We start from the raw sequence: 70,881 nt of genomic DNA, 5'->3' as shown, positions 1-70,881 counted from the left end.
TGGGCACACACAGGTATTCTCTGTGGCGGATTTTGTACCCACTGCCCTCATGCCTTGGGCCCACCTCTTACCTTGTTGATGAAGGATGCAAAGCGGTTATTGAGGCACTTGATCTGCTCCTTCTCATCCCTTTTCACCCTCTGTACTGTTGGGTCAATCTCCAGTGCCAGTGGGACCAGAAGACTCTCATTAATGGTAACAGGAGTGATGCAAGTAGAAGGTCCACAGGTGACCCCTGCTCGGTACCCAAAGCCAGGCAGGCCACACCTGGAAGCCACTCGAGGCCTCCGGCAGCTCACATTGCACAGGCTCCGGGAACCAAGGCAGCCCAGGACTCGGAGACCCCCGCCACTGCTAGGCCGGCATGGCCCCTTGCTCACTTCGTAGTGGGTGACCATCCGGGGCATGACAGCAGAGCATGAGCTGAAACTTCGACTGCCACACCTGGAGCCCATTTGGAAAGAGTGGAACGACATGATAGGACTGAGAGCCAGAGAGATGGAGCCCTGCAGGGGAGAACAGGGGACAGGAGTGACCAAATCATGGCCCAGCTTCTCCTCTTTTATATAGCAGGGGACTGGAGGGCTAGGCTGGATCAAACCCCAGATCACCATTAAATCAGGTTTATGAGCTTGGTATATTAGCAGCTGCTAAGTAGCAGGGTGGATAATTAGGGTAGCAAAGAGCAAAGAGAAGGAGCCAATGGTCAGTGCTGGTGGTCCTATAAAATTTCTATTTGTCCTCTTTCCTTGTTTACAAGGGCAAGGAGAGGAGCCAACCAGAATGCTATGTTTTGACCTGTCCAGTGGCTCAGCCTTGAGGAAAGGGAGAATAGGACTTTTTCGCTCAATTGGAGGGAAGGGGCCTGAATTATATACCCTAAATTCCCTGGGATTAGAGAGCAGAGTACACATGCTGAGGATGCTCTATTTGTTCAAGCCTATCTCTGTGTCTTCCTCCAGGTCCTCCAGACTCAAGTGCCCCTGTGACCTCCTCAGCGGGCCCAGAAGCTCTCAGGGAGAAAAGCTTTTAGGGTGGGAGAAGCCTCTATTCTACAGACTGGACCTTTTCCCTTTTCAGGATTGGGGGCTCCAGATCTGGTACAACAGCCCCTGCCTGGGATTCTGTGTTGCTACCTGGAGTCTCTCTGAGTAGATGGAGCCAGTACTGGCCTGCTGACATCTCTGTGAACAATTGCTCACAGGAATGCTTTAGAAGGATGTGGGATTCTGGCTTTCTTCCTAGCACCAGGTCATAGACAGATCTTTGCAGATACCTGAAACCCCCCTCCTTCCTATTTTTTCTTCTTTCTGTGCCTCCCAGCAGTAACCTCTGCTGGGCTTACTGGCCTTGTCCTCGTAATCTTTGTTTCCAGGTCAAAATCAAGCCAGTGATAATAGTAACACTGATTGGGGATTTACTATGTGTCAGGACCACCCTGGGTGCATCTATTATCTCATATAATTCTTAGGAAAACTCCATGATGTAGTTACTGTTGTACAGATAAGGAAAGTGAGGAGTGGAGTGGTAAATAGCTGTGTCCTCAAGTTGCCTAGTTTGTCGATGTTAAGCTGGGATTGAACTCTGTACTTCTGACCTCGCCATGCTCCACTGATCTAGAGAACAGAAGCCTGAGGTAGGATTGGTGAATCTGCTTTCCACATGCTTTATGCTCCTCCCCTTTCCCACCTGTAGATTAGACTGGAACTCAGATGGTTTTGTGCCTTGGAAATTCTCAATCTAATTATGCCATTTCACACTGTTCCCCTTTATCACAGTTCTGGTTTGGGTCCTGGAGCAAGGATTGTAATGAGAGACCTGGGAGATAGTGGGAGGCAGAGGGAGGGGACTGGGATGCTGTCTTAGTCATCTTTCCCACTACTGGGACAAAATATCTAACATCTACAACATGAAGGAGGAGACGTTTATTTGGCTCACGGTCTCAGAGGGTTCAGCCCATGGTCAGCCGACTCCCAGGCAGAAACATCATAGTGGAATGGTGTGGCAGAGAAAAACTGCTCAACTTATGACACCCAGGACCCAGAGAGGAGGAGAAGAATGAAGAGGAAGGGGTCAGGGACCAGATTTTGTTCTCCAAAGACACAGCCCCATTCCCCACTTCCTCAGACTAGGCCCTAACTTCCTCCAGCTATTAATTCCCCCACAGATTAACCCATCAATAAGGTTAGTGCCCTCACAACCCCATCATCTCTCCAGGGACCTCTTAATCCAGCCAAGTTGAAAATTAAGATCAACCATCACAGATGTGATTGCCCAGTGTCAGAGAAGGAGCTGGTGTGAGTGGTGATGCAATGTGAGAAGCCTGACCAGAGAACAATTCCCACTTGAGGGGAAAAGTGAAGTAGCTGGCAGGGTCATCAGGACAGGGTTCAATGGAGCAATCCAAACACAGCAGAGCTCCTCCACCTTAACCAGGCGATAGCCTCAGTAACTGGGTTGGGAGGCTGGAAGCCCAGGACCAGAGCTCAGAAACAGAAGATAGGATGCTTCATCAGGTTCATAGTGGGCAAAAAGCAACTGCCCTCACAGCCCACCAGTTCTGAAGCTGCTCCTGGCTATGTTAGAGAATGCTGACTCAGTCAAGACCTAGAGTGCTCAGCAACATTTTATCGAAGCTACTTCAGGAAATAGGCAAGCATAAGTGAGCAAATACTTTGAAAGGTTTGATTTATCTTTGAGAATTGAGTCTTCATGTTGGCTATGTGGCAGATGACCTCTTTGCCTCTGGGGTCTTGAAGTTATGGTGGGTAAGTTCTTTTGGTCTTGAAGTTATCGCAGGTGTTTGAGGGTTGCAACTCTTTAAACTAAATGGAATCTAACCATGAAGGCCAGCTTCACAAAGACCTCCACGTGGCCACCTCCTTATTCCCCTGAACTTTCCCTCTGTTGCTTTGGAGGGGCTGAGCATCATGCCTCTCACAGGGAGGGACACGCCAAAGCCAGGTCTGCCTCACTCCTCTGAGCTCGCCAACTCTTGGCCCTTCCTCCTGGACTTAGGCAGCTTTGTTCCAGGGTGGGGGACAGGAAAATCCATGCAGCACAGAGAAACTATAGAGGCTGGGAGGTAGAAAAGAAAGGTGGGAGACGGAAGAGCAGGAAACATGGTACCAAAGAGAGAAATAAAGGAGAGGAGAGGAAAGGTAGGTACTGAGAGAGAGGATGCATGGGATGGTGGAGGATGGCAGAGAATGAAGAGAAGGTGAAGAGGGAGGTGGAAAGGGCAAGTGTACAGGAAAAAAGAAAAGGCCTGGGCCAGGAGCTTTATTTGGTAGGAGCACTCTTATAGGGCAATTCTTCGTACAGGCCAATTGGAGTCTCCTTTTTCTGATATATTTTCTGCAGGCATTTTGGGCTGAAATGCTTTCCCCTCCATCTCTATGAATCTGCCTCCTACCCACTCATCACCAGAGCATTTATGCTTAGGGGAAACAATTCTAATACTGGCTTGAATGAGGCAGATTTGGAAGGAATTTGGCTCTGAACTATCATTTAATGCAGCTGCAAGTCAAGGAGTACTTTTGGGTTCTTGATAAAATTAAACCATGGTAGTATGAATAATCCAGAGTTGGTAGTATTTTAAAGGATGTTAATTTCTCATTCAAATATTCTGCTAGTTGGCCCGGGGATTTAGCTCAGTGGTTCTGCTGCCTGCCTCGCAAGTGCGAGGTCCCGAGTTTGATCTCCAGTACCAAAAAAAAAAGAAAGCAGGTGACATCGTAGACTTGCCCGTGGATTAACAAATATTCTGCTAGTGAGGGGTCAGGGGAATTGGCTGGGGGCCTCGGCAGGGACAAAAAAGAAGGGAGGGAAGATAGGCAGTGTGTATGGCAGGGTTTGCAGGAAGTGTCCTGCTTGTGGAAAGAAACAACACATAGATACTACGGTCTAGGCTGCACTTGACATCTTTGGGCCACTGGGGTGAATTCTAAGGTCTCTGAGAAGGACTGAGCAAGAGGAATTGTCTTGTAGTTGCAGTGGGTCTGGGTCAGACAGGAGGAGGAAGACTTCAGTGCATCACCTACTACCTAATTTCAAAGTGCTAATCCAGGTCTTTACCTAGAGAACTTGAGTCAGTGTGGGCAAGAATAGGCCCTGGAGGGTCTGACATCAGGAATGGGTAGGCTTTCTCTGTGGGGATCTCTCTGGAAGTAGAGGGATGGACAAGGAGACCTAAACACTTCCTGGCCACTTGCTGCTCCTGTGCCTCCTGCTATAGATTCTGTGCATGGAGTGTGAGCAAAGCATCGGGTCTTAGGGCTGGAAAGCTGAAGGCCTGGTGTGGCAGAGGATGTAGGCAGCACTTTAGCTCCTGCAGCTCTTCTTGGTGGACGATGTCTTGGAGATGATGTGCATGCTGGAGCTGGTGCTGCTGAGGCTGTGGCCACTGGTAGAACTGAAGCTGCTGTCCCCAGTGGCGCTGTAGCAGAGGCCACCACTGTAGCCACCCCCACCCACACAGAAGCCGCTGCCTCCACTGTAGCCTGTGCCACCAGAGGAAGAAACCACAGCTGTGAAGAGAAGACAAGGGCATGTTGGCATGTTCTGAGTTTTTTCACAATGCCCTCCGGTCTTCAAGGTCACACTTGCCAGAAACTAAGGCTTTAGGCTCCTGGGCTATGTTTGTTCCTCCTGTCTACTAGGAGGCTCTCATGTTGGATAGACTATGAGGCCTCAGATTCAAGGACAGCACCATAGACTTCCATGTTGGAAGAGGCCCATAGGCCATGTATTGGAATACCCCCCAGTATTGGAATCCATTCAACTATGTGACCAGAGGCAATCCATTAAGATCTCCCCCAGTGTTTTCAGTGACTGGGAGCTCACCCCCTGAGAAGGCGGGGCCCTGCTCTGTGAAACATGCTGCCATTGCTCTGCCTTCTGCTCCAAGTCTGCTCTTCCCTGGGAAGTGCTCCTGCTCTTTGTGTCAAGTGGTCGCAGGCTCCCCAAGCCCCGCTCTTGTGGCCTCACCCACTTGGGGCTTTTGCAGCCATGACCAGGACTCAATGCTCCTACCTAGGATGCTGAGTTTTTCAATACCCGCTTTGCCCTGGGTGGGAAAGTCAGTCCTAAGATTATCCCTCCTGGTCTCCTGGGAGTCCAGGCCAAGCCCGGCCAGTCACTGTTTTACTTGCTCAATTAATTTGCTTAAACTCTAAATACAGATCTTTACTTTTCACCTGCTTCCAGGCCCCTTGTTGTGTTAAAGTTTCTGAAGAACAGCTGAGAATTCAACCATTCAGCAACCTAGGGGCCATTACTGATTGAGCAGTTCCATCCCATTATAGGATTCTCTGGGGTCAGGCTGGAGTCCATGTGACCACACTGTGACCACCCCAAGGGGTGAGGAGTCACTGCAGAGAAACTCCCCCAAAATTTTGTCTCAGAATGATGAGAAAGTCATGGAGCTCTGCTGTAATTTACTCCTTAGGGACATGGACTGTCTCTACTCTGAGTTCTCTCGACACCACGAGAGGAAGGGCCAAAGAGCAGGGGGGTCCCCACAGAGCCCTTAAGAAGGTCTTGATGACATCCATGCCCCAGTGTGTCATTTTCTAGCCACTGAATCCTAATTAGTGCTGCCATTAGCTCCTGTTTCGCTACTCACTCTTCTATCATCCCAATATATTTACTCACAGATGTTAACTGATCCAACGCCTTCACCAGTGTGAGCACACTGTAAGCACCAGTGAGTCTGTGGCAGGTGGAAAGAGAAAGAGACACATCATTTGCCGAGAAGTTAGAGGCCCTGGGCTCTTTGTATTTAAAGTTATTAGCATTCAGTGTGTCCTACGTGCCAAGCACTGTGCTTAAGATTTCCATTCAACTCTGTAGCATTAGGGAGGTCCAAATATATGAGGGAAAATCGAGAGAGATCAAGTTAAAATACATAGAGAAGTAGGGGGAGGGACTTGTGCTGATGAGGTGGAGTGAGATCGATTGTAGGGCATCTCTGGAGAAACTTGGAAGTCCTGAGGCTGGTCCCAAATGTGGCCATGTTCATTTTAGGGCCTGGGTAGAAATGGCCCTGCTTGGAGCCTTTCAAGTGGCCCTGACCACCTCTTCCTGACACCTTGACCCTGACCCCTGTTTTGGTCCAGGAGGAGTTACAGGAAGAGCTGTGATTACAGAGAGCCTCTAGAAGAATAGTTGGATTTTCACCCTGTTTCTGGCCCTGCACTTGCTATCTGGGGGCCTGATATTGTGGGACCCACGTGGTCTCTGTGGCACTACTATCATGCTCTAGTGGCATCTGTTTGGGCCATGGTGGGACAGAAATGGCTCACCTGTGCTCCTCACCCTCCAGCAGCTTGCAGTAGGTGGCGATCTTGATGTCCAGGGCCAGCTTGACGTTCATGAGCTCCTGGTACTCACGCAGCAGCCTGGCCATGTCCTGCTTGGCCTTCTGCAGGGCATCCTCCAGCCCTGCCAGTTTGTTCCTGGCATCCTTGAGGGCCAGCTCCCCGTGCTCCTCAGCATCAGCGATGGTGGCCTGGAGTGTGGTGCACTGCAAGCAGGAGACAGACACTATGACACTGTTCACAGGGCGTGCAGTAAGATGTGGGCTCTGGTTTAAAAATAGGGAAGGGTTCCTTACAATTGACTTAATGTGCAGGTTCAGGGCATCATGTTTAAAAAGAAGCCTGTTCTCTATCCCCTTTAATATTTTAGACTGCTGGGATGAGAAAAACAGCTTTCTGAGGTCCTTCAGTACTGCCTTTCCCTGGATATTGGGTGCTTCAAGCAAGGTGAGCTTGACTATCTGTGGCTCCAGAGGTGAAGGGGCCTGATAATGTGAATGGCACTAGGTGAGTGCCATTTGCATTTTGGAGGCCACTCGTATGTGAGGCTTCTTTCTACATGGGCTGAGTTAGACCCAGGCCCAGGTCTGGCCCCTGGAGCTCAGCCCTACTTGCTTCTTCAGGTTGTCAATCTCCGAGCTCAGCCTCTGCATGGCGCGGTTCAGCTCAGAGATCTCCATCCTGGTGGTGCGGAGGTCATCCCCGTGCTGGCCAGCGGACCACTGCAACTCCTCATACTGGGAGGAAGAACAAGCAAACCTCAGTGAGGGCAAGGGATGCTTGCAGCAGGCAGGGGCAGGCAGGCCACAGGACAGAAGGCTGCAGTTTCTGGGCTGGGCAGACTTTCAGTGCTTGGAGACTCCTGGCTTTGTCTCCACCGTACTCTAATCTATTTGCCTTGTCTCTTGCGCTGTCTCTCATTCTACATCTCCACAGCCTTCACCCCAGGGTTGGACAGCTGTGCTGTGTTCTATTCCTTCTTCCCATACACAGCCTCTCTTCCCTCTCACTCTACTCGATGCATCTCACTCTTTCAGACTCGTCATCATGCAGGGTGCCCATCCCTTTGTGATTTTAAAGTTCCTTCATAGTTGTTTGTTTTGATACCACATCTCATCATTCCCAAAGACTCCCTGGCTCAGAGTGTCTGTTCCAACCTGGGCAATCTCACTCTGACCCACATCTAAACTTTGCCTCCCAGTGCCCTGGCCCCAGGCAGCTCTACCTCCCTTCTCCATCCCTCCAGCCTTTCCCAGGAAGTGCCAGATCTTCCTCTTCTCTCCACCTTCTCTCTCTCTTTCTCCTGTCAGCCCCAAGGGCTAGAACTGTCCAATTGTGCCTGTCTTTCTGATACAGAGGATTGAAGGTGTGTGTCCATCTGTCCTGGCAGAGGGACCTGCCACCTTCTGCCTGAATCTGGCAATTTCCCTAGCTCTTGATGATGCTGCCCCAAGGCAGGGCTCAGAACAGAGTGAGCCTCAAACTTAACTCAGATCCCTGGAGCCCACCAGACTGGGTCGTTTGAGAGGACCTTAGCTAATTTGTCTTTGAAACCTCTGGTCTCTGTGCTTTTTTTTTTGTATATCCTTTTATTGGTACATTTTAGGTGTACAATATAATGACATTCATCATTGGAGATATGCACCTTTACATACTCTCTTGGTTCTTATTTTTTCCCCTTCCCCTGCCCTCCCTTCAACCCCTCCATCCCTCCCTATTTACAAAGACTTTGTTTCTACTTTTTCATTTTTTCATATTAATTCCATTCCCTTCTTTCCTTTCCCCTACCTGTGCTTGTTTAATTAACTTGACCCTGATGTCTCACCTTGGTCTGGTACCAGGATTCAGCCTCAGCCCAGCTGCCGTTGGCGATCTCCTCATACTGGGCTTTGACCTCAGCGATGACGCTGTCCAGGTCCAGTCTGTGGTTGTTGTCCATGGACAGCACCACAGAGGTCTTGGAGATCTGAGCCTGAAGCTGAGCCAGCTCCTGTGATTGGGCTGAATGGAGAACTGAGGCAAGACACTAATGTGAGTGTGCTTGAGCATGTGTGTGTGTTTGTGTGTGTGCACATGTGTGTTGGAAGACTGTGGCCCATCCCAGGACAGACCCTAGCATGGAGAGTCTTATACTGTTGGGGCAGAGCTCCATGCTTAGGTATGAAAGGGTGGGGTGGGGACATTATGGATGCCACTGAGTTTATAGCTGCTCTTTATCATCAGCTCATCTGCACAGGGAGCAGCACTGGTAACTCCAGCTGGAATTCTCCAGAAGCCACTCCCATTGTCAAGGGAGCACACCCTACTATAAGTGTCAGTGCTGCAATGTCTCATGCTCTGAAAAAGCACTGCCCTTCAGAGCACCTAAACACATCATCTTGGGAAAGAAAGGTAAGTCGGAAGGGGCCAAACAACTTTGCAGCATCTCTTTCCTGTTTCCCAACTTTGCTGCTCTCTGTTTCTCTGGAACAGAAAATGGAAATTAACTTGAAACAGAAAGGACATCAGACTGAGAAACCCACAAATCAGTTCTGCGGAGCAAGTTTAGAGCAAGCCCTGGGGCTCAGAGATGCTAATCACAATACAGGCCTTGCACAGGTTCTGTGAGGATTAAACAATGTCTATATTGTTGGGCTCTGAACAGTAAAATCATGATTAATTTCCTACTGATCTCTTTTCAGCATGACCCAAAGCCTCGATTCTCTAAATGTGACCTCAGACTGGCAGCATCAGCCTTACCCACCTGGGAGCATGGTGGCAATGGACATCCCAGCCCCAGACTTCCTGAGCCCCAGATAGTATTCTAACAAGACCACCAGGAGGGTCATGTGCTTTGGAGTCTGAGAGTTGCTAGTCTGAAATCTAAGCAAAAGTACACCTTTGCCTTCTGAGTTCCCAATTGGTCCATACATTTACTGTTTTAGCAAAGTACTATTTTATAGTTCTTGTGCTATAGTTTATGTTTCCTAAATAATTTCTCTCACTGACTTCTCTGGGGTGTCTCAGTTCCATGGGCTTGCTGGGCAATGGGCCAGGTCAGAATTAGGAGCCAATGCCACCCTAGTTTCGATAGTGAAGGGACTAGGCAGAGCAAACAAAGCCTTGTGGTCCTATATGAGCTCTGAGATGATCACTGAAGCCACTCAAAGACCAGGAGGTGATGCTCCTGGTTCTGGGACAACATGGCAGGCTTGTGTTGGGCACCAAATGTAGGTAACCCTATGGGAAAACTGTCTGGCCTGGAGGTACACATCCCACCCTGTACCCCCACCTTGGCACTGCTGTCCTATCTCCTCAGCCAATCTAGACCTTGCCTGCGGGCACTTGTATCCTTGTTCCCCATGGCTTGGACTCTCCTTTCTTGCCAATATGGTCTACTGTCATTTTCATGCCTGAAATGGTACAGTTATTTGGTTATTTCTTCACTGCCTGTCTCCTCTACTATAAGATAAGACCTAAGAACTTAGGGGCTTCACTGTGTTTGTCCAGTGCCATCCCTGAAGCCTGGAGAACAGTGGTCTGGTGTACAGAGGCGCTCAACAAAAATGTGTCTTCTGGAGGAACACAGAGTTGTGTTTCTAGAAACAGCCGGAAGCGTTCTAATTGCCACTTGATTTGCATAATCTCATCATTTTGCAGTCTGTCTAGGAAGCAGCAGGTTGGGCAGGGCTGGGCTGGGCAAGCCCAGCTGTTCACAGTGATGCAAAAAGTATGCGCATTGTAATGCCTGGCAGCCTGTACTTTTGTTGGCCCAAATGGGTCCAAATTGCTGAGGATGAGCTTTTCAGCTCTCCTGCCCTGCCAGTGGCCCCAGGAAACCTCATTTTCTCCTTTGTAGGGAAAGCAGCATCTGCCCTCATGAATTATAATCCATAGATGGGGTGAGGAGCTGGGGGAAGGGCAGGGAAGGAGCCAGCAGCCTCTGTGTTCAGCTGAGGTCTACAGCCCTCCCAAGGGGGAAGAGCAGGCCCTCTTACCGCCTTGTAGAAAGCTCTCAGGAAGTTGATCTCATCCATCAGGGCGTCTACCTTGGCCTCCAGCTCCACCTTGTTCATGTAGCCGGCATCCATGTCCTGGGCACAGAACATGCTATCACCCTGGGGATCACCCTTCCTGAGTTAGCCAGCTGCCTCTGTGTTTTAGAGGGACAGCTTCAGCTCCTAGGGGAGGACCTGGTTGTTGCTCCTCCTCCCCACTTCTAAGGGTGCTCTGTTTTTCATCCAGCTGAGCCCCTGATTAGGGTCCTCCCTCCCTCAATGGTCCTGCCAGGGAGGAAGGCCTGAATTTCTGTGGTCTGATCTACACACCAGCCCTGTCTTCTGAGCCTGGCTGGATGTCCAGGAGACTAAGTTCAAGTCCATTTTGTCCTCCTCCAACCTCATTAGGAGATTTACAGCTCACACTTGGGAGTTCCGGATCCTGACCCACTTCTGATTTATCTGGGTAACCCTGGGCAATGGACTTGTCTCTTTTAAGTAAAACCTGCTTCCAAGAGTTGTTGTGCAAAGAAAGGCCTGGTAGGGAAGGCCACTGTAGCATAAGTGACAGTTTGTGACCCCAAGAGCCTAGGAGTGGGTAAAGCATCTCTGTCTCCTCACCTTCTTGAGTACTACAAACTCGTTCTCGGCTGCTGTGTGCCTGTTGATTTCCTCCTCATACCTGCAGGAAGGTTGGGGGATAGGGGATTAGGAGGGAGATTGGGAATGAGATGGGAACCATAGAGTTTCAGGCAGGCAGGTGGGTCTCTAGAGCAGCCTTGGAAATTCCACTGTAAGATAGCTCTCCTGATGTGTCCCCAAATCACAAATCAAAGAACCCCCTGCCCCACAAAACCCAAACTGAAAACAACCACAGAGCAGAACCATCCCTCCTTTTCCTGAGGTGTCTGCTCACTGCCTGGCTCCTCGGAGTACTTAGGTCCCCTTAAAGAGCATGCATGTTTCCTCTTTTTTAAAAATGGGCTTGCCTCAATCTAGAGGCCATAAGGGAAAAAGCAGAGAGAAGGGTAAGAGGTGGCAGCTCTTGGGCTCTGGCCTGGCTCCTGCACACCATGTGGCCCTCATGTCCCCTCACTGGTCTCAAGCATCTGAACTGGGATGCAAGAAGCAGAGTGGCCAGGCTTATAGATGCCCTTCTTCCTCAGGTTTCTTTTCTCTTCAGTTTGCCCCTAGATAGAAACCTCAACCCTGTGTCTGTCCCCAGGGGTGTGTGGTGGTGCCCATTGCTCACTAGACCTTGGGGGAGAAAGTTGCCCTTCTGGTCTAGTTGATCCATTCTCCACTCCAGCTGCCTCAGCATCAGTCAGTCTCACCCTCTTAGCTGTGCTGGACACTGCAGTTTGAACCTGTGCTCATCCACCTCAGCTGAGTCATCTTGGGCAGCTTATGGTGCCCCAACCCTGGCCTCTTGGAGGTGCTTTCCCATCTATGAGACAGCAAGTCTCTATTCCTTCACAACCACAGAGCATGAACCCACATTATGTCATTATGTATACCATCTGAAGCTCCCTGCTTTCATATTGCCTCCAGTGCCTAGTCTGCTCTGAAAATCTTTCCTGCCATTGAGACATCAGTGCTGTTTGTGCTTTCTCCTACATTCTATTCAGCACCATTGGTGTTCCTTATTGTTTTCTCAAGCTCTTTTTGATGAAATAAGAACATTTTTCTTCCACTAATTCCATGCAACTGTCCTCATCTCTTGTTTCCGAGCTCATAGTCCCTCTGGTGCACAGGCTACTCGGACCCCACAGGAATCTGATCTGGCCATTTACTAGGATCATACACTTTAGCACATGCCCTGCCATATCCCTCCTGTGCCCTCTTCCTTCTCAACTTGGAGCTTTAGTCCTTTCCCCAAGGAAGACTTCTTGGAGAAAAACATTGTTATACCATGTTTGCAAACATATTATAAAATTGTCATCTGCAATCAACTCTTGTGACTGTATCATTACACACTTATAACTAACCACAACTACAGTAAAATAGCTGACCCTTACCAACTTACTATGTGTCAAGCACTGGGCACCTTATTAAGTACTTTTGATGCACTTTGATACATATGAAAAGTGAAGCTTACGGAGGTTAAAGAGTTTTCTTGAGGCCATTCATCTTAATAGATGAATGTGCCACTGACTAGATTATATAGCACTATCACAGAGCTTTCTGTTTTGTATTATCATGGGAACATGAGAGCCTGACTTTCCTCATCTACGGTCATGTACATCCTGCTCTCTGTACCTATGTTAGTCATCATCATCTGTAGCTTACACCTTCCCAAAGCTTCAACAATCTTGATCCCAGGGCCCCGGTTCTCTTTCTACCCCCATTCCCAAAGTGTGCATCTCATTGCACATTGGTCTAGGCACATCTGGAGAGAGGAGCTGGTTTCACTTGCTTCCCTGGGCTTCCCCATTGCCCCAGGGCCAGGCTCTGGCCCAGGAGCCGGTTGGGCACCCACTCGCTTGCTCTTGAAGTCCTCCACCACATCCTGCATGTTCTTCAGCTCCATCTCCAGTCAGCCCCGCTCTCCTCCCAGGCAGTCTAGCTGTCGTCTCAGGTTGTTGATGTAGACTTCAAAGATGGGCTCGAGATTGGCCCTGGCAGTTTTTTGGTCTTGGAGGAGGCTCCACTTGGTCTCCAGGACTTTGTTCTGCTGCTCCAGGAAGCACACCTGTCCAGCCAGAGGTAAGAGACTGTGAGGGCTTCCATGAGGGCAGCCTCAAGAGGCCTCCCAGAAAAGGGCCCCTCAACAATGTGAGGGGCTTTGCACAACAAGCTCAGGGTTCAGGTGGCAGACTCCTCCTCCTCCACTTTATTCTAGGCTACAAGGAGCATGGGATATAGAGAGCCAAGCCCAAGTACGTGCAGGGGGCTTGGGAGACAGGTGGTGGTTTGGTTTGGAGAGGGGAGAACTAGGGAGGACCAGAGGGGATGGAAGCATTGGAAGACAACAGACCTGCTGTTTTGTGGTGAATCAAGAAAAAAGCACTCCACCATCGTGTTATTGGTGAGATTTTGCTTCCTATTAAGTGGATAGGAGCTTGTGGCAGAAAATTCCACCTGTCAATTTTGTTTATGACAAGATTTCTCAGGATCTAGGATCTGGTCTCAGTTGCCTGCACATTCCAGAATGTATTAGAATGGGTCACCCTGGAGTTGCATTTGAGCCATGTCTTTCACTAGCCATAAGACCCTCGGCAAGACCCTTCCTTTCTCTGGTCTCAAGTCCCTTGTGATCTTGTGCTGCTAGTTTGGGTTTCTTGAATTAGCACCATCTGATTCTCAGCCTGGGAGTCAGGCTTGGGAAATATGAACAACCATCTCCTTAAACTAAACCTTTCCACTGGAAGGAACCTGCAATGACACCCACCCTCAGAGAAAAAGGGACCAGCATCTCCATAACTTTGGAGATGGCCATATCCTCACAGATGATCTTTAACAAATGCATCTTTTCTTGTCTGGCACTCTCACTGTCAGAGGAAGGAGAATGATCTGGTTCTAAGTACATCCCTAATCCCATGCTCTCTTGTTTCTCACTTCCTCCAATGAACTAGGGAAAAGCAAGGCTCAAATTCTTTCCTGCAAAGTAAGACTACCGAAAGTCTTGCCTCTATTGGTACAACCCAAGCCAGGAGGGGTGACATGAGTGACAAAGCTAAAGAGCCAGAGTCTCAGCAGTGCCTTACATCTGCACATTTCGTGATCTCATTCATAAGATGAAGCATCATACCCTTCTATACCTGTAAAAGGGACCTTAGAGTCCTTGAGCAGTGACTCTCCCAGGAGTAGATCCAAAATTGGAACTTAAGTCTGGTTGCCTCTTAGCTCAGACTCTTTCTTTCAGATCCCAGGCACGGAGCCTGAGTGATCTGGATCCTTGAGTTGGTTCTTCCCAGTTCAAACCAAACAGCTCAGGTGTGTGGTGGTGGTTCCTATCATGCAGGGGTTCTCCCAGAGCAGGAGAATCCCTTGGATCTCAGGCCATGCAGCAGGTTGGGATTCAGGCTAAGGTCATAAATTTTCTTTTACTCAAGGACATGTGCTAAATGCTGTGAGTGTCCCTTCACCACTCACCCAGCTTCCCAGATATGCTCACTTCCCAGGGAGATGCCTACTACTGCAGGAGGACACTAGTGCTGATTAATTTGGCACCCAGCCCACTCCCATGAGTGTATCTTTCATCCCTTTGTCTCCTTGCCTCTAAACCGACCTCAATGTGCTAATTTTAAGCCAAGCCAATCATCACTGGCCATCAAAGAACAATGTCTTTGTAGTAGGTCAGAGAGCTCTCAGGGCTAGAGATGGACATTTTTTAGCTTCTACCTCAACAAAATGGAAAACCACCCTTTCCTCCTCCCTATCATCATAGTACTCAGCCCCAGGATCACAGGGCTGGGGAAGCCACAGTTGACCTCAGAAAAGCACAGAAAGCATAGACCCATTGGTGGTACACTGCTGCTTTCCTGGTGGGGACTCCACTGGCCCCTCACCTTGTCGATAAAGGAAGCAAACTTGTTGTTGAGGGTCAGATGCAGGGGTGTCAGGAGACTCTGGTTGACAGTGACCTCATGGATGCCCTCAGCTCCAGGGACCATTCCGCCTCCAAATCCATATCCACCAAAGGCTTCCCCTGCTCTGTACCCTATGCCACCAATACCTAGCCCACAGCTAGCACCCCCAAAGTTTCTCCGACTAGAGTGGTAACCCCCATTGATGGAGATTCTTTTGCTGCCCCCAAAGCCCTGGAGGCTTCTGGTCCCAAAGCCTCCCCTTAAACCACCTCCAATGCTCTTCCTGCTCTGGGGCACAGAGACAGAGCTGAAATTGGGTCAACATCCTGGGAGAAGGCTGGCTGAGGAAGTGCTGAAGTTCTGAGTGCCCCCCGACTTGATGGTGACAGATGATCGCTGGGTCATGATAGGAGCTGGTGTCAGAGGGTAGCAGAAAAAATTGTCAAAGGAATGAGTAGCCTTCAAAGAATAGCTGTCCCAGACTCCGCTTGACTTTTATTCTTTTGAGAACTGGGCTTGGCTGGAGGAGATCAAAGACCACTCAGCTGAATTCACCTCAATGGCATGTCTGGCCACAGCCCATCTTCCTGTCCCACTAATCACCATGGGGAACACCCTAGCCAGGCAGGACCGGGCCTGAGGATTCAAGCCTGTAGCAGGTCTGGATTCCAAGCCCCCCACCCACCCAGGTTCCCAGCCTCATGCCATGGACACTCCCCTTGTTTCTCTGAAGCTTCATCTTTTATTCCTAGGTCTCAGGCTCTGAACCTAGGCACCTGACTAGGTGGATGTGAATATATATAAATATATATTTGTTCCTGAGGATTCAGCCTGTGCCACACCATCCATGTTTTAGCAGGTCTGCCACAAGCATTGTTTTATTTGATTCTCATTACTTTGTGAGAGTGGATGATAAAAGTAATTATTGCTGATTTTTTTTTACAGATACTATGGGTAGTAGTTGCCTTATGCCTCTCTTCTCATTGACTATGGCATATTTGTTCTTGTTCTGCACATGGCGCAACTGAAGCAGAGTAGTTAGGCAACTTAGCTAAGGTCACATAGCTGGTGACTCTTGGGCCCTGTATTACATGGTCAGAATCTTTGTTTCTTGCTCAGCTGGGGAGTCAGGTCTCCAGAGGAGAGATGGTTTGTTCAAGGGGAGCAGCAACCAGGACTTTACTCCAAATTCCTCTCTATTGTTCTCAATCCTGGTTTTAACTTGCCCTTCCCCTGGGAACTGGGGATTTAACAGTTTTCTCAGTGACGTTTCTCCTTCCCATGACCCTCGCCCTTTCAACCACTCCAAACTTTAGCCCTTCTTTTGCTCTTAACTCCCTTCTGTCCTGTGGCCTCTCTCTTCTGCCCTTTGACTTCCTGCTCTGCACTATTAGCATTTTCACAGCCCTGGTTTGCAGCTCCCCTGTTTCCAACTTGGTCTGGAGCCCTGAGTCCACCCTCTCAGCCCACCTGGCCACAGTCTGGGTCAGTCCACTAGGGGAGGGGTCCAGACACTCATAAAGTCAGGAATGTGGGTGTCCTTCCTGGATGTCTCATAGCTCTTGCAATTATGGGATAAATGGTTCCTGTGCCTGGCCCCAGGGCTGACTATTAACTCCTCTCTCTGGCCTGTTATTTCTCTGCTCAGGCCTGCAAATTTGAAGCTGTCAGGGAACAATCAGCCCCTTTGCAGGCAGAGGCCGGGGCCGCCCACCCTGTGTCAGTGTCCCAGGAGCACAGTCTGGTTTTGGGAGAGGAAGGCATCGCCCTGCATGACATACTGAGCAGGAGGCTAGGCAGGGCTTCTGCTCAGAGCCTCTGGCTTCTCAAAGAAGGCATCCCAGGGAGAGGTAAGAAGTGGATCGAGAGTCTGACAGTCTCCTGCCTCCCCTGCACATTTGCGGCCCCTGTCTCTCCCATCTTCCTGTCCCCCTCCTTAGCTTCCATCACTCAGGTGGGCTGACCTGCCTTGTTGAGCAATTTGCCTGTGCAGCCCCATTCTTGGGCAGCCTGAGGAAGGAGGAGAATTGTTCTGGCCTCATCACCATCACAAACAGAAGGCCGGATGCCAAACATATTACACATGCATTTAATAGACACATTCTGGGAAGGGAACAGAGGTGCACTCATTCTTCCAGCAGCTTATAAGCACCCTGAGACAGGCGGGCACAGCTTGGCATTGAGATGGCCTTAGAGACACAGGCTCCCCATCACTGCATCTGGATGTGGTACTGAAGGGGCATTTGCAGCCTGCCTGGGCCTCACAGGAGAAGCTGAACCAGAAGAGAGTAGGCTTGGGTTTGCAGGTCTAGCACAAAGAGGTGTCAGGAGTGGCCTGGGGACTGCAGGAAAAGCAGGGGCTGCCTCAGGCCAGGGAGTGGGGTTTAGCCAGAATGCCAGGCTTCCCAGCAGTACAGGTGAGGTGGTGAAAAGGAGACCAGGAGAAGGTGTCCTAGTAGGAGTGCAAACAGGCATTGAGGCAGGGGTGAGGAAGCCTGTGGCCACATTTAGTGCTTGTAGTTCTTCCTGCTGGAGGACTTGGTGGAGATGAACTTGACCCTAGAACCACTGCCCCCTAGGCCCAGGCTGCTACTGGCAGTGAAGCCAGAGCCCCCCAGGCCTGTGCCCAGGCTGTGCCCACCGCTGGTAGTGAAGGAGTAGCCATTGCCTCCACCAAGACCAAGGCTTCCACCTGCAATGCCACTGCCACTGCCATAGCCACTGGAAATGGTGGAGGTAACCACAGCTGCAGAAGAGAGGACATGGTCAGAATCACAGGCAGGGGAGAAGACACCTCAGGCTGTCAGGGCATGTGCCCTGAACTCCCTGGTGTGGGGATGGAGTGGTCTTGGCAGGCATCTGTTTGCTTCATTGTAGTTTCTGCCTGCCCTGCCCCACCTGTTGCATGCTAGAGTAGATGTTCTCCCAGGCTGGAATGGTGTTCTGCCTCCTCTTTGCTTCTTAGTGACTCCCTTCTCCTTTCAGAACCTATTGGAGACTTCTCTCCTCCCAGAAGCTGTTTCCCTTTGATTGCTTCACAGTCTCCCCCACTGTACTCTCTGGTCCTGGGTCCCTCTGCATGCCTGGATCTGGAGCTCTGTTTTTCTTCTGTAAGCTAATAGAGGACCACACATGCTCTTCCCTTGGCATCCCCCATCTAGGGGACTCGGCATCCCAGATGGGAGCTGGAATATTCTCGATATACCAAAGACAGACCTATTGGCCAGTCAGCTCTGACCCCTTTTCTTCTACAAACCTATTCTTCTCACTTATAAACACATCACCTTAAATTTTCTAGTACTCCACTTTGGGCTTTGCAGAAAGAAAGCTGAAATGGAAAATGAGCTACAATAGGTTTATTATGTCCTCCAAAAAAACCTGTGTTGAAGTCCTAACCCAAAGTAAGTGCAAGTATGACCTTATTTGGAAACAGAACCTTTGAAGATGTAATCAAAATAAAGTTTCTAGGATGGACCTGAATCCAGTATGATTGTCCTTATAAAAATAGAGAAGACATCCCTGTGAAGATGAGTATGCACAGGGGCAAGGTCCTATGATTACAGAGACAGAGATTGGAGTGAGGCAGCTACAAGCCAAGGTAGAGGAAACCTGGCCCTGTCACACCTTGATTGTGGGCTTCTAGCCTCCCAAACTGTGAGACAGTAAATGTCCGTTGTTTTTACATGGTTTTTTTTTTTCCGGTACCGGGAATCGAACTCAGGGCCTTGTGCTTGCCAGGCAGGCACAGTGCCACTGAGCTACATCCCTGGCCCAACAACTGTTGTTTTTAAACTCCCCAGTCTGTGGCACTAGGTTGAAGCAGCTACAGGAAACTAACACAAACCTCCAGGTGTATTCAGAAGAAAAGGAAGCTTGAGATTGTGCCATCTGTTCCCAGAATTAGTTCTGAGGGTCTCTGGAACCCCTAGACATGGACTTGAGGGAAGGAGGCAATTCAGGGACACAGGGGTAATTTAGAGGGCTCTGCCTTCTAGGATCACTGGCTAATGTAATCAGTTGTGCTTATGAATCCTTCATCAAGAAAACCAAACTCACTTGTAGGATATGAATTGGCAATGTTGTTTCTGTTGGCTTCACCGTGCCAGTCCTCAGCTCTATGAGAGAGGACTTCTGCTCTTACTGGCACACTGGTAACGCCTCTTCTGTTTTGGAGCAGCTGTAACAAACTGCTGTGGTCCGTGGTGGTCTAGCCGCCTTGGAAACCCTTGGCGACTTTCTGCAGCTATACTCTGCAGAGCCAATCAAGCAGGGCTTCTTCCAAGCTGTTTGGAAGAGGGGACTCCTCAGTGGTCATGCCCTTGTGCCTATCATGAAGTATTTCTTCAGAGGCCCAGGGCAGACTAGGAATTTTCATAAGTCTTGACATCAAATGCTCATCCTGGAGATCTCTGAGCTAGACTTGCAGCTCCAGCAAGAGAGTAAGGACTCCTGGGAGGTGGGAGACATGGCTGGGGTTTTTCTAAACCCAATCAAAACAATTACAACAGGGGCCGAGGATTTAGCTCAGTGGTTCCGCCACCTGCCTTGCAAGCAAAAGGACCTGAGTTTGATCCCCGGTACCAAAAAAAAAAAAAAAACAATTACAACAAACCTCCCATTGTCCTTTCCTTGGTATTATCATTCACAAAGAGGCAAAAATTGTGATATCAGTGGTTCTCTCCTAGTATGATTGTCTTTTCAATAGACTTAAAACCTCAAACTTTCTCAAAATGAACCCAGCCTGTGGGAATCTCTCTCATGTTTCATGTCTTCCCATCCTTCAACTACCCACACCCCAAATGATGCAAGAATGATGTCATACTCACAGATGTTAACTGGAGAAACTCCTTCTCCGCTCAGCCTGATTGGAGAGGGGAAAGAAAGGTTATGCTTGTGTCCAATAGTTTGTAGGTATTTGCAATGACAGTTTTGCAGTTATTTTAAATGCATTAAAAAACCTTTATTACTTTTATTGCAAATGTTATACAGGTTGAAATTATGTAAATGTTAGTAATATTAAAAATAACAATCTAATGAGTAGAATGATATGGAGTTTGAGGTTCATAGAAGTAAAACCTACAATTTCAGAAACACATTTTGGTTTAAACTATTCGGACACCTTAAAGAAATTAGAACTAATGACATACTGGCCATAATTGAAAAGGCAGGGCTTGTCCTATAACAGGATTTCTCTCTAACAAGGGACTATTGTCATGCCCTGGGCCAGCATAAAGGTTATTATAGGTGTGGAGGGGAGTCTGAGCAATAAAACTAACAGTAGCAACAATCAGTCTATTATTGTCCAAGCAATTGGCATTCATCACAAACACACATTTAGAACTTTAACAAGAGCTAACATTATTGAGTACCTGTTACCTACATCATCCCACTTAGTACTCTCAATAACTCCATCAGGTAGGTATTATTATCTCAATTTTGCAGAGGAGAAATTGAAGCTCAGAGAGGTTAATTAACTTGCCCATGAACACAAAGCTGGATTTGAAGCCAGGTTCATCTGACCCCAAAGTCCATGTCTTTGGCCACTATACTGACTCAGAGTTAACATTTGCTGAGCAGTTGTTGCATAAAATGCGTTGTTCTAAGATCTGCACGTATATTCTTTTTTTTTTTTTTTTTTTTGGTACCAGGGATTGAACGCGAGACTTTGTGCTTGCAAGGCGGGTGCCAGAACCACTGAGCTAAATCCCCACCCCATCTTATTTTAACCCTTTTAATAACGTATGACAGCAGAACTATCATTATTCCATTTTATACGTGCAAGCACCAGGACATGGCGCTTGATGAGTAATTTTCCCTTGGTTACAAAGATGGTAATGTGCAGAACACCAAGCTGCCACTAAGATTTGGGGATCATGTAATCTGGATCTTTCATTTTTTTTCACTGAAGAAATTAAGCACTGGAGGCTGATTTTTCAAGCCTATGTATCCAGGTTGTGGTGGATAGGTGAGCCAAAATACTAGGGCGCTTTATTCTTAGTCCAGAGCATTTTATGCCACATTTCAAGACCTGCTGGGTAACAAATCTCTCCTTTGATAGGATGTGATCACTTAGACCTGCTCAGATCTTAGATTTCTTGGCATGCTAAATACAGTACCCCAAAAGATTTACTAGCCCAGAAAGATATTGCACCTCTCTTCCATGTTATAGCCCCATTCCACCTGAATTTTCTAGTAGAGGAGAAGGCCGCGGCAACCCAAGCCCCTTGGAACACCCATGCAGTGGGGGAGAGCTCAACTTGTATGGAGGATGCAGTTGGTGCCTTTGGCCCTCACCTGCACTCCTCGCCCTCCAGCAGCTTGCGATAGGTGGCGATCTCCACATCCAGGGCCAGCTTGACATTCATCAGCTCCTGGTACTCACGCAGCAGCCGGGCCATGTCCTGCTTGGCCTTCTGCAGGGCCTCCTCCGGGCCCACCAGCTTGGCCCGTGCATCTTTCAGGGCCAGCTCCCCACGCTGTTCAGCGTCAGCAATGGCCGTCTGCAGGCTGGAGCACTGGAAGGAAAGGAGGAAGCCATGACTCTTACAGTCAGCCTCTGGAGGTGTGGGTGGGCTACTTCTGGGGCAGAAGTCCTTGAAGACAGAAAGACCCAGAACAAGTGAGTATCAGAGGAGCTCTTGGCCTTGCTAAAACTCTACCTGCTTCTTGACGCTGTCGATCTCTGCTCTCAGCCTCTGGATCATCCGGTTCACCTCAGAGATCTCTTGTTTGGTGTTGCGGAGGTCATTGCCGTGTCTGCCCGCCGTGACCTGCAGCTCCTCATACTGATAGGACCAGAGCAGACCCAGTCACCTAGTCAAGTGCCTGGCCTGGGCACACTGTATGGTACAGGCAGCCTACTCAACCCTTGGTCACTTACTCATTCTTTCACTCATTAATTCAGGAGACCTTCTTTCCTTCCTTCTTTCCTCCCTCCCTCCCTTCTTTCCTTTCTTGTTTTCTTCTTTCAACACTGGGGATTCAATCCAGGGCTTTTGCACTGAGCTACAAGCCCAGACCTTTTTAAAATTTGAGACAGGGTCTTGCTAAGTCAGTAAGTTGCCCAGGTTGGGCTCAGACTTGTGATCCTCCTGCCTTAGCCTTCCAGATTTCTGGGATTATAGGCATGTGCCAGCATATTCAACTTAGATGGTATTTCTTGAGTGCATCTGCTTGTTGGGAGGCAATAGGTTTCAAGAATACCACGATGAGCAGTCAGGCCCCTGTTCCCCTAAAACAGTGGTGGCGAACCTATGACATGCATGTTGTAGAGTGGGCTGTTTGCTATCATTGAAATCTCTAAAAGGTTTGCCATCACTAGTCTAAGGGTTACATTTTCCTGGGGGAGATAGACCCTAATAAAATCAGTGCATTATTCAATATATTGTTCCAAAGAGATTTAAGTGGCCCTTAGGAAAGAACAGAGCCCTTGAGAGTGTCATATAGGTGTCTGGCCAACTTGCAAGTGGGGAAGGGGTGGTAAGAGAAGTCTCTCCAGAGATGGAGATGCTCAAGCTGTGGTCTGAAGGGTGGAAAGAGGGGCCCAAGTGGCCAGTTTAAGGGGAGAACATTCCAGACAGGGAGAATAGCTGGTGAGAAGACCCTGGGGCAGGAGGGAACATGGCAAACTCTAGAAGTAAGGAGGTGACATAGCCACTGTTTCTGGGGAGTTCCTGGTCTTGGGCATGTGTCCAAACCAACTGTGCCCATGAATTTTGGTAGCTCTTCAGATATTGGTGCTGGAGACACATGGAGAAGAGGCAAGGAAATGGTATTGCGTGGTGTAGAAGTTGCAGGTGGCAAAAATGGGACCTTTGTGGGAATGTTCCTGGTCTCAGTGGCTGTCAGTCTAGTGGTACACATGTAGGACACACTCATTTGGAAGAATTACTGTGCCCCATCTCCTCTGGAAGACTGGAGTGAAATCCATACCTTTCCCAACAGAAGGAGAGCCCTGTCTGACTCAGGATCTGTCCAGTTTTGAAAGTACTGGACAAATTGTCTTCCTCTGGCTCTAGACACTCAGAATTAGAAAAAACAACAGCCCCCAAAACACAAAGAATCATTCAGTATTCATTTCAACCATTTCTCCTTGGGGTTAAGTGCTTCCTGCCTTTGCCCACTGTCATAGAGCAGCTCTGTGGACCCCAACACCTGATACCCTCCTCCTTTCTACATTTTGCTGGCCAGAAGGGATGAAGGCAGCACCAAGGGTAGGGCAAGGGACAGGGGCTAGCTTGTAGGTGACCTGTATTTGGCAGGGAGCTGACCTCTTTGGTCTACTACACCCCAATACAGCCGAAGCTCTTTCTGGCCATTAGAGCCCCTGGGACAGAAACTCTCCCAGATTCAAACTCAATTGCTCCACAAAGTGCACATTCTTGACTTTTGGCTGCTTGCTTAGCCACAAACATTTCTCCTTCCCTTTCGCTTTCCCAATCTTTGTTCTACTGGGCGAAAGACTCACTTCTTCTGGGAAGCGCTTTACTAATGCTGTCTTTTCCTCTCCCATGACTGCCCTTTCATTTCATGGCCTCCCAAACCTTGGGTTCTCTGTTGCAGTTTACTCATTTCCAACCTTGTAACCACATTTGGCAGATGGTAAGAGTTCAGCACATCTGTTGAAATTAATAAGCCTTTTAGAAACTGTCTCAGGACTATTTCTACAATACCAGTCCACTCAGATCATTAGCAGTGTGGCAACTATGCGTGACCCTCTGAGCACCCAGCAGTGTCTTGCAAACATATTAGTGTATTGGCTAGGTTTCCATATGCCCATCAAGTTAGGTTTTCATAGCATCAAAGATGCTCCTGCCACGTTGAAGGAAATAGAAATGCTCCCATGTTTCCTGAGTGAAGCCATGGTGTGGTGCCTCAGAGAACACTGACCCTGGAACTGAATGGAAGTGCCCACATTTACCTTGGACTGGTACCAAGACTCAGCCTCAGCCCGGCTGTGGTTGGCGATGTCCTCATACTGGGCCTTGACCTCAGCAATGATGCTGTCCAGGTCCAGATTTCGGTTGTTGTCCATGGACAGCACCACAGAGGTGTCACTGACCTGGGTCTGCCTCTGGGACAGCTCCTGCAGGGCATCAACTCAGTGTTACCCAGGCACAGAAGAAGAGGTCTTGAGCCCCTGTGGTAACTAACCACCTAGGTGAGGAATCTCTTCCTTGGTATTCTTAGTAGATTATTCCAGCTGTCCCCTGGGAACTCCCAGGCATTGAGGGGATCCCGTTTCATCCCAGGAAGTTTCTGGACCATTGATCAGTGTGCTGGGAGAGTTTCCCTGACATCACCTCTCCAGTCTCCCATCTATGTGCTTTCCCTGAGTGTGATGGTGGTTAAGTGTCCTCCAGATCCAAGTCACATAGACTTGAGTATGACATATGTTTTTTCATATGTTAGCATAAAAAGTGTCTTTAGGATCAGGTGATATTCAGGACTCTGTTGTCCTTGGATAGTATGACTTCCCTTCCTCCCTCTCCCTTTCCACAGATCCACGTATCTGCCAGACTGAGGCATTTCAGAAGGTAGGAAGCACTCAGCCAATGAGCTGAGGGGCACCTGTCCCTTTCAACTTTTTGGTGGGTGGCAGGTGGTTCTTGAGTCTTTGGGTATGCTACCCAGTGACCTAGAATTTCAGAATCAGCAGCCTTTTCCTGCTAGGGTTGCCCTGCCATGGGAGGAGGGAGAGGTCTCAGAGCTGGGGCTACCCCCTAAGTCCAGCTTGGAGGACACAGGCCAAGATTCTGAGCAGAGGCACTCCATGAAAGACACTCTGCAGCATTCTTTTCTTTCTAGGATCCAGAGAGGACAAAAAAACTTGCAGACTCTTACCACCTCAAAGATCATCTGGTAGAAGTTGATCTGGTCAGTTAGAGCATCGACCTTGGCCTCCAGCTCCACCTTGTTCATGTAGGCACCATCCATATCCTGGAATAACACAAGAGGTTCCCCTGAGATCCCAGCCCCAAACAATCATCCCAACAGGAGCTGGGCAGAATACTGCCTGGCCCTTCTAGCTTGGGTTTTAGAAAACTCAGTACTGGGGGTTTTCGGGGCGGGGGACTGAGACTGGGGACTTGAGTCACCTGGGGCGACAGAAACCCGAGCAGGGTCAGCACAAGGCGAGGGGCCACAACATTCTGGAAGGTTTGAGCTCTTTGGATAATCTTAAGGTTGATGTGACTTTTTTGAGAGGCCCAAGGATCAGTCTTCTCCCTGACTCCAAGATTCAATATTGTTTCCTTTGAGAGACATTTCCTCTCACCTTTTTCAGGGTCACAAATTCATTCTCAGCAGCCATGCACTTATTAATTTCATCTTCACACCTGTAAGGACAGGGGTGAGGGAGAGGGTGTGCTATTGAGCAAGTCTTCCATGCAACTCTTCCAGGCTGGTGTACCAAGAGCTGAGAGACATCAAAGCCTTTCTAGCTCTTCTGTGGACCTGCATGTGACTCTGGGTGATTCACTTAACCTCTATCTTCCTCTATAAAAGAGGGCTAATTTCTTCTGAGAGTTAAAAAAAAAACTTTTATAAGCCTAGAAGGTGGAACTGATGAGAACAGAAGTATGTCTTAGGCAATTTCATCTCTTTAGAGATGCACAATTAATTCTAATTGTTCGAAAGCTTGCTGCCTCAAGCATCTGCTCTAATAGCAGAGTGAGTTGTGTTTGTTCAGCACACTGTTCTAAGTAGACATTGACATATTTTCACTGGACCTCTGGGTGGCTGAGGAGCAGTGTACTTTTTGTAATGAGGTATAGCTCCAACTCAGAAGCCGAGGGTGTGCTAGCTAAGGGTTAGCTAGGGAGGCCTTCCACTGGCTGCCTGCCCTACTGCAGCCCAAGTGATGTGAAGCACAAATTTGCCACCATGAAGAAGATCGGATAGTCTTGTTTAAACCCCTACTTCTTTCTTCCTATCTCTTCACACTGAAGCTCATGTCATCTTGGAAATGTAAGCTATCCCAAACCCCGAGCTCACATCCAGTGAAGTTAGATGTTATTGGCCAAAGTGAAATAATATGCTTCCCAGAATGAGTTGCAGTGTTTTGTTAGATGTGCTAGTATCACTTTGCAGCCATATACACAGATAAGAATGAGATCCTTGTTAATAGATGAAGCTCCCTTTGTCACTCTACACATGCTGTCTTCTCCTTATGGGCTCATGAGTGCAAGGTCCAGAGCTCTCATTTGACACTGGTGTTGTTCCTCTGTACATCTCTGGCCCTCAGAAAAAGGAGCCCTGGGGCAGCTGTGTGTGGCCAGAAGCCTGTCTCCACTCACCTGATTTTGAAATCTTCTACAACCTCCTGCATGTTCCTCAGCTCAGCCTCCAGCCTGCCCCTCTCTGTGGTGATGCCATCCAGCTGCCGTCGGAGGTCATTGATATAGGTGTCAAACAGGGGTTCTAAGCTCTGCTTCACAGTCCTGGAGCCCTGCTCCTGCAGGAGGTTCCACTTGGTTTCCAGGACCTTGTTCTGTTGCTCCACGAAGCATACCTGGAGGGGAGCAGAATGAATTTTTGGGGGGATATTTCTGGAAATGGAACCCAAGCCTTAAGCATGCAAGGCAACACTCTACCCTGGAGCCACACCCCCAGCCTGAGTATGAATCTTAAGCTAGGGAGACAGAGCCAGACACTTGTATTAACAAGAAGGCAAAGAAAAAGATTTTTTTCACCCAATGGCCAACTGGCAGCTATGTAATTGACAATTCTACTCCCAATGAGGAAGCCATGAAGCTATCTAAAGTCCCTTAGGGCTTTCATGGAAGTGGTGTAGGGGACCCAGAGCCTTCGGTGTCTGAGCTGAGTTTCTCAACACCACCTGCTTGGTTAGGGGTAATTGGCTCAGTGGAAGCTGCTCTCCTCTGGACGTTGACTCTGAACAAACCCATTGTCTCCCAGAGACGGTGAGGGGCCTCTCCCCAAGGTCCTATGGGCTAAGCTTGCCTGACTTGAAAATGCCTCACCTACCGCCAGGCCAGTGCTGGTAGAACTGCCACATCTCCCCTGGGGCCCTTTGCCTCAGTGCTTTCCCATCTGGGCTGGACCTTCCCCAGAGTGTATTCATCCCCACACATCGGGACAGATGAAGTGCTTGTCCCACCTTGTCGATGAAGCAGGCAAACTTATTGTTGAGGGTCTTGATCTGCTCGTGCTCCTCTTTCCGCACTCGCTGGAGGCTGGGGTCGATTTGAAGGTTGAGGGGAGTCAAGAGACTCTGGTTGATAGTGACCTCTTGGATGCCTCCAGAAGGGCAGACTGGGAATCCAGGGCCACCAAAGCTTCCTCCAATACCAGGCCCATGGCCAAATCCATTGCTGATCCCAAATCCAGTACTAGCCCAGCCACCAAAGCCACTTCGGAAGCCGCTGCTGAACCCACCAATGGCTACCCGCTTGGTCCCCCCAAGGTTGTAGAGACTACGGCTTCCAAAGCCAGCCCCAGCACCATTGATCCTGCCCAGTCCCCCGCTGCCACCTGTGGAGCGGGCCACAGAGACAGAGCTGAAGCGGGAGCGCCCTGCTGCAGGTGTGGTGGCTGAGGTGGTGCTGAAGCCCCTGCGGCTGCCTGAGTGGAAGGTGATAGTGGACTGCCGAGACATGGCGGGTGAGGAAAGCTGGCAGGGAGCTCCTGAGGTAGGCGTGAAGGGGATGGAGAAGCCAGGCAGCTAGGGAGCTGTGGGGCTCTCGGGATTTATGGGGTTCCAACAGGGGCGGGGCACAGTAATGAAGGGGCCTCGCTGATGGCATCCCCTAGGCATCCACCAGCCCTGAGCTACACTCAACACCCCCTGAGAAAGGCCAAAAAAGGCCACTGGTTGGTTCCCTGACTGCCTCCCCCATGTGGAAACTCTTTTCCAGTTGCAACTTGATCAGCAGACCAATGAGAAACATGTTAATTGCTCTCAGTCATGTCCTAATCATGCATCTCCTAATGGACTCAAAAAACACTGCTTCAGTTCTAAACTGCTTTCTTAGGCCTGGGACCAACTTCCTCCTGTCCAAACATCTTGTGTCAATACAAGCCAGTGGGATTCACTGTTTCCTGTTCTGTGGTATACTTCCAAAGCCTGAGGACGTTCTCAGCAGCTACTGCCCTTCTCCCAACCCCATCAGACTGGCCCTCCTAATTGTGAAAATCCTGCAGGCTGGGCACTTCTCTTCCTCAGCATCCACGCAGGGTCAACTGCCCCTTTCTTTGGCTCTGAAGCTTCCCTGTGTGTTGTGTAAGTCACATGCGATTTTTTGGAGGATGAATGTGTATGCACATGTATGTGGTATGCTCTGGCTACTGCAATAGAATGTGACTGTCAAGGCCAGCCAGCCTCAGTTTTCTGTGGCTAACAGGTGGGAAAGTAGAAAGACTTGGGTTTGGATCCCAGCCTCACCAATGACCAGCTGTGGGACCATGGGCACATCATGCAACTTTTCTGAGCTTCAGTTTGTGTTCTTATAAAATGGGGTCTTTGATGAGTACTCAGGTGTGAAAACTGCTTCTGCAATCCTTAACCATGGAAACACAGAGTCCTTGCGCCTCCTGATCTATTCAAGCGAGGATTAATGAAGGGTCAGCTGCGTATTTGTCCTGTGTCAAGTCTTTTGGGGACTCCAAAGAAACATAATGCATTCATTCTATTCCTTTGGTAATAAATTCACAGTCCTTTGGAGGGAAGATGCTAAATAACTTTGGAGCAAGATGGTAGGCATCAAAGCACCACTTCCAAGCTGTCTTGAAGGCCACCTTCTCCCAGCAGTTTCCTAGGCCATCCCCTCCTCCTTAGGGCTGGGCTCTCCATATCTTCTCTCCCTCACCAAATGAACTCTCAGGTTGCTGTCCAGTGGAGGATTGTTTTTATCCCTTACCCCTGGAACCATTTATCTTCCTGCCTGTAGTGTGTATTAAGTACAGACTGACAGGAAGCCTACAGGAGCTCCCTCTTTTTCTGCATTTCTTCTACCATGGAGGCAGTCAGACAGCAATTAGCTCAGTTTTCTTTGCTTTCATGACCTCTTGCTTTTGGTTTTAAATGGGAGGGGGATGGAAATGATGTGTATTCAGTCTCCATTGTGTGGATGAAGAAAGGAGACCTAGATTGATTAATTCAGTAGACTGGCCACACAGCCTTGTTGGTGAGAAGCAGAGCCAGAGCTACAGTCCTACCATGCTGGTGTCTTTGGAGAGGCACATGGGGAGCTGGTGGCTGGCAGACACTCGCATCTACTTGGAATGGGAACGTGGTACTCAGAATGGCAGTTCCCTATCCCCTGAGCAGTCTTTTCCCTGGGGTTCCGGCCAGGGGCTGGGCCTCTCCTGCAGCAAGAGGAGAGTTGCCTGAGAGTCTCAGTTTGCACAGGGCACCCATGAATCACAGCGTTTGTTGACTCAGGTCAAGAAAAGCAAAGGAATTCTCTCACCTGGTTGTCAGAGAACCTAGGTCCCAACCAGGGTGGTGCATGCTTGTCTTTTTGAGCAGAAAGAGTATAAACATCTTTTTCCTGCACTCTTCATGACAAGATAATCTGTATCCCAGCAGAAGGGACAATTGTTTGCTTCTTGAATGTACTGAGTGAGCCCCTGAAGAGGACTCTGCAGATGAGAAGTGGTGAGGATCAGGCACAGGGAGCTGCTTGGCTGACTGCCCAAGGGAGGATAGGGAACTGCCCACAGGTGGGTGAAGACGCTGCAGGCTGCTTCTCTTCTGGCCATCCCTTCCCTTCCCATGCCCTCTCTTGAGAAGCTCATTTCTAGGCACTGTCATCTCATTGCTTCCATTCCTGTTTCTCACAGCCACCACCTCTGCCCTGGGGATGCCCTCTTACTTTTTCTTCCCCTCCTCTTAATGTTCCCACCAGGATTGAGGTTTCTTATTGGTTCATAGATGTTGGTGGGCTACATGAAGATTGATAACTCTTTCACCTCTCTTTCTTCTTCAGTCTCTCTCCTGTGACCTCTGACTTGCACTGTGACCTTTACCCTAGAGGACCATGAGTGCTTGAGACACCCAGCCTTCCTGAAAACCTGTGTCATCACCCCCTTTATTTTTATTTATTTTATTTTTGTGGTTCTGGTGATCCAACCCAGAGCCTTGCATATACTAGGCCCACCCCCATTAAAATTTCAAAACTTAGTATTAACATTTTCTTCTTTGTTTTGCTTTTTGTTGTTTTTAACTTTCTCTGTAATTCTGCTTAAAACCAACTCCCAGGAAGCCTTCTCAGATGAAGTGGCCCAAGTGCAAACCCCTTTCCACCTGTCCCTCAGGACACCTGTGTTTGGCTTGAGCTGCAGAGTGCTGGTTTCTCTGGTGGTTGGGGTGCTAGCCCACCTCTGAGGGTTGGGGTGATTTTCCTCCCCTTGATGTGCCTCCTGAGCTGCCTGCATAGAACTGTGGTAGAAATCCATGTGACAGAGGGTGTCTAATGTGAAGGAGAGCTACACATTCCTTCTTACTCTCTAAGCATTCTTGAGCCTCTCCAACTTGGGTCTGGCTGAGAGGAGTGACCTTGAGGTTTGAGGGAGTGACGGATTCAAGAGCATTGTGTGTGCTCTGGGCTGCAAGCCTGCGAAGGCAAATCTTTCAATTTCCCTGGTGCCTGTCCTTCCTGTTCAGGGTGAAGGCCATTGTCCTGAGAGGCACACAGAAGTCCTTGAGAGGTAGTTGGTTTCAAGAGGGCTGGGCCAGGTGGTGATGGAGGCTGTGTCAGTGTGGGGAGGAGAACAGCAAGTTGAGGATGTACACATCTTAAGGAGGAAGAGTTGGGGGTATCAGGGAGCCTTGGCTTCCAACTAGGCCAGGACCAGAGGAAGAATCTGGGTAGAACACAGAGAGTGAAGGAGGTTGGTTCCCTAGGGCCAGCTGGTCTTGGACAAGTGCTTGAGTATCCAGGCCATAGCCATCTGCCTCCCATTGCTCAATACACTAGCTCCCTCTTGGACTTCTGTTCCTTTTTGTAAGAGACTTGGGTTTAGTGATTAACGATTAATACCACTTGCCTGCCAGGTTCTCACTGTTCTAACAAGGAGATACAGTTGTAAGCAAAGCAGACAGAGCTCACTCTGGAGGAGAAGTGGAGCTGAGGGGCTTTGGAAGTACAGTCACACCCCGCTGACACACTCTCGGACTGCGTGGGGAGGGTAGTTCTGTTGTGGTGGGACTGGAGACAGCCTAACCTGAAACAATTTCCTACTTGGACTGTTGGTGGAGTCATGCTTCCTTAATCTTTGCAGTGTCTACTGGGCACCACCAGCCCGCCTTGAAAGGGCTCAGATTTTCCTCTTTGCACTCCCCTTGCTACTGCATTCAGTGATGATAATTGTCCTTCAAAGGGCACTAGAAGTACCATTTGATCGCAACAGTCTATCAATGTCTAGGACTTGGGACGTCCACCTACATGCGGCCAACTCACCCACTGTGCTCCTTTCCACTGGTCATGAATCAGGTCTTCCACAAGGCCTGGCCCTATGGGTGGGTTCAGGCCTCTTGTACACAGGCCAACATCTCCCAAGATCCTGCTGGGCAGTCTTAGTGGCAAAGTGATGTGCTTTTGTGCTCTTTTCGTACAAACTTGTACTTAAAACAAGAAAGGTGGAGCTATCCCTTCCTTCCATGATCAAGTGTTTCAGACATACCCAACAGATGTGATGCTGCAAAGTTCAATACAGACACATGCATCTTAAGAGCATTCACAAAACAGCAATCTACAGGTGGGTGTGATGCCAACTGAGTGCGTCAGGAAAGAAAAGTGAACCAAAGGAGCAGAATTAGTCTTTTAAAGCCTGGAAGAACTTCCAGATGAGGAAGATCAGAGAGGGGACAAAACTGTGGCCAGCCACACAGATATTTGGAAGCTGAGCCAGAGCTCCTGATCCTTTCTGCTACCACACATTTGCCCTGGGCCTCCCTCAACTTATAGAGACCAGAAAGTAAAGCTCTTTGTTGCCTGTGACACAAAGCTGGGGTCTTCCTTGGGGGAGGCATGGGCGAGATGTCATCATCTCAAGGGCTCTGCCAGTGCATTCCACAGAGAGCAACAGGAGGGATTTAGAGAAGACAGGATTCCGGGTGTCTTTCCCAATCACTTGTGACCCTGCAATGGTCTCATTGGGTTCCCAGAATTAGGGTGCTTTGTCACCACATCCCTGGTTTGTGCAGAAGTAGAGCTGCCAAATAGGGAAATTGGTGCGAGAAGAAAGTGGGGGAGGGGCTGGGGATTTAGCTCAGTGGTTCCACCGCCTGCCTTGCAGAAAGTGGGGGAGAAATGAGACACATCCTAGCTCTTCTGCAGAGGTGGGGACCCAGAGGTCTTGTATGAATTAAGGAGCAAGAACTCTAGAAACCCAGGACCATGAATGCTGGCAGGAAGCATAGCCTGTGGGCACAGATTGGGTGATACTGGGGTGCTGAGGGATGCTGTTGACACCACCTCCTTGGCTTGTGACTGGTCTGGAGGTTGCTGCTGAGGGTTGGGGTATGCGTCACCAATTGGGAAGTGAGAGCTGGAAGCAGTCACCTCACCCCCGACAGGCCCGGCAGTGCCTTCGTGTTCATGAACTTGGACATCCCGAAAACTCCTTCCTTCTTGTTGCTTTCTAGCCTCCTTTTCTCATCCCAGTTACTTCTGAGAGATTTGAGACTTCAGCCAAGCTACATTTATTCACTCATTCATTTGTTCTTTCATGACATATCTGTGACAAAGAAGTGGACTGTAAAGGTAGGCTGTCACCTTAGGGGTAGGCTCAGGATGTGCACAAGGAGCTCTGAGACACCTGGGAGGGCACCCCCTCCATGGGTCAGAGCCCAAAGTGACCAGCTGTGACTGTGTGCTCAGTGCCCTGGCCTAAGTTGTTTATCTCGGCTCCAGCAAAGTACATGAGGTACGCATTATAGAAGTCCCATATTTTATGAGTGAGGAGAGGGCGTCCCCAAGTCCACATGAAGTAGGGAGTAAAACTGGAACTAGGACTGTTGTCTTCCATTCCCTAGCACAGTGCTTTGGTTCCATGGCACATGAATCCCGTTTGTGCCATAACAGAAAGTAACTGTTCTCCATGATTCTCATACACCAGGGGCTTGATGGGCTGTGAGGAAGACAAAACTGCTATTTACAAAACAACAGAGTTATATGAAATGGCATATGACAGGAGTAGAAAATGATTCAGAAAGTGGTATGGTTGGTTTCTGGGTGGGGCTTGAGGACTTCAAGTAAGTCTTGCTCTCCTGTTGGTTTTGAATGCCACGTTTTGGGCACACACAAAAGGACATCAGGAAGCAGCCCCTGAGCATAGGAGAGAGGCTGAGGAGGCTGGCTTGGCTTAAACATTTCTCATGGATAACTCACAGGGCAAATCCACCCACAGACACTGTGGACAGGATTTGCGTTCACCTTGTCTATGTGACTCTGTGCTTCTATATGAGGTGTCCAAGAGATGCATCCATTACCTGGGGATTTCCAGGGACAGGAGCATCTGGATGTGAGGCTGTGCTTTCCATGATTCCCAGGGAGGCTTCTCCCACGGGACCTCCAGCTTTGGATGGGGAGTCTCTGCCTCACTCTTGGCTCCTTCTTGCCCAGCTGACCTGCAGATACCAGATCAGCACACCCTGATGATGAAGATGGTGACAATGACAATGATGATAATGTTGGGAAACTGAGAGCCATTAAGCTGAAGGTAACTGGAGACCAGGAACCTCTTTCCCTGTTTTTCTTTAAGAAAGGAAAATATTCCAAAGCCCAGATGCAGAGGAATGGAGAATTAGGACCAATGACTCATTATTATAACAGAATTAAGAAGGACTCAGCAGAGGGCTCTTTCAATTTGTCAGCTCTCTTGGTGTGCAGTCAAAGGGCCATTGATTGGCAGGCAGCTTGCAGGGTGTAAAACCAAAAGTACTGGGGAATCTGAGGGAAGAAATGGGGTCTGGCACCACGTTTCTGATTCAGGTTAGATCTGAGCAGCCAGGACACTGCTTTCCCTCCCTTCCCAGAAAAGGACAAAATGGCACACGACTGCATGGACAGATGCCCTAGTGCCCTCTGCATGATGCCTGGCCTGGGAATATTTTGGATTTGCTCCCATCAGGCCAATGAGGGAGACAAATTCCTTATTAAGGAAATGGCTTAAAGTGCTTTTAATCCACCCCTGAACACTAGTTTATTAAGAAAGAGTTGGCTAACCTGGAATGAGCCCCGAGACTAATGAAAATGACGAATGAATTGGGAAATAGAAGTGAGGAAAGAGGGAAGGAATTATGACAGGAGACCAATCTGTTTGTTGTGGTGGTGATGGTGGTGCTTTTAACCACAAGGGAGTACATTTAAACTTCACCATGAAGGATTCAATTCAAGTATCAAAAGGCTTCTAAGGGCCAGGGATTTAGCTTAGTGGTTGGTACCGAGCCTGTCTCGAAAGTGCAAGATCCTGAGTTCTATCCCCAGTACCAAAAAAAAAAAAAGGCTTCTATGTTCTAGCACTCAACAGAGAAATACTCTCTCTTGGGAAGTTGTAAGGATTTAGGTAGATTATTTCTGAGATGATTTAGGGAATGTGATTTTGCAGTAAGTAGAAGTTTTTTTTGAGCACTAAATGTTTCTATAAGTTAAGCATTTATACTCTACCCTAATGCTGTTTAGGTATCATGGTGTTTTATAGATTTTGTGCTAATGCAGGGTTTCCCTGCATTTTTCAAAATTTCCCCTCAATGGAACTGGTACCCACTTAGCCTTTCTGAAGTTCGGCCTGCTATTGTTGATGTACTTTCATACTTGGGCATTCATTGCTCTTGCCTCTTGGTCTATGGTGTGTGTGCACGCATGTGTGTGTGTGTGTGTGTGTGTGTATGTGATGTGTATACATGTATGTACATGTGTCTGTATTTATGGGTATAGTTCTGGCTCTGGCAGACAAGAAGAATTTTTGTAGAAGGATTATGTAGGCACATAATTCAGTTGAATTCAACAAACATTTAAGAGAAGGCATTTGCCTTCTCTTAAATTGTTCTGCAGGGTCTAGGACTCTGACATATTATAGGCAACCTTAAACTGTTGTGCTGAGTGACTGCTGGGCTGCTGAGTGATGGAGGCATGCAGGAGCAACTAATGAGGTTTTTTTTGTTTGGTTCTTATATTTTTCCCCATTCCCCTGCTCTCTCTTCAACCCTTCCACCGCTCCCTATTTACAAAGACTTTGTTTCTGTTTTTTCCTTTTCTCATATTTATTCCTTTCCTTTCTTCCCTCTCCTCTACTCCTCCCACTTCCCCTTCCCCTTTGGACATTTTCTTCCTATTTCACAATACCTATGATATATTTTGAACCTTATTTACACTTTCAGTTTCTCACACCAGAAAAACTATTCGGTATTTACACATGTGTGTCCTATTTATTTCACTTAAGAGTATCCCCTCAATGTACATCCACTTAGCTATAAATGTCTCTAATTTCTCATTCTTTATGGCTGAATAGTACTCCACTTTATAAAAAAAACTACATTTTCTTTATCCAGTCTTCAGTTGATGGGCAATTGGGCTGCTTCCAAGTTTTAGCTATTACAAACAGTGCTGCTGTGAACATGGGCGCACATATATCACTGTGGTATGATTCTTTTAATTCTTTTAGGAAGATACCTATCAGGGAATAGCTGGGTCAAATGGGACCTCTAATCCTAGTTTTTTGAGGTATCTCCATACTGATTTCCACAGTGGTTGCACTAGTCTACACTCCCATTAACAGTAGAGAAGGGTTCCTTTTCCCCCGCCAAACATTTGCAACTAATGAGGTTTTGAAGATGTTTTCTGAGGCAAAAATAATGTGGGCTAAAGATAGTCATATTTGCCTCCTCATTTCCTCATCACAAAAGAATAGACAAGAATCAGAGTGAGGAAGATGAGGCTTCAGAGACTGGTAAGAAGTGTTGGAAAGAGGAAAGAAAAAAATAAGGTTGGGCTAGAGTCCAAGTGGATGGAGGAGGGATGGCAAGCAGAGCCAGCTTGGGAAAAAGCAGCCATTCATCTTCTTCCAAGTATAGGGTGGAATTCTCAAGCCAAAGAGGAAGCATTGCTTGGTGTTTGTTCTGCTTGTGTATGTCACCAGCTGATGTCATCGTCCAGCATTGCCCCACTTAGGTAAGGAGCCCGCTCCCCTGCATCTCTCTTTGCAATCCAGGGGAGGTATGTCCACCAGAGGGCAAGCAACTCAAAGAGGCAGGGGTGGATGGAAGGCACAGGCCACTCCTTCGCTATGGCCAGCAGGGATGTGATAGACCGAGTCTGTGGTGAGACCATACCTCCCAGTATAGGGAAAGAGCATAGATTCTGAAATGAGTCAGATCAGTCGTTGGATCTTGCTCTGGCCCTTAATTACCATGTTAGTTAACTTTTCTGAGTCTTTATTTTCTCTTCTTTAAAATGGGGATAAAGTTTAACAAAGGTAGTTGGGTGCAAGATGAAGGTGGATAAATCACTAATTTTTATGCACTATATTTAAACAAGAAGAAATCATGAAAAAGGGGTTCTAACTTACAATACAAGAACCCTAAGATACCTAGGCATACCTAACAAGAACAAGAACAAGAATAACCAGCAAACATTGAAAACAATGAATAGGGCTAACTGTATCAGAAACCAACATATGACTTATATGGTGCTGGTGATGACAGTGATGTGGGCAGGACTTCAGTGCTTGTAGCTCTTCCTGCTGGAAGACAAGCTGGTGTACTTGATAGCGAAGTATTGCCCCTGCCAGAGCTGAGGCCGCCCGAAATGCTCATGCATCTGCCAGAAGTGAAGCTGCTTCCAAGACTTTGATCAGTGCTGTAGGAGTAGCTTCTGCCTCTGCCCCAGGCCTACACCACTGCCTGCATCACCAGCACTGCCATAGCTGCTGGAGACAGTGGACTGCACCATGGCTGTAGGGAAGGGACAAGGACACGGACACTGTCCTCTTGTGCTTGCCTGAGCCAGAGCACAAGGTCTGGCACAACATAAACAGGGAAGCTGGGTACTTACAGATGGTGATTGATCCAATGCCTTCTCCATTCAGCCTAGGAGGAGAGGAACACAGAGAGGTGAGACCTAGACAGGGCTCCCTGGAACCTGTGGGAAGCTTCTAGCTGGGGAAAGCTCAGGTAGAATTGCTCTTTTAGTTGTTTTCCAGAGCTGAAATTATAGCCATGAGCAGTATTCCATGGTTTTGTGCTCAGTGGAGGACACTGGAGATATCAGAAGTTTGACTGCATTAAGGGACCCAACTGCACTCCTCGCCCTCCAGCAGCTTCCTGTAGGTGGCGATCTCCACATCCAGGGCCAGCTTGACATTCATGAGCTCCTGGTACTCCTTCAGCAGCCTGGCCATGTCCTGTTTGGCCTTCTGCAGGGCATCCTCCAGCCCTTCCAGTTTGTTCTTGGCATCCTTGAGGACCAGCTCTCCATGCTGCTTGTCATCAGTGATGGCAGACTGTAGATTGGAGCACTAAAAGGGAAGCAAGTAGAATTGACTTGTAGTTGGGTACTTCCCCAATGGATTAGTCCTAGGTCATCTTTCCCAGTGGGTTATAGAGACATCAATGGGTGCAACATAACCTCTGAGTGTTTCTGCCCAGTGGTTTCCATTTGTAGTCTTTATTTAGTTAGGGAGTCATTGACAAGAACATATGAGGCCATTGTATTAGCCACGCTTCACGAGATTATATCTAGTTATTGACAGGAGACACTGCAGTAGAGACAAGAGAAGGAATATTGGAAGAGGTAGAGTGAATTGTTTTTTGGGATGTGGTCTCCAAGGCCAACCAGGTAATATTTCTGATGCCACAATAACTTAAACAAAATTGTGACCTTCTTGTGTGGGATGACAAATATTCATGTGTGATGCTTTTTCCCTAGTTTTCCTTCAGTTTCCTCAAACCCCTGAGTTTCATTTTGTCCTTTGCTCTTGCTCCATTCCCTTTTCACCTGGACTATGGAGCAGATTTACAACAATGATCCTCAGGTTCTCACGCTGCCCCCTTTTCTTTCCCAACTTGTATATTTTCTATTCCCAAGTCAGTCAGTCTGCTTATGTAAAAAGCAATCAATTATTCCTGTTTATCTTTTTACTGCTTTGACTAATTGAGATTGGACCTGCCTAGGTCTTTTACCATGATCTTGATAGGATCTATGCGTATTTCACAGGTGGGTTCTGAACTGCATCACTCCCTCTGGCTGACAGTTTCTTTACTCCCTGGGATATATCACAAATGTTAGTTTGTGATTCCATAATGGTCTAGGAAGGCCTTTGTAATTGCCCACCACCATACCTGCTTCTTGACCTGGTCAATTTCAGACCTCAGCGTCTGGATCATGTGGTTGACGTCAGCACATCTGCTTGGTGGTGTGCAGGTCGTCCCCATGTCTGCCTGCTGTGACCCATAGTTCCTCATACTATAGTCAATGGGCGGGGGGGAGAGATTTAACCATGAATAATGAGTTATCCCTTCTGAGTCAAGCATGTAACAACCATTACATAATGGCTTATCTTTGAGAAATTTTAGGAAAAGTTGATTTTGCATGGATGTTGAATACTGTACAACTGAGTCACAGACCATCTTGATTAGGAGACCACAGACTGTCAAGTTCTCTTAGAAACTGACAGTGTTCTGTAGTGTATTCTGGGAATTAATATTCAGGTTGGCATAAACAAGGACGATTGTGTCCTTATCTGCGGAAGCTTTCCTCTTGCCTCTGACTTCTTCTGCTTCACAGAAATGGGGATAAATCCTCTAAATATCAACTCTAATAGTATAGAAAACAATGCCTGAGAGGATGAAGCTTCCTTTGTGTACATTTTGTGTAGATTCTCCATACCACACCCATGGAATCAGAAGTTTTCTGGTATTCAGAGCAGGACATGTGGATTCCTCAGCAGTCACCACCTCACAGGTCACCTTGGTCTGGTACCAGGACTCAGCCTCAGCCTGGCTCCTCTGAAGGATTTTCCTCATATTGGGCTTTGGCTTCAGCAATGATGCTGCCCAGATCCAGGTTATGTTTGTTGTCTATAAACAGGACCACAGAGGTGTCTGAGATGTGGGCTTGCATCTGAGACAGTTCCTGCCCATCAGAAGGTGCTAAATTCCTCTTTTCAGGTGTACCCAACACCCAGATCTTCCCTTTTGCAAAGCCCACCCCAGTAAATGAAGGAAAGGTGCTGATACTTACTGCGGCAAAGATGGATATCAGGAAGCGGATCTCATCTGAAAGACCATAGGCCTTGTCTTTCAGTTCAACCTTATTCGTGTAGGCAGGATCCACATGCTGGGGACAGAGATGATTACATGGTGTCACTTGAGCCCTCCTGCCATCTCACCCATCTGTATCTCCCTGGCACCTCTCCATTAGAAGGAGTTGGGAACCCAAGCCCTGTCTCTCCTGACGCAGGTCAACCTGAATCCTGACCCAATTGGCTCAGCTTCATCACAGTTACAAAATCATTCTCAGTTGCTGTGTGTTTGTTGATTTCATCTTCATATCTATGGGAAGAAGAGTATAACATATTTGACACAGCTTTTGGATAGATTCCAAATCTAGCCTGTGATCTCTCATTTTCATGAATGGAATATTTCCAAATCCATTTTCCCCCCCAGGAGAGACTAAAGGGTTTTTTGGGGGGGTTGTGGTTCAATTATTAAGACTCACTCTCCCTTAACCTCCTGTAAACCTCTTTGTCTTACATATTTGCTCGTTGGCAGTAATTTCTGATTTTAATTCCTATGAACATGTTTTGCTTGAAATAACACCCACATATAGACCTGGTCACCAACTTGGTTTGAGAAATGAGCCTTGGGAAAGCAGCTCACTCCTTCTCTTTAACTCACTTGTTCTTGACATCTTTAGTTGTGTCCTGCATGCCTCTGAGCTCTGAGGCATGGTGGCCTCTCTCTCCAAGGGTGAAGTCCAGCTGCCTCCTGAGGTTCCTGATGTACTGCTCAAACAAAGGCTCCAGGCTTCCCTGGGATTTTTTGGTGCCTTGCTCCTGGAGCAGGGTCTACTTGGTGTCCAGAACCTTGTTATGCTGCTCCAGGAAGTACACCTGAAGAGAAATAGATGTTCATGTGGCAGACAGAGGTAGGACAAAAGAAGTGGCCAGTGTGGAAGGTTCCCTTGTGGGCCTGTGCTTCCCCAGAGTGCAGTCCTGAGCATGCACAATCTCAGGCTGTGCTATTACCCAAATGTGTTTTTTGGCCCAGATGCCATAGCCCAGTGACAGCGAACTTATGGCATGTGTGTTATTTGTTTTTCTTTTAAGACTAAAGTTGTTAATGCATGAGTTTTTAACAACTAAAAACTCAGTATTCAGGTTTAATTGCAGCATTGGCATTTTGCGATAAATAAATGGGTTTTGGATTACAGTTTGGGTACTGGGTCTCTAAAAGTTTTGCCATCACTGCCATAGACCACCGAGGGCTTTTCACCCTCTATGTGATGGATACCATCAGTGGATTTCCACAGTTTTTCTCTGCTTTCAAAACACAATCAGAAATCTGTTTTAAAAACAATTAAATGGTCTGATACATTGTTTAGGTTTTCCTGATTAATAGGATCTCATCGATATGGGATGTAAATGTTGCCTAATAATTAGGTTCCTCTCTAATTTCCATTTTAGTGCATGTATCTATTCTAAAATAACCCTAGCTTCATGATCATTCTCCATTTCTGGAATAAATTAGTATTTTTACGTGCTGTGTAAAGGGCCCTAATGTTTCTGATTGAGCCAGAAAATCCTTTTTTTTTTTTTGGTTTGGCCTTTTCCCTCATACCTTGACCCCAGAGTGGAATCACCAGCTCAAACACCACTGGCATTTATTGTATTTCTTAGATCTTCAAGAGGGGAGACCTAACTCTTCTCACTGCCTCGGTGCTTCACCTGTGCTTTTGGGTGTGAACAGTTGATGGTCCCTAGCAGGAAGCAAGGCCTTTATTTGGGTATGTTTTTGTGATTTTCCTAGGCCATGTGTGTTATCCCTATATGAGAAAGAATATCTGAGAGAGGTAGAGTAGGTTTGCATTTTTAGAGACAGTGCCTGTGATTTCAAAAGGAGGTGACACAAATAAGTAAAGTATATGTCTGTATGTGTTTCTGAGTGTGTTTTATGAATATAAAATATGTTGCTCTTATTTAGATATAAAAAGTCTCTCAACAGTTTCATGTTCAGAGGTGGGACACAGGAAAGTGATTGGATCATAGGGCTCTAAATTTATCAACAGTTTAGTCCACTGATGAGTTCATGGCTATTAGGAGGTAAGGCCCAGTAGGAAGAATTGGGTCACTGGGGTGTGCTTTGGTTCTTTCTTTTTTTTAATTCTTTTAGTTCTTTTATTGGTACATTTTAGGAATACAATTCATTTACATTTATCATTGGGTGTTTGTACCTGTACATGATATATCTGGGTTCTTATTTTTTTCCCCATTACCTGTGCACCCTTCACCCCCTCCGCCCTTCCCTATTTACATAGATTTCATTTCCATTTTTTTTTTCTTTTCTCATCGGTTTTCCTTTCCCTCTTTTCCTTTTGCCTTCCCCTCCCTTCACTCCTTTGTCTTTGGACCTTTTTTCCTATTTCAAAATATCATTCATTTTAATCATTTTAACCCTTGTTTACACTATCAGTTTCTCACACTTGTGAAACTATTCAGTATTTACACATGTGTGTCCTATTTATTTCACTTAAGAGTATGGCCTTGATATGCATCCATTTAGCTACAAATGACTCTAGTTTTTCATTCTTTATGGCTGAGTAGTACTCCATTTTATAAAAAAACCCACATTTTCTTTATCCAATTTCCAGTTGATGGGAACTTGGGCTGCTTCCAAGCTTTAGCTATTAAAATCTGTGCGGCTATGAACATGGGTACACATACATCGCTGTAGTATGATTCTTTTAATTCTTTTGGGAAGATACCCAGCAGGGGAATAGCTGGGTCAAATGGGACCTCTAGTCCTAGTTCTTTGAGGTATCTCCACACTGATTTCCACAGTGGTTGTACCACTCCCACCAGCAATGGAGAAGGGTACCTTTGTCCCCACACCCCCGCCAGCATTTGTTATTTGTTGATTTCTTGATAGCAGCCATTCTTTGTGGAGTGAGGTAGAATCTCAGTGTTGTTTTCAACTGCATCTCTTGAATGACCAGTGATGTTGAACATTTTTTCATGTATTTGTTTGCTCCTTTTACTTCCTTGCCTGAGAAATGTCTGTTCATTTCAGATGCCCATTTTTGAATTGGGTCTTTGAATTTGCGGGGTCTGATTTTTTTTTCAATTCTTTATATATTCTAGATAGTAGTCCTTTGTCTGAGGTACAGCTGCTAAAATTTTTTTCCCATATTGTAGGTTGTCTGTTAGCTCTGTTGCTGGTTTCTTTTGCAGTGCAGAAGCTTTTTAATAAGATGAGATCCCAGTTGTTGATTCCTTTTGCTACTTATCATGCTGCTGAGGTTTTGTTCATGAAGTCTTTTCCTATGTCAATGTCTTCAAGAGTTCTACCTAACTTATCTTCCAGCAAGTTTAGTGTTTCTGTCTTAATATTTATATCTTTAATCCGCTTCAATCTTAGTTTAGTGCATGGTGATAGGTATGGGTCTAGTTTCAATCTTTGGCAGGTTGAAATCCAGTTTTTCCAACACCATTTATTAAATACGCTATCTTTCCTCCAATGATGGTGGTTGGCTCCTTTGTCAAAGATGAGGTGGCTGAGCATGTCTGGAGTTGTTTCTGCATCTTCTAATCTATTCCACTGATCCTCAGATCTGTTCCTTTGCCAGTAACATGCTGATTTTATCACAGTAGCTTTGTAGTATAGTTTCAAGTTGGGGATTGTGATACCCCCAGCCATGTCTCTGTTGCCTTGAATTGCTTTAGCTATTCTAGGTCTCTTATGGTTCCAAATGAATTTTCAGATTGTTTTCTCTAGCTCTCTGAAGTATATTTTTGGAATTTCAGTGAGCATTGCCTTGAATCTATATAGTAGTTTTGGAAGTATGGCCATTTTCACTATATTGGTTCTTCCTACTCAGGAGCAAGGGATGTCTTTCCATTTTTCTGTATCCTCTTCAATCTCTTTTTTCAGAGTGCTGTAGTTTTCAGTGTTAGAGGTCTTTTGCTTCCTTTGTTAGAGTGATTCCTAGATATTTCATTTTTTTGGATGCTATTGTAAAAGGAATTATTTCCCAAATTTCTCTCTCAATGGGTCTGTTATTTGTGTACAAGAAGGCTACTGTTTTTTGAGTGTTGACCTTGTATCTAGCTACTCTACTGAATCTGTCAATTTAGTCTAGAAGTCTTTTGGTAGAGTTTTTTGGGTCTTCTATGTAAAGTATCATATCGTCAGCAGATAATGAGAGTTGAACTTCTTCCTTTCCTGTCTTTATTCCTTTTATTTCTTTCTCTTTTCTAATTGCTGTGACTAATGTTTCCAGAACTATATTGAACAGAAGTGGTGATAGTGGGCATCCTTGTCTTGTTCCTGATTTTAGCATGAAAGTTTTCAGTTTTTGACCATTTAGTTTGATGTTGGCTGTTGGGTTTTCATAGATAGCCTTAATCAGGTTAAGATAAAGACCTTCTATTCCAATTTTCTGTAGGGTTTTTATCATGAATGGGTGCTGGACTTTGTTGAATGCTTTTTCTGCATCTATTGAGATGATCATATGGTTTTTGTCCTTGACTCTGTTAATATGGTGCATTACATTTATTGATTTACAAATGTTGAACCATCCTTGCATCCCTGGAATAAATCTGACTTGGTCAGGGTGTATAATCTTCTTGATGACACTTTGTATTCTGTTTGCCAGTATCTTGTTGAGGATTTTTGCATCTATGTTCATTAGAGAGATTGGCCTGTAGTTCGCTTTTTGGGTTGGGTCTTTCCCTGGTTTTGGAATCAAAGTAACACTTGCTTCCAGGAATGAATTTGGAAGTATTGCTTTCCTTTCAATTTCCTTGATGAGTTTAAAGAGTAGTGGCATTAGTTCTCCTTTCAATATCTTGTAAAATTCAGCAGTGAAGCCATCAGGACCTGGGCTTTTCTTTGTTGGTAAATATTTTATTACATTTTCAATTTCGCTCTTTGTAATTGGGGTGTTTAGAATTTCTATATCTTCTTCATTTAACTTTGACAATTCGCATGTATCTAGGAATCTGCCCATTTCTTCTGTGTTTTCCATTTTATTGTAGTAGAGGTTCTTGAAGTATTGATGATCCTCTGGATTTCTGTTGTGTTTGTTGTGACTTCACTTTTTTCATTGTCAATTGCATGTATTTGTGCCTTTTCTTTCCTTTTTTGATAAGGTTGGCTAAAGGTTTATCAATTTTATTTATTCTTTCAAAAAACCAACTCTTTGTTTCATTGATTTTTTGTATTGTTCTCTTAGTCTCCATTGCATTGATTTCTGCTCCGATCTTTTTTTTATTAAATTCTTTTATTAGTATATTGTAGGTATACAACACAATTACATTTCTTATTAGGAACTGTACCTTTACATAATGCATCTTGGTTCTTATTTTTTCCCCATTCCTAGCCCTCCCTTCACCCCCTCCACCCTTCCCTATTTACAAAGAATTTATTTCCATTTTTTCCATTTCTCATCATTTTTCCTTTCCCTTCTTTATTTTCCCCTGCCCCTCCCACTACCCCTACCCCCTTGGACCTTTTCTTCCTATTTTGCATTATCGATTATTCATTCTAATCATTGGTACATTTTAGGTATACAATATAATGACATTCATCATTGGAAATTTGCACCTTTACATAGTCTCTCTTGGTTCTTATTTTTCACCCTTGCCCAACCCTCCCTTCAACCCCTCCATTCCTCCCTATTTACAAAGATTTTGTTCCTATTTTTCCATTTTCTCATATTAATCCCCTTCCCTTCTATCTTTTCCCCTAGCCCTCCCACTTCCTTCCCCTTTGCCCTTTTTCTTCCTATTTCACATTACCTATTATACATTTAGTCCTTATTTACACTTTCAGCACACCAGAGAAACTATTCAGTATTTATACATGTGTGTCCTATTTATTTCACTTAAGAGTATTGCCTCAATGTGCATCCACTTAGCTATAAATGTCTCTAATTTCTCATTTTTTATGGCTGAGTAGTACTCCATTTTATAAAAAAAAAACCACATTTTCTTTATCCAGTCTCCAGTTGATGGGCATTTGGGCTGTTTCCAAGTTTTAGCTATTACAAACTGTGCTGCTATGAACATGGGTGCATATATGTCACTGTGGTATGATTCTTTTAATTCTTTGGGGAAGATCTCCAGTAGTGGAATAGCAGGGTCAAATGGGACTTCCAGTCCTAGTTCTTTGAGGTATCTCCATACTGATTTCCACAGTGCTTGCACCAGTCTACCTTCCCACCAGCAGTGGAGCAGGGTTCCTCTTTCCCCACAGCCCTGCCAGCATTTGTTATTGGTTGATTTCATGATAGCAGCCATTCTTTCTGGTGTGAGGTGGAATCTCACCGTTGTTTTCATTTGCATCTCTTGAATGACCAGTGATGTTGAACATTTTATCATGTATTTATTTGCTATTTCTACTTCTTTGTCTGAGAAATGTCTATTCATTTCAGATGCCCATTTTCAGATTGGGTCTTTAAATTTGAGAGGTCTGATCTTTTTAAGTTCTTTATAGATTTGAGATAGTAGACCTTTGTCTGAGGAAGAGCAGGTGAAGATTTTTTCCCACATTGTAGGTTATCTCTTCACACTGCTGGTGGTTTCTCTTGCTGTGTGGAAGCCTTTTAATAAGAAGAGATCCCACTTGTTGATTGTTTGTGCTAGTTCACGAGCAACTGAGGTTTTGTTCATAAAATCTTTTCCTACACTGATAGCTTCAAGGGTTCTACCTAACCTCTGTTCCAACTGGTTCAGCAATTCTATTTTAATATTTAGATCTTTATTCCATTTTGATTTTAGTTTAGTGCATGGCGAGAGATATAGGTCTAGTTTTAATCTTTGGCAAGTTGAAGCCCAATTTTTCCAGCACCATTTGCTAAAGAGGCTATCTTTCCTCCAGTGAGGGTGTTTGGCTCCTTTATTGAAGATGAGATGACTGAGAGTGTCTGGAATTGTTTCTGCATCCTCTAATCTGTTCCACTGGTCCTCAGGTCTGTTTCTTTGCCAGTACTGTGCTGTTTTTATCACAGTAGCTTTGTAGTAGAGTTGCAGGTTGGGGACTGTGATACCCCCTGCCATGTCTCTGTTACCTAGAATTGCTTTTGCTATTCTGGGTCTCTTCTTGTTCCAAATGAATATTTGGATTGTTTTCTCAAGGTCCATGAAGTAGGCCCCTGGGATCTCAATTGGATTTGCATTAAATCTATATAGGAGTTTTGGAAGTATGGCCATTTTCACTCTATTAATCCTTCCTACCCAGGAGCAGGGGATGTCTGTCCATTTTCTGCTATCATCTTCAATCTCTCTTTTCAGAGTGCCATAGTTTTCAGAGAAGAGGTCTTTGATTTCTTTCGTTAGGATGATTCCTAGGTATTTCAGCTTTTTGGATGCTATTGTGAAAGGAATTATTTGCCCTATTTCTCTCTCAGTGAGTCTGTCATTGGTGTAGAGGAAAGCTATTGATTTTTTGTGTGTTGACCTTGTAACCAGCTACTTGACTGAATTTGGTTATTAAGTCTAGAAGACTTTTGGTGGAGTTCTTGGGGTCTTCTATATAGAGTATCATGTCATCTGCAAATAATGACAATTTGACTTCTTCATTACCTGTCTTTATTCCTTTTATTTCTTTCTCTTGTCTAATTGCTATGGCTAATGTTTCCAGAACTATATTGAACAAGAGTGGTGATAGTGGACATCCTTGTCTTGTTCCTGATTTTAGTGTGAAGGATTTCAGGTTTTGACCATTTAGTATGATATTGGCTGTTGGTTTTTCATAGATGGCTTCTATCAGTTTGAGGTAGAGACCATCTATTACAATTTGTTGTAGGGTTTTTATCATAAATGCATGTTGGATTTTGTCAGATGCTTTTTCTGTGTCTATGGAGGTAATCATATGGTTTTTGTCCTTGGCTCCATTGATATAGTGCATTACTTTGATTGATTTGCGTATATTGAACCATCCCTACATCCCTAGCATGAATCCCACTTGATCAGGGTGTATGATCTTCTTGATGATCTTCTGCATTCTGTTTGCCATTATCTTATTAAGGATTTTTGCATGTATGTTCATTAGTGAGATTGACCTATAGTTCTCCTTTTTGGTTGGGTCTTTCTCTGCTTTGGGGATCAAGGTGATGCTTGCTTCCAGGAATGAATTTGGGAGTATTGCTTCCCTTTCAATTTCATTGAAGAGTTTAAACAGTAGTGGCAGCAGTTCCTCTCTAAATGTCTTGTTGAATTCAGCAGTGAAGCCATCAGGGCCTGGGCTTTTCTTAGTTGATAAGTTTTTCATTACATTTTCAATTTCATTGGTTGATATTGGGTTGTTCAGACTTTTTAGGTCTTCTTTGTTCAACTTTGGTAATTCATATGTATCTAGGAATCTGTCCATTTCTTCTGTGTTGTCCATCTTATTGGCATATAGGTTCTGGAAATAGGTATTGATGATCCTCTGGATTTCTGCTGGGTCTGTTGTAATTTCACCCTTTTCATTCCTAATTGCATGGATTTGGACCTTTTCTTTCCTTTTTCTGACAAGGTTGGCTAAGGGTTTGTCAATTTTGTTGATTCTTTTGAAGAACCAACTCTTGGCTTCATTGATTTTTTTGTATCATTCTCTTAGTCTCCATTGCATTGATTTCTCCTCTGATCTTTATAATTTCCTCCCTTGTATGAGCTCTGGGGTTGTCCTGTTCTTCTTTTTCTAGAAGCTTGAGGTTTAGCATCAGGTTGTTTAATTGGGCTCGTTCTGTTTTCCTAATATGCGTATTCACTGCTATGAATGTCCCTCATAAGACTGCTTTCATTGTGTCCCATAGATTCCAATATGTTGTATTGTCATTGTCATTTAATTGAAGGAACTGTCTGATTTCTTCTTTAATTTCCTCTGTGAGCCATTGGTTATTCAGAAGTGTGTTGTTCAATTTCCACGTGTTTATGAAATTTCTTGAGTTTCTTTTGCTATGGATCTCCAATTTCATCACCCTTTGGTCTGATAATATACAGGGGATAACTTCAATTCCTTTGCACTTCCTTAAACATGTTCTATGTGTGAGTATGTGGTCTATTTTGGAGAATGACCCATGTGCAGCTGAGAAGAATGTGTATTCTGATTTTGTGGGGTGGAAGACTCTAAACATCTGTTAAGTTCATTTGTTCAAGAGTTCGATTGAGTTCTAGTATTTCATTACTTATTTCATTATTATTATTTTATTACTAGTTGATCTATCTATTTGTGACAGTGGGGTGTTGAGGTCCCCCACTACAATTGTATTAGTGCATATATGACTTTTCATGTCCATTAGTATTTGTTTTATATAGTTGGGTGCACTAGTGTTTGGTGCATAGATATTTATGATTGTCATCTCTTCTTCTCAGATTCTTCCCTTTACAAGAATGTAATGTCTTTCTTCGTCTCTCTTAATCAGTGTTGGTTTGAAATCTACTTGATCTGCCAAGAGGATAGCTACTCCTGCTTTTTTTTGGGTTCCTGTCACATGGAGTATTGTTTTCCACCCTTTAACTTTCAGTCTATGAGTTTCCTTTTGAATTAAGTGTGTTTCTTGTATGCAGCATATTGTTGGATTTTGCTTCTTGACCCATTCTGCCAGTCTATTTCTTTTGATTGGTGAATTGAGACCATTAACATTGATGAGTATAACTGAAACGTATTGCCTTGTCATTGCCATGACTTTTTCTTTTTGTTGGGTTCTCCCCCTTTACATTTAATTTCTTGTCTTGCCAGATGGGTTCATTCTGCTTTGCTTCCTGGGGTTGTGATCCTCAATGTCTGTTCCTAGGATATTGTATAAAATTCTTTGGAGTGCTGGTTTGGTATTCACAAAGTTCCTAAGGTGCTCTTTGTCATGAAAGTATTTTATTTCTCCATCCATTTTGAAAGATAGTTTTTTGGGGTACATCAATCTGGGTTGGAGGCTGTTTTCTTTTAGGTCTTGGAATATGTCACTCCAAGCTCTTCTTGCCTTGATGGTTTGTATTGAGAAGTCTGCTGTGATTCTGATGGGCTTTCCTTTGTATGTGATTTGTTTCTTTTCTCTAACTACTTGTAGAACTTTGTTCTTCTGTTGAGTTTCTGGAATCTTAACAATTATATGCCTATGTGTAGATTTTTTTTTGATCCAAGGCTATTTGGAGTCCTATATGCCTCACTTATCTGTATGTCAAGCTCTTTTCCCCTGCTTGGGAAGTTTTCTGCCATTATTTCTGTGAAGAGATTTTTTATGCCATCTCCACTCTCTCCTGTTTCTTCATTGAGGCCAATCAGTCTTATGTTATTCTTCTTTGCATCATCTAGCAGCTGCTGGATTGATTTCTCATGTTCTCTTATAATTTTGAAGCTATTTTTCTTTCCCTGATCACTAATTGCAATCTTATCTTCTATATCTGAAATTCTGTCCTCACACTGGCTCATTCTGCTATGTAGACTTTCAATGGAGTTTTTCAAGTCCTGGAAATCTATCATCTGTTTTATGGATTCCACTTGTTTCCTATGTTGGGATTCCATCATGTTCCTCAGCTCCTCTCTAGATTTATTAATCATGTCTTGCACCAGGGGCACAATTTCTCCTGTTATCTGAGAAATTATTTCTGATTTCATTTTTTCCAGATCCCCTTTTGTTGCCAGTTCAGTGGGTCCAGGTGGTTGAGTATCAGAGTGTTCCATCTCATTTCCCTTTGGGGTTTCTGTAGGTGATCTGGAAGTCTGGTTTTGAGACTTATTTATGTGTTTTCACATTTCGACTGGGGGGGTGGGGGGTGGCTGTTGGCGCCTGCATGGATTACCTTCTCTGAGCTGGGAGAGGTGGGACAGGGGCCAGGAGCAGTGGTAGGGATGGTGGCCCAAAAGCCCTTTCCTGTTGGCTGGGAGCAGTGGGAGGGATGGTGGCCAGGAAGCCCCTTCCTCTGGTCCAGGAGCAGTGGGATGGTGGCTCAGAAGCCCCTACCTCTGGACCGGGAGTGGTGGGAGTGTTGGTGGCCCAGAAGCCCCTTCTTCTGGGCCAGGAGCAGCAGGACAGAAGGTGGCCCAAAAGCCCTATCCTCTAGGCTGGGAGCAGCGGGAGAGATGGTGGCTGGGAAGCCCCTTCCTCTGGACCAGGAGCAGTGGGACGGCGGTTCAGAAGGCCCTACCTCTGGGCCAGGAGCAGCAGGAATCAGTACCGTGGTCTGGTGGTCTGTTGTCCTCTGCGTCTTTGTAGTGTGGAACCAGGTGGCTGTACAGAGGAGAAGGGGTGGGGGTCCAGTGGATTGTTGCAGGGGTGTGGGCTGATTCGGCTTGTTCTATGCGACTCAGGACCTCAGTAGGGTGTGCACAGACCTGCCTGTCTGCAGAGGGCTGATTTGGCCTGTTCCACATGACTCTCTGCTCTGATCTTTATAATTTCCTCTCTTGTATAAGCTTTGGATTCATTATGCTTTTCTTTTTCTAGCAGCTTGAGGTTCTGTGTTAGGTTATTTATCTGAGTTTTCTCTGTTTTCCTAATATGGGCATTCACTGCTATGAATTTCCCACGTAGAACTGCTTTCATTGTGTCCCATAGATTCCTGTATGTTGTACTGGCATTTTCATTTACTTGTAGAAACTGTTTAATTTCTTCTTTAATTACTTCTGTGATCCATTGGTTGTTCAAGAGGGTGTAATTCAGTTTCCATGTGTTTGTGGGGGTTTTGAGGTTTCTTATGTTATTGATGTCCAATTTTATTGCACCATGGTCTGATAATATACAGGGGGTAACTTCAATTCTTTTACATTTACTTAGACATGTCTTGTGAGCTAGCATGTGGTCTATTCTGGAGAATGACAAATGTGCAGCCAAAAAGAATGTGTATTCTGATTTTGTGAGTTGGAACACTCTGTAAACATCTATGAAATCCATTTGTTCAATAACTTGGTTCAGTTCTAGAATTTCCTTGTTAACTTTTTGTCTAGGTCATCTGTTTATTTGTGATAGTGCGGTATTGAGGTCCCCCACTACAATTGTGTTAGATTGTATTTGGTTTTTCACGTCCATTAATATTTGTTTTATATAGTTGAGGGCATTTGTATTTGGTGCATATATATTTATGACGGTCATCTCTTCCTCTTGGATTGTTCCCTTCACAAGGATATAGTGACCATCTTTGTCTCTCTTAATTAGTTTTGGTTTGAAATCTACTTTGTCTGCAAATAAGATTGCTGCCCCTGCTTTCTTCTGGGTTCCTGTGGCGTGGAGAACTTTTTTCCATCCTTTTACTTTCAGTCTATGAGTTTCTTTTTGAGTTAGGTGTGTTTCTTGTATACAGCATATTGTTGCATTTTCGTTTTTAATCCATTCTGCCAGTCTATTTCTTTTGATTGGTGAATTGAAGCCATTAACATTGACAGTTATAATTGAGAGATACTGACTCATCCTTGTCATGATGTTTTATTTTTGTTGGCTCTTTTATTTCTTATTTTCCCCCCTTTCACTTTAGTGTCTTACCTTATGTGGTGCCTTCTCTCTGCTGGGCCTCATGGAGTTGTGTACTTCATTGTCTTTTTCTAGGATATTGCTTAAAATTGTTTGGAGTGCTGGTTTGGTGTTCACAAAATTTCTCAGGTGTTCTTTGTCATGAAAGTATCTAATTTCTCCATCGATTTTGAAAGATAATTTTGCCAGATACATCAGTCTAGGTTGGAAGTTATTTTCTTTTAGGGCTTGAAATATTTCACTCCAGGCTCTCCTTGATTTGAGTGTTTGTGTTTAGAAATCTGCTGTGATTCTGATGGGCTTTCCTTTGTAGGTGATTTGTTTCTTTTTCCTAACTGCCTGTAGAATTTTGTTCTTCTGTTGGGTTTCTGGCATCTTGACTATTACATGTCTAGGTGTAGATTTTTTTTGGTCATGGCTAGTTGGAGTTCTATATGCCTCACTTATCTGTATGTCCAATTCTCTACTTCTGTCTGGGAAGTTTTCTACTATTACTTCTGTGAACAGTTTTTTTTATGTCAATTGTAGTTTCTCCTGTTTTTTCATGGAGTCCTATGAGTCTTATGTTATTCTTCTTTGGATCATCTAGTAGTTGTTGGGTTGATTTCTCATGATCCCTTACTATCTATAAGAAATCTGTTTTCATGGTCCTTAACCACAATCCTCTCTTCTATATCTGATATTCTGTCTTTAGATTCTCTTAGTCTGCTCTGCATGCTTTCAATGGAGTTTTTAATCTTCTGAATATCTGTTTGAATCTGTTTCATGGATTCCATTTCTTTTGGCCGATCATGTTTCCCATTTCTTTCTTATGCTGGGCATTCATGGCTTCCAGCATGTTTCAGAGCTCATCTATTTTTTTTTTATCTTTTTCTGTTCTAGATCCTCTAATCATGTCTTTCACTCTGCTCACCATCTCTGTAGTTACTTGGGAGATTATTTCTGTCTTGAAATTTTCTAGAGCCTCATGCATCTGCTTTGTTACTTCCTGTGCTATCAGTTCAGGGTGTTCAAGTGGTTGCTTATCAGACTTTTCCACCTCGTTTTCTCCAGAATTTCCTTTTGGTGGCGTGGAAGCCTGTGTTTGTGCCTTGCTTAAGTGTCTTCTCATTTTTGTTTTTGGTACTGTCCTTGGTTTAATTGCTGGGTTGATATTTCAAAATTGCTTAATGCAGGTATCTTTGTTGCTTGTGTTTAAAACCCTTGTGGAATGATTGCTTTTCAGAGGTGTCTTCCAAATATAGCTTGTGTTTGGGCTTTGAGACTGTAATGACTCTGAGGCTATTTTATTTTCCTTATACCAAGAAGGAAAACTAATTCGATCAATCACAACATGTTGGCCCAAAAGACATAGTCAGCAATACCATAGCATCAAGCACAGCTTAGAAAATGACAATTTATGGTAGTTATTAATCTATCACATTTAACCATGTGAGTTAAATTAAAACCAAGGACCAACCCAATATAAGTTTATAATGAATAAAACTCTTCAATATAGCATCTTTCCCCTTCAGGGCGGGGGAGTTAAAAGGAGTTGGGGAGAGAGGGATGGGTAGAAAGAACAGGTAAGATTAGCGCTGAGGCCGGAAGACACAGAAAGATCACACAAACTCTAAGAAGTTGTTAAAGGCAAGAGAAAAAGGCAGAATGAAAGAACAGAGATGTCAATAGAATCACCTAACAGCAACAGGGAGGCTAGATACCAAATTTATTTTCCTTTCAACCTACTGATGAGGAGAAAAAAGAGAAGAAAAGAACAATAAGGGAGAAATCTGAATTCAGTGCAGAAAGGAACAAATGGAGAGATGAGGAGCAATGTGGGACAGTGAGAGAATGAGTGAGAGAGAGAGAAAAAGAAAAGATAAAAGAAAGAAAAGAAAGAAAAGTAAAAATTTGAAGAGTATAAAAAGTAAAAATTAAGAATTAAAAATAAGAGAAAAGAATTTTTTTTCTATTTTGCAAATAGCAATAGAAATTATGGGCCTCCTACAGGGTATGTCTCTGCTGTCACAGTAGGCAACATAGGAATCCATGTGCATATACGAGTAAATGAGTCTCAGCAAGCCAGCAGTAGACCAAGTACAGTGGTCTGATGCCTTTATTGTAGAGATTCTCTTTGCTTTTCCACTGAGCTTCAGTTTTCATCGAGGAGCCTGAGAAGCCCTCTTTCTGTTACTAACTTCTGCTCTACCTTGTGGCACTCAGGACAAGGGTCTTTATAATCTCCTGTGCCTCTGTAGTGTGGAACCAGGTAGCAGAAAAGCCAGAAGACCAGAGGCATGCAGTGGCGGGGTGGGGTGGGGACTGGAGAAGGTCAAAATTACAAGCAACAGTGGGAGATGTCCTAAGACTTGAGCAGGAAAGTATTGTTGAAGAAAGAAGATGCCTGCAGAGATGAGGAAATAAGGGCACTGGGACTCTAACAAGTGATGATACTGTGGGGAGGGCACTGCCCAACAGATGCCAGTGTCAGAGAAGGATATGTATATTGCCAGAGCTGGACACTGCAACCCCTTTCTCTTCCCACTCTTTGATGTACGACCAGTATTTCTTAAGGCCAAGTACAAGGAACAGTTCGCCAACAAGAACATTGGTAGGGTCACTTCTTGAGCGACTGAGCATTCTGCTCTCAGCAATGTCTGAAGCATTTCTTCTTATGCCTTAATGGAGGATTACTCTTATTGTCTATGGTTACAAATGTTAAATATGACGTATTTTGCCTTTTATGTAACCTGTGAGAAACATAGAAAAGTTAATGCATTGGACATCTCATGTCTAGTCTTATTTATCCCATATTTCTTTCCTGTTTCCTCATCAACTATGAATTATTTGAAAGAAATTTTCAGAGGTCATATCATTTATTCACTAATATAAAATGATAGACACCTTAACAATATAGTGAAAATACAATTTTCCTTCTTAAAACTTCATGCATTTGTTACTAGCAACAATTGCCTATTTAATCTTCAGATATCTTCATTTGTGTTAATTTTTTATCTTGGTCCTCCAGACAAATTAGCTCCATGTGTGTGTATTTGGTTTTTATCTTTTCAATATCTTAGAAGCTATTAAAAATTTAGACCGTCCTTTCATTTTTTGCTTGCATGTTTTCCTTGCATCCTGTTTGTTCAAGAACCCAAGTTAATTGTCCGGTGTTCTTTCAGTGTTTGGCTTTATGCAACTGCATGTTCATGTGTTACTTTAACATGCTACTCTGTCCTTCATATTTCCTGTACACTAATATTTAAAATTAGAAAAATGTTAAGATTCTTTTATATATTGAAATATTCCCAGTATAAAGAGTAAATTGCATATTTAAGCATTGTTATTTACACATACTCTTATACATTTACAAGTTAAATAGATAATACATTTCTAAAAATTCATAAGCTTTGTAATACATGTTTAAGGAAGATAATACATGCTCTGGTTTATTTTCAGCTACACAGATCCTAACATGTAGGTTAGCAATCATGTTAGTCCCTGGTGCATCTTTAATCTTTCTATTCACTTAGTTGGGTAGGTTTCTGTGCTTAGTTGGGTAGGCTTCTGTTCCTAGGTCACATATGATATGTCTGCGTGTGTTCATTTGTATGTGTAGGAGAAAAAGCATCTGAGAGAGATGAGATAGGTTTACAGGTTTAGAGAAAGAGTCCTCATTGCAGAAAGGAGGACACATAAGTAAATAAATGAAGTGTGTGTGTGTGTGTGTGTGTGTGTATGACTGTGCGTTTTGTGTATATAATATGTGTATATATTGTTAGGGTTTGGATATAAAATGCTTCTCAAAAGTCTCACATGTTCAGCGGCAGGAGTCCAGGAAGGTGATTGGATCATGTTATACTCATCAACAGTTTAGTCCACTGATGAGTTCATAGCTGAGTGTGCTATTAGGTGGGGAGGGGTAGTTGGAGGAGATGGATTGCTGGAATGTGCTTTGACTCTTTCTGATCTCTCTGCTTCCTGGCTGCCATGGGTTGAGATTTTCCCTATCAGGCTCTCTGTCATGCCGTTTCTGCCTCAGAGCCAGCTGAACCCTCTAAAATCATGAGTCAAATAAACCTCTTCTCCTTTATGTTGTAGATATCAGATATTTTGTCCCAATAATGAAAAAGTGACTAATTATGTTCTTTTCCAATTATGCTTGTGTTTGTGTTGTGTTAACTTTTTCTCCCATTTCTGTTTTCTCTTGATTCTCTTTTAATACTGTCTGATCCCTCTTTCGTAAGCATGAGCTTTTGTCTACCTATTTCTCTTTGTCTCTTACTGATCTCAGCAAAGGCTTTCCTTTGTGTGGGGCTTTCAATTTGGTCTTATTTCTAGTCTATCTTGTTTTTACTCTGTCCTTATCTGACCTCTGAAAGGTAATATTTTATCCTTTACTGTCTCATGATATTTTCCCCTAGTTTTCTTATTGTCTGGTGTTAATTTTTGCTCATATTTTACTGTGCCCTTTTTCAGTTGATTGTTTTTATGTCCCTTTTCTTTTCTTATTCCGTTTTTTGGGGGTTTTTTTGGTGCTGGGGATCGAACTTGGGTCCTTGCACCTGCAAGGTAGGTGGCGGAACCATTGAGCTAAATCCCCCGCCTCTTATTATTTTTAATCTTGAAATGCACAGCTCTTTTGTAGGTCCTGCAATGTTTCCTTCCTGACAAATCCTCTTTTTTGGATGAGATGAACACATTTTTAGACCTGACATTGGCATGAAGTTTTCTGGGAGAGGGGATGAGGCCATTTATAGGCTCACAGGAATTCTCATGATGACACAGTGCTATGTGACTTATTCTTTTTTTTTTTCATTTAGACAGCCCAATGAAGAGAACTGCACAGTGGCTCATAATCCAGTTTCTCTGTTTTCTTCTCCTCACCTCCAACATGCTATCAGTTTGTCTTGCTTTTGCTGCCTTATTCAGCTCTGCCTTCATAGTTCTACAAATTTCATGACAAATGGGGACCTGCCTCCCCCTTACATACCCAGTTCTGATGGTTTCAAACAAGGACTTCCTGGATCTCCAAAGGGCAGACATGCCCTTTATATTGATGCAGCTTTATATTGATCTAGCACAAGTTTTATGAGTCAGCGGTGCCTGGAGTGTAGTAAAACCTCAGTGTTAGGCTTTGTTTCATTTTCTATTGAGGCTGCCCTGTTGTATGATGATTTGTTTGTTGTGAGAGTGTTGCTCTTCACTAGCTCCTTTGAGATTTTCAGCTGTAGTCACAGTCTCTCTCAGATTTCTTGACATACTTGTTTTCATTTCTCTATTTCTGTAAGAAAGTTATTTATTTATCCTATGGATTTTAAAACCTTTTATATTTGACTCTTGAGGGTGGAGTCTGCCTTTAAGTTTCTTTTTCTGTGTTGTTTTTTGGTCACTTCTGAGAGGGGAAAATGCCTCCGTTTCTCTCAGTAGGTTCAATTCAGAAGCCACCCATTCGTTTGTTTATATTTAAATGTTCCATTATACAAATTATCAAACTAAAATTTTAAAATTATTTTTATTTCCTGCTTCCTAAAAAACAATGGAACTCAATTCAGTTGTCATTGGGGTCACAGCTTCTCTCTTCCCTACTGCCATTTTGAGTTACCTGAATGTTTCCCACAGACTCTCTTGTTGTCATTAGAAATTTAATTCCAAAACATATTTGTGGTTTTCTCAATGTAAAACTATTTTATGGCTTACATAAACTTTGTTATTAAAATTGCAAAGAGGTACAATTAAAGGTATTAATATATAAACCACCATGGATCAATAACCAGCTTAAAAATGATCACTATTTTCTCATTACTGTTTCATGTAATTTTCTTACTCTTCTTACATCTAACTCCTTTTTTTTTGCTGAAGTATCTTAAGGAAATCTAGAATCAAGTCACTGGTAAATATTTGTATTCATGCCTAATAGTGAATTTAAAATCTGACTGCATAAGAGTGTTGTATTTACCATAAATGAAAATCATCCCTTAAAGACATCTAATCCCTACCTCATAATTTAACTCTCTAATTATCTCAGTGATGTCTTTTTTTTTTTTTTTGGTACTGGGGATCGAACTTGGGTCCTTGTGCTTGCAAGGCAGGCAGTGGAACCACTGAGTTAAATCCCCGGCCCTCAATGATGTCTTTCTATAGCTGATTTTCTTGAAGCAGCATCTGAACTAGATTGCATCTATCTGTTGCAGCAGTCCCCAACATTAATTCCATCAAAGTTTCATTTTGGAGAAGTCAATTTTTCCATTGACAGGAGATTGGGTGGTGATTTTAGTATAATTCAAGGGCACTACATTTATTATGTACTTTATTTCTATTATTATTACATTGTAATATATAATAAAATAAATACACAGCTCATCATAATGCTTAATCAGTGGGAACCCTGAGTTTGTTTTCCTGCAATTAGATGGTCTCCTCTGGGGTGGATGGAAGGCAGTGATACATGAAGTGTATTGCTTATGTCCAGTCTACCATATTTTGGTTGCTGTCACTGCAGAAAACCCTGCTTTGAAAAGATAAGATATTGGAAATGAGAGCAGGCTTTTCAGAGTTTTTTTTTTTTCAATCTCAGGATATTCCACCTGGACTTTAAGCCAGAACATATGGAGATTGGAAGTTGTCTCAAACAAACTTTTAAGCCCACCATCATCTATGATCTCAAGCAGTTGATCCTCTTCCAGCATGGATAAAATTGATTCTCTGACTTATTCACAAATGAGTTGTGGATCCATTCAATTCCAGTCCAGTGGTCTTTTGTGATTGGAAAGTAATGCTCAAACTCTTTTTGAAGCTTAGATAGGTGATCATGTACCAGCTGAGAGAAAGAAGGCCCTGGTTCAGTTTCTTTCAAAATCTCAGCTAATGTTAGAAACATATCATAAAATCCCAATATTCACTCATTCCACCCATAATATCATTTTGGCTTTGAGTTCATTTACTTTATCTGCCAACCTGAACACAGTTGTCTTACTGATGTGACATATGCAACCTGCTCAATGAATTCAATTTGTTCTATCTGCATCACTGAAGTATGTTGCCAGGGGTTACTGTTTTTCTAAAAGAAATCTCTGGAGTGCCTCTCATAATTCAAAAACTCTGGCCTGTGACCTACTTTGGAAAGGCATATTACTTCTGTGTTTAAGAGAAAAATGTGTGTGTCTATGTCCATCTCATCACAGAGCTGGTGAACTGATGTTAGTTAAGGCATGTGCTTTAATGTGGATAATTTTAATCACATCCTACAAAATATTAAGTTCAGATGACATTTTCAGCTAATTATCATTTCTCTATGGATGACAATGTGTAGACTCACATTTAGAAGTGACCGCTTTGATAGTGGTGAAACCAGAAAGACATCCAGTCATGGCAGGCACTCTGTCTATGCATATACATACCAACACAAACTGACCAATTCAGTTTTCAGACGCTTGAATAGCTCTGCAGCTGTGGTGCTAGTTGGCACCAAAAGTGTATATATCCTCATGCACATCCTCCTAAAAATACATATCAAACAACAGTGACCATTGTTGTCATGTCGTCAACATTGGTAGACTCATCAACCTGGATTGCATAGCACAGTGACTCGTTAATCCTCTCTAACAATTGTGTTTCAATATCCTCTGCTATTTCATCAACTCATCTAGTTATGGTGTAGCTCAAAGAGAAACACATGCCACTTTTTGAACTTTAACCTCTGCTGAAAGTTGTTGACATATGTTGTTAGCAGCAGGCAGGATCAACTCTTCACCAGTAGTAAGGGGTTCTTCGCTTTAGCAATGTGGTAAGTCACCAAGAATGGCTTTCCCAGTGTAGATACGTTTGATGAATTAAGTGGTGGCCTTCAATAATTGCTTTTGTTCTTTGTATTCACATTTTTTTCTTTTGGAATACTCCAAAATGTTGGAGGTTTCATGCTTTGTTAGATAGGCAGTTGCCACATATTATACAAAGCTGAGGGTTGGGGATTATGTCAGTGGTTCCATCTGACTCGCAAGCGCAAGGTCCCGAGTTCGATCTCTGGTACCAAAAAAAAAAGAGAAAAATATACAATGCTGGCTGAGACAATATGAATCACCTGTTGCAACAAACCTGTAATTTAAGTATAACTCTTGGTATTTTCTTCTAAATGTGACTTCTTTTGTGGCAGTCTTAGAGTCTTCTGGTGTCTCATCATTGGATCTTCCCCCTTTTGAAATAAACTGTCCAGTGATGTTTGCTTTTTACTCATATCAGCTAGGGTTAACTTGTGGGCTTACCAAAACTATGACTGAGGAAAATTCACAGTATAAGAAAGAGATGTAGGTGGAAATGATACATAAAATAAAGGGCAGACCACTCATGGGCTAAAATAAATGCCAAATTCTGATTAAAGCCTGCCACGAGATGTAGCCAGACTATTGAAGTACATCAACTTACTTGCCATTATAATGTCTGCCACCAGATGTAGCTTAATTTTTACTTAACAGTCACAGGTAGAGTGTTGATATGAATCTGCAAGCAATTAAGTTATTATGGTCTCTGTGCAGTCAAACTTCTCTGCTAATGTTAATCTGTATTTGCAGCCATCCTCGGGTGCTAGCATCACCATCTCAACTCCATCTCAGATCAACAGTCATTAGGTGCTCATAAGGAGCCCACAACCTAGATCACTCACATGCACAGTTCATGGTAGACTTCCTGCTCCTATAAGAATCTAATGCCACTGCTGATCTGATAGGAGCAGAGATCGGGCAGTAATGTAAGTAATAGGGAGCAGTGACAGATATAGATGAAGCTTAGCTTGTCTGCCTGCTGCTCACCTCCTGGTGTGTGGCCTGCCTCCCAACAGGCCACGAGTTACTTTAGCTGTGCTATTGTGTTGACTTAGTGTCCTGAATCAATTCAAAACATTTACCTTTCATGATCTTTTTGATTTTGGTAAAGAGCCAGAATTCCAGTGAGTAAGGTGAGTGAAGATGCACAGTAATGTTTTTAAAATGGCTCTTGGCAACAGTATTGACTATATTTTTGATAACACTAGTAAACACACTCATGAAAGAGAACTTCCAGAACTGTTTCAGAAAGTGGCAAGATCTGGCCTTGGAACAGTGGTGGAACCTGAAGCTGCCTGCCTTTCCGCCCCATGGAGTGACCCCCACTCCCTGGGATGTGGCCTGGCACTGTCAGGCCAGGGAGATGCAGGAGCAGCTTGGCATAGGAGGTTTCCAGAATGTCTATCTGTACCAGCATTGGGAACTTGATCTCAAAATAGCTATTAAGTCTTGGCACCTAGAATTATGTACTAAAAACAGAGAACAGTGGTGCCATGAAATCCAAATTATGAGAAGTTGAATCATGCCAATGTTGTAAAAGCCTGTAATGTTCCAGAGGAACTCAATTTTTTTTTAAATTAATGATGTGCCTCTTCTAGTAATGGAATACTGTTCTGGGGGAGATCTCTGGAAGCTACTAAATAACCAGAAAATTGTTGTAGGCTTAAAGCCAGATACTTTCTTTACTTGGTGACATAGGGTCTGGGATTCCATATTTGCATGAAAATAAAATTATACATCAAGATCTAAAACCTGAAATATAATTCTTTAAGATGTTGGTGGAAAGGTAATGCACAAAATAATTGATGTGGGATATGCCAAAGATGTTGATCAAGGAAGTCCCTGGATGTCTTTTGTGGGAACACTGCATTATCTGGCCCCAGAACTGTTTGAGAAGACTTACACAGCCACTGTTGATTATTGCAGCTTTGGGACAAATGGTGTTTGATATATTGCTGGATATAGGCCTTTTTTGCATCATCTGCAACCATTTACCTGAAGTGAAAAAATTAAGAAGGATCCAAAATGTATATTTGTGAGTGAAGAGATGACAAGAGGAGTTTGGTTTAGTAGCCATTTACCTCAGCCAAATAGCCTTTGTAGTTTGATAGTAGAGCCTATGGAAAACTAGCTACAGTCGATGCTGAATTGGGACCCACAGCAGAAAGGGGACTTATTGACCTTACTTGAAAGCAGCCAAGATGTTTTGTATTAATGGATCATATTTTGACTTTGAAGATTGTGCACATCCTAAATATGGCTTCTGCAAAGATAATTTCTTCTCTGTTACCACCTGGTGAAAATCTTCATTCATTACAGTCTCGTATTGTGTGTGAAACTGGAATAAATACTGATTATCAAGAGCTACATTCAGAGACAGGAATTTCTCTGGATCCTTGGAAACCAGCTTCTCATTGTGTTCTATGTAGAGTTAGAGGCTATGATGGCTATATAGTTTATTTGTTTGATAAAAGTAAGACTTTATATGAAGGACCATTTGCTTTCAGAAGTTTGTCTGTTTGTGTAAATTATTGTACAAGATAGCAAAATATAGCTTTCAATTGTATAGCTATGTAAAGTATGGGCTGAAGCAGTACACTATGTGTCTGGGCTAGAAGACTATAGTAGACTCTTTCAGGGACAATGAACAGCAATGCTGTCTTCTTAGATACAATGTCAACTTGACAAAAATGAAAAACATTTTGATCTCAGCATCACAGCAACTGAAAGCTAAATTTCCTTTGCACTTGCCTAAATATGTTCTGTGAGCAAGTATGTGGTCTGTTTTGGAGAATGACCCATGCGCAGCTGAAAAGAATGTGATTCTGATTTTGTGGGGTGGAACACTCTGTAAACATCTGTTAAGTTCATTTGTTCAAGAGTTTGATTGAGTTCTAGTATTTTGTTGCTTGTTTTTTGTCTAGTTGATCTATCTATTTGTGGCAATGGGGTATTGAGGTCCCCCAGTACTACTGTATTATTACTTATTTGATTTTTCATGTCCATTAGCATTTGTTTTATATAGTTGGATGCACTAGTGTTTGGTGCATAGATATTTATGATTGTCATCTCTTCCTCTTGGATTGTTCCCTTTACAAAGATATAGTGTCCTTCTTTGTCTTTCTTAATCAGTGTGGGCTTGAAATCCACTTGGTCTGCAAAGAAGATAGCTACTCCTGCTTTTTTTTAGGTTCCTGTCACATGGAGTATTGTTTTCCACCCTTTAACTTTCAATCTATTAATTTTTTTGAATTAAGTGTGTTTCCTGTATGCAGCATATTGTTGAATCTTGCTTCTTGACCCATTCTGCCAGTCTATTTCTTTTGATTGGTGAGTTGAGACCATTAGCATTGATTGTTATAACTGATATGTATTGACTTATCATTGTCATGACTTTTTCTTTTCGTTGGATTCTCCCCCTTTGCTTTTATTTCTTGTAGTGCCTGGTGGATTCATTCTGCTGGGCTTCCTGGAGTTGTGATCCTCATTGTCTTTTCCTAGGATTTTGTCTAAAATTGTTTGGAGTGCTGGTTTGGTATTCACGAAGTTCCTAAAGTGCTCTTTGTCATGAAAGTATCTTATATCTCCATCAATTTTGAAAGATAGCTTTGCAGGGTACATCAATCTGGGTTGGAGTTTGTTTTCCTTTAGGGCTCAAAATATGTCACTCCAAGTTCTTCTTGCCTTGAGGGTTTGCATTGAGAAATCTGCTGTGATTCTGATGAGCTTTCCTTTGTATGTGATTTGTTTCTTTTCTCTAACTGCTTGTTCTTCTGTTCAGTTTCTGGAATCTTAACAATTACATCCCTATGTGTAGATTTTTTTTTTTGATCAAGGCTAGTTGGAGTCCTATATGGCTTACTTATATATATGTCAAGTTCTTTTCCCCTGCTTGGGAAGTTTTATGCCATCACTTCTGTGAACAGTTTTTTTTATGTCATCTGCACTCTCTCCTATTTCTTCATTGACTCCAATCAGTCTTATGTTATTCTTCTTTGCATCATCTAGCAGTTGCTGGATTGATTTCTTGTGGTCCCATACAATTTTGAAGCAATTTTTCTTTCCCTGGTCACAAATTGCAATCTTATCTTCTACATCTGAAGTTCTGTCTTCACATTGGTTCATTCTACTGCATAGACTTTCAATGGAGTTTTTAATCTCCTGGAAATCTGTTTGCATCTATTTCATGGATTCCATTTATTTCCTATGTTGGGATTCCATCATGTTCCTCAGCTCCTCTATTTTTTTATCTGTGTCCTCTGTAGATTTATTAGTCATGTCTTGCACTATGGGCACAATCTCTGCTGTTATGTGAGAAATTATTTCTGATTTCATTTTTTCCAGGTCCTCTTTCATTACTAGTTCAAGGAGTCCAGGTGGGTGAGTATCAGAATGTTCCATCTCATTTTCCTTTGGGGTTGCTGTAGGTGATCTGGAAGTCTGGTTCTGAGGCTTGTTTACGTGTCTTCTCATTTAAGTGGGGGTGGGGGGGAGGGGATGCTGCAGGCACCTGCGTGGCTCACCTCCTCTGTGCTGGGAGTGGTGGTAGGTTGGCCTGGAAGCCTCCTACTCTGTACTGGGAGCTATGGCATGGTGACCCAGAAGCCTCCTCTGTGCTGGGAGCTGTGGCACACTGACCCAGAAGCCTCCTCTGCACTGGGAGCTGTGGCATGTTGAACTGGAAGCCTCCTCTGCAGTGGGAGCTGTGACATGGTGACCCAGAAGCCTTCTGGAAATGCATGTCTGATGGGAAAGCAGCATCTGTTTCCCTATCATGGTAGAATTTCATAGAAATGTTCAAGATCAGTGCTTCTTGTTATTGTTTCCATATATTTAGTTTGTAGAGGTTTTAGTCCCTAATCGACTGGCTCCAAGACAGAGTGGCAGAGGGGCAACAGTTCATGGCAGTGGAATACAGCAAAGGCAAAATTGAACTTCTTGAAGAATAAATCTGACTTCCTTCTGTTTTACTCACCAAGTGCTCTTCCTGTTGTCATAAGGAGGCACCTTAATCCCATTTTAATTTTATGGCACATTTAATAGTATTCCCTTCTTACAAAGAGATTGTGCATCTATGCCTAAAAAAAGAACTGAAAGTGACAAGAATGATGGGATAAGTGTGTTTTGAGGGTGACTAATGAAAATGTCTTCTATTGAAATAAATTTTAAAACTTTTTTATCACCCCTTGTAAATCATCTTCAGGGGAAACTTTCCCTATCTCTTTTGAAATACCTTTGTAGTGATGTTTCTAATAGCTCTCTAATATGTGCTCAACACTTAAAAATTCAGACAGTATAAAAATTTAAAAGAGATACATGTCAGTAAGCCTTAAATCAATCTGAGATTACAGATATTATTTTAGCATATATCCTTCAGTTCTCTTCCTACTCCCAGAGTTTTGTAGCTTTGCATACAAAACTAGTGTTAATTTTAAAAATACAGGTACCACTTTGAACCCCTTAGAATTTTAAATGAAATTGCTATTTTGGAATAGTTCTAGATATATAAGAAAAATCATGAAGATAGTACAGAGAAGTCCTATATCCACTACACTTTGCTTCTTCTACTATCAATATAGCACAATGGTATGTTACATTTGTCACAAGTAATAAGCCAGTGTAAATATATTATCAACTAGCACAGACTTCATTCACATTTTCTTAGTTTTTATCCAATGTCCTTTTTCTGTTTCAGAATCCTATAAGAATGCTACATCACAACCTCATTGTATGTCTCCTTAAGCTCCTCTTCTCTGAGATAGTTGTCAGATTTTTCTTGTTTTGGTGACCTTAAAAGTTTGGGGGAACACTGGCCAGTGGTTTTAGAATCTCCTTAGTCAGATTTTGATGTTTTGCTAATGATTAAACTGGGATTAGAGGGCTTTGAGAGGAGGATCACAGAGGCAAATTTTCATTTTCATCATGCTGCATGAAAGATAGATGCTATCAACACAAGTTATGACTGCTGTTATTAATGTTAGTCACTTCGTTAATGGAGTGGACTCAGACTTCTCTACTGTAAAGTTATTCTATTACCTCCTTTCCTTATTGTACTTTCTGGAAGGAAGTCATTTATCACAGCTTTATTTGGAGGAGAGGATTTACATTCTGCTTCACTGAGGGAAGAATTATTTGGAATCCTTCTGCATGAGAGGTGTCTACCCTTTCTCACTGGTTTGTTTATTGAATCATTTACTTTTAGCTGTTTAGGCTTGTGAATATTTATTTCATACTTTGGGTCATAACTGAATGCATTTATTGATTGACTAATTGGCTTAAATTGCTCTAGTTTGGCCATTGGGAGCTTTGTCCATTTTGGGTTTTTGTTTGTTTTTGTTATTTTTGACACTTTCCTTACTTTCTGCCATGGCAAAATGCTCCAAAATTATCTTATATATTTCCTAAAATCAATTATTTCTCCAATGGATCCTCACTCTTCTTTATATTTGTAAGGTTCTTCAGAAAAGCAGAACCAACTAGACCTCAAGGTCTAAAAAGATTTACCTCAAGGAATTGGCTCACATGCTTATGGAGGGGGCAAATCCAAAATCTATAGAGCTGACCTGCCAGTTTGAGTGTGAAGGCTGGAGACCAGGAAGAACTAATGTCCTAGTTCAGAGTTGATGAGTAGGAGAATCCTCCCTCACTCAGAGGGGGCTCAGCCTTTTGTTCTATTGGAGCCTCCAGCTGATTGGATGGGGCCTGCTCACATTGGAGAAGGAAACTTTCTTTACTCAGACTACTGATTCAAATGTTAATTTCATCTGAAAACATTCTCACAGAAACACCTAGAATCATCTTTGACCAAGTACCCAAAGTACCTGGGAGTCTTTGTGGCCCAGTCATGTTGATACATAAAATTATCCATAACACTAATGTTGGGTAATAGCATTAGAACCCAAGATCTAGGCATAAGATGTGGACACTGCTACTGAGAATCAGTGCTTCTAGGCCCTGATAGGTGATACAGCAAAGAAAGGAAATATAGAGAGAGAGAGAGACAGACAGAGACAGAGCGAGAGGGGGAGGGAGGAAAGGAGGGGGGGAGAGAGAGAATGTAGTTACCCTTGTATTGGGGACCCTAGAGGATGTTGTATATCACAGAAAACCCACTAACTACCCTGCCAGCCCTTACAGAAGAAATTGAAAGTGCATGTGCAGCAATCTCAATGACCATGGTTACCCAAGCAGCATTTTGCCATACTAATAAAGGTCTGGAAGCTAATCGCCACAATTTTGAGAACCTCTCATAATTATAGAGTCCAAAGGTAACTTGTATTAATCTCATGATTTCTCAATAAATTTAAAATATTGATACAAGTTTTTCTTTTCTGAAATGTGTATACATTTTTGGCAGAATATATATATATATGATTATTAATACATAATATAAATTAATAATATATCATTATAGTCTTGCATATATATACACATTTCCATATATTGTTATGTGCAACCATTTGTATCTACATGAAGCTAAACATAAGTTCATACTGATGTGTCCAACTCTAAATCATGACCATAGGGATTATTCTAGTTACTTCCCTTGCTTATTTGCAACCTCACCCAAAAACTGAAAAATCTGGCTCCAACGGTGTGCTATCCATTTATTTGATTGTGTTATTTCACAATTTATGCTGTCATGGTTTATTTTAAATGTTATATTTATTTTTCCTATCAACTTGTATGAGATACAGTTTGTCCCAATATTGGGTGAAACATTATTCTAGATGTGCCTGTGAGTATGTTTTTGTGTGAGATTAACATTTGAATTGGTAGAATGAGTAAAGCAAATTGCCCTCACTAATGTGAGTAGGCCTCTTCAAATTAATTTAAAGACTGGATGGAACAAAAAGCTGAGTCAGAGGGCACTTTGTTTGCCCGACTGCCTTTGAGCTAAGGCATTGTTTTTTTCCTGCCTTTGGATTTAAAGGACTAAAACATAGGCTGTCCTGTGTCTTCACCTTTCTGATTTCAGATCTTGAGAACTTGTCAACCTCTAAAATCACAAGTGGCACATACTATCTATCTGTCTGTCTATCACCTATCTTGTTTCTCTGAAGAACACTGACTGATATTCAGGTATAATGTGTTCAGAATGCTTAAGCTATTTCTCTATGGGATCAACCTTATGAACTAGAAAACAGTGCTTATAAACAGTGCCTTTCGCCTGTGGCCTTAAAGATGTCTCTCATTTCCAAAGGTTCTTAGGTTAGCCATTTATCTCCCTTCCTCCTTCACTAGGGCTATTTCATGTATTTTTATGTAGTTCAATTTTTTTGTCTCATTGTGCACTCTATTGTGTGATGTTTCAGGTTATTATATTTTTTAAATGTCATACATTAATGTTGACTTTGTGGTATAGAATTGTATGGATTTGAGAAAAGGATAGGGTCATGATTTTACCACTATGGTATCATATGTCAGAGTTTCATCATTCTCAAAATGTCCTGTGTTTTGGCTACTTATCTTATAATTATCTTTTATCTAGCCACATAACTTTATTCAGTTTGTTCATGTTTACCAAATACCTTGCTGAGACTTAAATTGAGATTGTGTAAACTTTGTATATTAAGTTAGAAGAAAAGATACCTTAATAATATGGAGTCTTCCAAACCAGGACTAAGGCATATTTTTTCATTTATTTGCATTTTCAATTTCTTTCATCAGTATTTTATAATTTATATTCTTTACATATTTTGTCAGATTAAATCTAAGTACTTCATCTTTTGGTGATAGTGTGAATGGTTCTTGATTTTTTAAAATTTCGAATTGCAGTTCTTCACGTCTGGTATATAAGAAAAATACTTACTTTTGTATAGTAGCCTGTACCCTGCCACTTTGCTGACTATTCTTATTACTTCCAGGTTTATTTTTACAGATTCATCAGATTTTCTACATAAGCTAAAATGTCATATGAGGATAAAATAGTCTTATTTCTTCATTTCTAATTTGTTTTATTGCGCTTTTTTTTTTAATCTCATTACTCCAGTTAGACAGTACCATGTGAATAACAGCCAAGAGAAAGTACAGGCTTGATTTCTTCCAAATTCTAGGGGGAAATAATCCAGTTTCTCACCATTAAGTATGACATTAGTTCTAGGACTCTTCAAGATGTTCTTTACCAAATGGAAGACTTTACCCTCTTTCCTTGTGTGCTGAGAGGTTTGTGTTTATTTTAATCTGAATGGATATTGAATTATCTCATATATACATTTTGCATTATCTGAATGGTGTCATATATACTTTTCTGCATTATCAGATGATCAAATTGACTTCTTTTTTGGTAGTTTCTAGTAATGAATCATATTAATTGCTTCCAAATGTTAAAGTAGAATAAATCCTGCTTAGTCATGGTGCATAATTCTCTATATATTTGATAGTTTTCAATTTGATACTATTTTGTTAAATGTTTTTGTGTTATGTCCATACAATGTATTAGTCTGTAGTTTTCCTTTCTCAAAATGTTTTTATGCAGTTTTTGGTGTCATACTAATACTGACCTGGACAGATTGAGTCAGAAGTATTCCCCCTGCTTCTGTTTCCAGGGAGATGTTGTAGAAGTTTGATACCAATTCATTAGTAAATGTTGGTACAGTGAACCAATGAAAATATCTTGGCCCAGTTGTTTTCACTTTAAAAGGTTACATATTAATCAACGACTCAGTTCATTAATAGGTATGTGGACATCCTGATTATTTCTCCTTATGTGAGTCTGGATATATTGTGTCATTCAAAGATTTGGCTCATTTCATCAAAGTATCAAATTTATTGACATAGAATCCCTTGTACTTTTGCTGTATTACACTTTATATGTCTCTATATAAATTTATGTATATATATATATATATATATGTCCTGAGTATTTTTATTTGATTTTAATATATATGATATATATTACATATGTATACATATATAAGCACACATACACATGTACGCATGTGTTAATAAAGTTTATTTAACCTTACTGTTGTCTCTTGCCAAATGCTATATAATTTTCCTATCAGTTATTTTCCTTTCAATTATGCCTCCTTGCTATATAATAGTATGTGGTATAAGTGGGCTTAGATAATTTGTCACATATCTGCTATTGGAGAAGTCTGGGAAGAAAGTGAAGTGATCCCAATGCTGGAGCTTTCCTGTGCTGCTGGAGGAAAGATTACAAGTGAACTCAGATGGACACCTGTATAGCAGGATCAAGACTTTCTTTAAATTAGTAAATCCAAGAAAATCCCTCTAATGATGTGAGCTAGAATGTTAGGGAGATCATTGTCACTTGCAGAGGAACCATAGATTAACATGCCTTAGGAAAGCACAAGTTAACAACTTACCCACTCACCATACACTGAGTTTCCCTTCTCATCTATAGATGCCTAACAAAGCCAGTTCACTCTCAAAAGAAGCATAGGACAGTATCTTCTGAGTAATGTGGACATTGTTTCTTTGAGTCTCTGAGAAGTTTGGGGTATGATAAGGAGGAAATTTTCATTCTTGTTTTGCAGAAATAAGTGTCTCAGTCTGTTCCTAGCTCATATTTCAAATTTTTCTCAGTTGTGATGATTGTTGTGATGCAAATCCATGTCTGTACACCTTTCTGTGTTTGCACTTTCTTCTCAGATTGCAATTCTAGAAAAATAATTCTACCTCAGATGTATGTACCCTGTAATGGCTCTGGATACCTACTGTCAAGCAAGTTTATGCACATTAAGAAATTCTGAGCTGCATAATTTTATAAATCTGTTTTATTTAGCATTTACAAGAAAGCAGAGAGCAGAAAAAACATTGTGGGAGCACAAATTCTGTTCATCAGAGGACCAGATATTTGCGCTTTCACAGTTGCTGCATGGAAGGTTCATAGCTCAGGTAAGGTGGGAGTATTCTTGGGCCAAAACAAATTAGAATGGAGCTGTCTTTTTCTTGACTAGAATGCAAGCAGAGGTTTCTGGAATGAAAAGGGTAGAGATAATTCTCATGTAATGCTGAGCCTCAGGGACAGAACTATAGGGGCAAGAACTTGATAACTAACCAACACAGTGAGGCACCATATGAGAGTTCATCATGATGAGAATTAAGAGGTTGAGATTCTGAAGATAGTAAGAGGAACATGGGAAGAATAGGTACAGAGTGGAGCAAGAAGGCCCAATAGGCTCAGCTACTACTAGAGAGCAGAGGCAGAGGCCAGGGGAGAGAAGAAGCAGAAGGTGTTGTGACCAGAGGGCCAGAGCAGCAGGCCAGGAACTAGGCAGGATTTCAATGCTTGTAGTTCTTCCTTCTGGAAGAGGAGCTGATGCACTTGATGGTAGAAGTGCTGCCCCCAGTAGAGCTGAGGCTGCCACCAATGCTGATGCCTCTGCTACTGCCAGAACTGAAGTCACCTCCAAGGCTGTGACCAGAGCTGTAGGAGTAGCTGCTGCATCTGCTCAGGCCTATGCCACTGCCCATGCCACTTTCTCTGCCATGGCCACTAAAGTCAGTAGACTGCACCATGGCTTTGGAAAGGGGACAAGGACACAGGGCATGGTGAGCACATTCTGTCCAATGAACCCTGTCATAAGGGCCGGGGCAGGAGAGTCAGGGAAGCCAAGTACTTACAGATATTGACTGGGCCAACACCTTCACCATTC

At 43.7% G+C, this 70,881-nt stretch overlaps 3 protein-coding genes and 3 pseudogenes across 3 annotated transcripts in view; 1 reads left to right on the top strand and 5 right to left on the bottom strand.

The window, feature by feature from the left end:
* Positions 1 to 476, bottom strand: part of Krt82 (keratin 82) — a 12,421-nt gene extending 11,945 nt beyond the window's left edge. Inside the window, exon 1 of the mRNA XM_004872820.3 lies at positions 72 to 476. Coding sequence (XP_004872877.1) covers positions 72 to 476 — 405 coding nt within the window. The remainder of the gene's footprint in view (positions 1 to 71) is intronic.
* Positions 477 to 4,323: 3,847 nt separating this feature from the next.
* LOC101709175 (keratin, type II cytoskeletal 6A-like) lies at positions 4,324 to 15,234 on the bottom strand (annotated as a pseudogene).
* A 1,440-nt stretch (positions 15,235 to 16,674) lies between these two features.
* LOC101709525 (keratin, type II cytoskeletal 75) lies at positions 16,675 to 27,493 on the bottom strand. The gene is made up of 9 exons (XM_004872688.3): positions 26,951 to 27,493; positions 26,127 to 26,341; positions 25,106 to 25,166; positions 24,673 to 24,768; positions 23,750 to 23,914; positions 21,489 to 21,614; positions 21,124 to 21,344; positions 19,656 to 19,690; positions 16,675 to 17,575 (listed from the first exon to the last, which is right to left on the bottom strand). Exons 1-9 carry the CDS (start codon positions 27,446 to 27,448, stop codon positions 17,337 to 17,339), a joined length of 1,656 nt encoding a protein of 551 aa, XP_004872745.1. The 5' UTR covers positions 27,449 to 27,493; the 3' UTR covers positions 16,675 to 17,336.
* An 8,755-nt stretch (positions 27,494 to 36,248) lies between these two features.
* On the bottom strand, positions 36,249 to 56,336 carry LOC101725689 (keratin, type II cytoskeletal 6A-like; annotated as a pseudogene).
* A 2,782-nt stretch (positions 56,337 to 59,118) lies between these two features.
* LOC147828500 (inhibitor of nuclear factor kappa-B kinase subunit alpha pseudogene) lies at positions 59,119 to 63,667 on the top strand (annotated as a pseudogene).
* A 6,840-nt stretch (positions 63,668 to 70,507) lies between these two features.
* Positions 70,508 to 70,881, bottom strand: part of LOC101709869 (keratin, type II cytoskeletal 6A-like) — a 2,586-nt gene continuing 2,212 nt past the window's right edge. Inside the window, exons 6-7 of the mRNA XM_087209684.1 lie at positions 70,850 to 70,881; positions 70,508 to 70,746 (exon numbers count right to left, since the gene is read on the bottom strand). The exon at positions 70,850 to 70,881 is cut by the window's right edge and continues 3 nt beyond it. Of these exons, the coding sequence (XP_087065810.1) occupies positions 70,508 to 70,746; positions 70,850 to 70,881 (271 nt within the window). The remainder of the gene's footprint in view (positions 70,747 to 70,849) is intronic.

The sequence above is a fragment of the Heterocephalus glaber genome, unplaced genomic scaffold (assembly GCF_053883595.1).
Source record: "Heterocephalus glaber isolate CG9 unplaced genomic scaffold, H.glaber_assembly_v1.0 deba00001060, whole genome shotgun sequence".
Classification (NCBI taxonomy): domain Eukaryota; kingdom Metazoa; phylum Chordata; class Mammalia; order Rodentia; family Bathyergidae; genus Heterocephalus; species Heterocephalus glaber.
The sequence above is the reverse complement of the archived record's forward strand: the minus strand, read 5'-3'. Positions and strand labels throughout refer to the sequence as shown.

Coding starts and splice junctions, on each gene's coding strand:
- LOC101709525 (XM_004872688.3), bottom strand. CDS start 27,448: ATGTCTCGGCAGTCCACTATCACCTTCCACTCAGGCAGCCGCAGGGGC. Junction 26,342..26,950: donor TTGCCTGCTTCATCGACAAG/GTGGGACAAGCA, acceptor GCTCCCCTCCAG/GTATGCTTCGTGGAGCAACA. Junction 19,691..21,123: donor CTGGAGGGCGAGGAGTGCAG/GTGAGGGCCAAA, acceptor CTCTCCAATCAG/GCTGAGCGGAGAAGGAGTTT.